This window comes from Lygodium microphyllum, chromosome 9 (genome assembly GCF_053477565.2).
Source record: "Lygodium microphyllum isolate KBCC chromosome 9, Lygodium_microphyllum_v1.1.10, whole genome shotgun sequence".
In the NCBI taxonomy this organism is placed as follows: Eukaryota; Viridiplantae; Streptophyta; class Polypodiopsida; order Schizaeales; family Lygodiaceae; genus Lygodium; species Lygodium microphyllum.
In genome coordinates this window covers 137,775,044-137,847,132 of record NC_141143.1, presented here as the reverse complement: position 1 = coordinate 137,847,132, position 72,089 = coordinate 137,775,044, and the positions used below count along the sequence as shown (strand labels likewise).

Here is a 72,089-nt window from a genome sequence, read left to right as displayed (position 1 = left end):
TACCACCATCGAGGTTGTCGGGGGTTTGGATAGAAGATTACATGTTCACAAACAAGTACAGGAGAGTTTAAACTATTGTGAGCTGTACCATGTCGTAATACAATTAACAAACAAATGAGTCCATGCACTTGTTCACAATGGGCTGGCAACACAAAGGTGTCGCGCAAATCTGTCTATTTTTCTTCGGAATCTATTTCGAGAAATCCAGATGGACCTCATCGAATTGTTGCTCCAGTTCCTCCAAGTACCACTTTGAACCACTGAACATCGAATAGTATCATGGAGAAGCTACGGTAATCCACCGCAACAATACTTTGCAAGTTCCCAAAATACTCCATCTCATCTATAACCGTGTTTGGATCCGTTGCTTGTCGCCGGCTCTCTTGCTCGAACCTTGCTATGATACCACAATCCATTGTGGCGCGCATTTTGTCAATACGCTCCACGCGTAAATGCCGTCCGCACGACCACACTGCACTATATATTTTGTAATGTACATGGAAACACTCAAATTAGATGTCGCATATAAAATATAGATATGATAAATCCTAAACACCTCATCACCTTTGGATTACATCTCCTTGAGAATTCTCACTCCTCCATTGAGACCTCTGTCCCTTCGTGAGACGCTGCGGTCAAAGCTCCATGCAACCATCACATTGACATGAACCGCGGCATCTCCTCCATGCCCTCGGGATATCGAATCGGTCGATGACGCGTACTACGTCAGAATTCAGATCGCGCTTCCTCTCGATCTTGCCTAGCAATCTGGTACTTGGCGAGCCACGTCTCCATAGAGGCATGGTGCAACATACAAAAGCGATTCACCTTCTCCTCCATTGTAGTATCCATTCTATTTTCTACCCCATTTCCAATATCTCCAGTCAGTCTATCATCATCCTTTAGCGACCATAGCATTTTGTTGTCTGGATCCATCATTGGTAGCCATTGTGAAATATGCACTAGCGCCTCAGACACCAACCAAACTTCAACCATGCTACCTTCTAGCCGAGCTCGTTGTCGCACAAAGCCTTTCAGGGTTTTCATGAAGCGCTCCAAGAAGAACATCCATCGCGTATGGACAGGTCCAGCAATCTCCACTTCATCTATAAGATGCACAAGAAGGTGGATTTGTATCGTGAGCATATTGGTGGGCATGTATTTCTCAAAGAGACAGACCGTCTCCACTGCTCCCCTCCTCGTGGATTCAATAGAGGACATCTTAATCTTCTTCTGTGAGATCCATTGCACCAAAGTCGACAACCTATAAATGGCCCTGCGTATTTCTGGAGTAAGACATCCTGCGATTGCGATCGATAGTACAAACTGCCACAAATGAGAAAGCATTATGAATAATGGCTACACTCCAAATAGCAAAATGCGCACGCCAATTACAATCCATTCATAGTACAAACCTGACATATCTTATGCCAGTCATGGGATTTTAGCCCTGATAATTGGTCGTCTTTAGAAAATGCAGACCTGAGAGAACGCATCATACCTGTCGAAGTGCAGATAGACTCGCCAAATCATCCTACATGTTCTATAGACAAGCGACGTTTTCATCTAATTGCCAGCTTGCATTGAGAGCAAGGACATGGGACACGCTGATTAAGATACGCCTCTCGATCTTGAACAACAGGACCTTCATCGTTTTCCATTTTGTCTACGTTACAACAAACAATTTGTTTTTGTTATTATTATTATTGTTTCTTAAATTGTTATCCTCTCCTTTCATCTCTCTCTCTTTTTTGCTTTCTTAAATTGTTATCCTCTCCTTCCATCTCTCTCTCTTTTTTGCTTTCTTAAATTGTTATCCTCTCCTTCCATCTCTCTCTCTCTTTTTCTATGTTACGACTACGACTACGACTACGACTACGACTACGACCACGACCACAACTACGACTACGACCATGACCACGACTACGACTACGACCACGACCACGACCACGACCATGACCATGACCATGACCATGACCATGACCATGACCATGACCATGACCATGACCATGACCATGACCATGACCATGACCATGACCACGACCATGACCACGACCACGACCACGACTACGACCATGACTACGACTACAACTACGATTACGACCATGACCATGACCACGACTACGACCACGATGACTACGACCACGACCACGACCACGACCACGACCACGACCACGGCTACGACTATGACCACGACCACAGCCACAGCCACAACCACGACTATGACTATGACGACCACAACCACGGCCCACGACCATGACCACGACCATGACCACGACCACAACTACGATGACCACGACCACAACTACGACCATGACCACAACTACGACCATGACCACGACCACGACCACGACCACGACCACGACTACGACTACGAATACGACTACAACTACGACCACGACCACGACCATGACCACGACCACGACCACGACTACGACGACCACAACCATGACTACGACCATGACCACGACCACGACCACAACCATGACCACGACGACCATGACTATAGGTAGGTTGCACTCACTAAGAATAGGATTGGCGATTCACCTCATCTTCTCTCCATCATCAATAGAATTATCCTTTATCATTTACAACTCGCCCATCTTCTCTCCACACTATTGCACACTACAATCTCTATGAGGGCATGAGATTGGGATCTCCACAGATACCAAAGTATGATCTCTAGCTTAATGGTTGCATACATAGTACTACTACTCATGGAATAAACCTTAAAATAATTATTATACTCAAATATATGCTTGTTAGAGCAGAAATTTGTTCCTAAGACTATTCTAAGGAAGAAAGAGGGTTAATGATAAAAGAATGTCCTTCCTTACAAGTGATTTTATATTATATTTATTAATTAAAATTGATAGTTGAAGATGAGTTTCCTAAGAGATCTTGTGGTGATGCTGTTTTAGTTTTGCGAAGCATATGAATGATGCTATTTTAGTTTTTTGTATTTGTCTTTTTAAGAAGAGATTGATTTTTATGGAATATCCAAGGTTATTTTTGGATTTACGTTATGAAAAATGAATGTTTTTCATACTGATAGGCTAATTGCCTTCGTTGTATATTTGCATGGTGGAGGCTAGGACAAGCCCCATGTATGAGAGGTCTCTTTGCAAGAAGAACATTATGCTAGGAGGCACAAGTATGCTAGGGCTCTCTAGCCATATATCCCTTAGGTTTGTTGAGGATCGGCTTAACCCCTATGAGCCTAGGATGAGCTTATTGTAAGGTCCTATTTACTTTTCTCTCTTTCTCTCCCTCTCTCATTTCCTCTCCCTCCCTCACCCTGACCCTCTCTTTCTCTCTTTCCCTTTTAGGTTTAATGAATTTTCTCTCTTTTTCTCTCTCCTCTCCCTCTCTCATTTCCTCTCCCTCCCTCACCCTGACCCTCTCTTTCTTTCTTTCCCTATTAGGTTTAATTATTTTTCTCTCTTTTGTTGGGGGTAAAGGCGCCTCCGCCGTGCCGCCCCGTGTATTACTACACTGACAGTACCCGCCACTGCACACTGCAGGTGGCGGGCGCCCGTCACGTCACTTTATTCTTTATTCTTTTAGTGACAGTTTGAATAAAGGAAGGCCCGGTCACACATTGTGACTGTTGGAGTTCCCATTTCTTGTCTCTCTCTTTCTTGCTCTTGCTCTCCCGCCATAGCTCGCGTGCAAGCTTCGATCCTTCTCACCTTTCAACTGGTATCAGAGCTTGGCATTCTCTTGCTCGAGCTCGACTCGGTGCTTCCCGACCTTCGCATCGACTCGCTTCACGCATTGGGTCTCCATCCCGGCAGCCATAGCCGACCTCTTGAGCTCCCGACTCTCCCCGGCTTCCCGAGCTCCATCCTGGCCTTCTTGAGCTTCATCAGGGCCTTGCCCTTGAGGTATTGCTTCAGCATTTGCAGGCATTTGAGTGTATTCTTAGATTGAAACAGGGCAGGAACAAAGGGCAGCCACTCTTCTTGAGCTCCATAGCTCATATCTTCCCTCCCCTTTGCATTGGGCCTTCATGGCTTGGTATGTGCCTACCTTGGGCCATCATTGAGCCCCCCATTACCCCCTTTTTAGCCCATGTGGAGCAACAGCAAGTTCAGCACCAACAGGGCAGATTGCATCATTTTTTCCAGGCTGTGAGCACTCATCTACTTCAGCTCCACACTTGGCCATTGCTTCTTGCTCTCTACCTTGATCAAGAGGGCTATAGACTTCATGTTTGATGTCATTCAAGCTTTGGGTATTGGTCTTGATCTTTCGGGGCTGATTTCTTCAGATTTGGGACTGTCATAAACTGTCATAACAGGCTGAAAACAGGGCAGCACCATTGGCATTAGCATTTGTTGCTTATACTCCATTCCGGTTGTGCTATTTGATGCCCGTATGCGGTCTACATGATGCCTAGTGCCTTGGGAATGTATGCACATGATTATGCCATGATTTTGGCTTGAAATATTGGCTGATTTGGGACTGTTATTTACTGTTATACAGTGCTGTAAACAGGGCAGCCACACTTGGCATTGGCATTTAATGCTTATACTCTACTCCGGTTACCTTGTTTGATGCCCGTATGCGGTCTACTTCCTACCCGGATGTATTGGGGATGTATGCATTTGGTTTGATCATGATTTTGGCTTGAATTTGGGGCTGAAATCTACTGTTTAGAATAGTAAATACATGCTGGAATAACAGTGGGCTGAAGGTACTTTACATGCTTTGGCACTTACCTACCGATACCGGATGTATGCTTTGAGCTTTGGCATGATATCTCTGACATTTGGGGACGACTTGGAGCATATGTATGAGATTATGGGATGCTTTTGAGCTTCGCATTAGCTCCGTCTTCACTGGCATTTGGACCGACTCGGCATGCTCGTGGACCGCCTATGCCTCATGTCTCTGCTTGACAGTTAGGCTTTTGCATTACATGCTTTGGTTCGTGACATATGCTATTTGGTTCGTGTATGCCATACCGACATTTGGAGCTTGGATTTGGATGTATTTGAGCATTCCCAGCTTACTTGATCACTGATCTTGGTTGCTATTTGGATGTCATTGAGTTGACCGAGAGCTTATTTGGGCTTATGTATTGCTTCATGGTTAATACGACCGGTGCTTCATGTATGTCATGCTCTCTCGGATGCGCTTGATGCATTGACAGGGTCACTTATCACTGGTGCTTTCTCTTGGGTTGTTTGAGCTTCTGAGCTCGCTTTGTACGCCTTTTGTGCCAGTGGGAGCATTTTACATGCTTTCTTGACCTTTGACAGTTGCATGCTATTGGAGCACTTACATGTATTTGAAGCAGTTTATGTCTTGAGCAGCTACATACACATTGAGACTTTGGGATCATACTCTGATCTTTATGGATATGCATTGATGTACTCTTGGTTCACAGGATGCTTATGAGCTGAGTCTCATATTTGGATCTTTCTCTTTGAGCAGATACCTATTTGTGTCAGGTTTTGGCAGTTATAGGAACACTTTGCCTAGAGTGTCTGGGGGTGTGCCTTTCACTGGCAGATGTTATTTTGACATGCTTGGTGTTGAGCTCATGTTCTTTTCACTGTCATTGGCCTTGCTTATGTCCGTTTCATGCCGGATTTGGACCTAGCATTGTTTGCTTGACATTGGATCCTATTTTGGGACAGTTTGCTCTCTAGACTGCATACCTGCAATTTATTACAGCAAGCAGTTATTGGTGGACTGAGGTGTACTTTTCATGCTGAAATATCCTGATTTGGTGTACCGCACCTAGTACTAAGTGGGCAGCAACTTTTGGCACACTTTGCTCACCCTTTGGACCCCGTTTTGGTCATTTTTGGGCAGTTTCTGCAGTAAAACAGCAAGCAGTTTTGGACTGTTTGGGCATTTCCAGCCTACATAATGGCGTCATCTTCGCATGATAGTGCCATCTTTAACATTACAAAGTTGGATGGTACCAACTACTCTTACTGGAAGAGTCAAATATGGCAGGTTTTGGTGCAGAAATCTCAGATTAAGCCACTTCGGTTGAGTGGGGAGCAGCCTGAAACTATGGACATTGACGACTGGCTTGAACTTGATGAGCTATGCAAGTCCACGATTGTATTGTCTCTCACTGAACAGGTACATTATAATGTATTTGAGGAAGCACAGAGTGCATGGGATCTATGGAATAAGATCAAGAATCTTTATGATAAGAAAAGTCCGGCGAGTCAGATGTACTGGTTGAAGCAGCTTATGGATCTGCGCATGAAGGATAATGCGACTATGTCTGCTCACTTGAGCCAGTTCCATGCTATACTGAAGAACCTGACTTCGCAGGATATCACCTTTGGAGAGGAAGTAACTCCTCTTTTCTTGCTTGGAACTCTGAATGAGTCATGGGATGTATTCCGCACTGCTCTTTGTGCCTCTAGTGCTACTCTAAAATTGGCAGATGTTGAGAGTGCTCTTCTTCAGGAAGAGGTGAATCGCAAAAACTTGGATGCCTCTCGTGGTAGTCATGCTTTGACAGTTAGAGGCAGGAATGACAGGTATGACCGTGGTAATGGCCGAGGCCGTGACTCGCAGAAGGGTCGGTCTAAATCTCGTGGTGGCAAGTCGCGTAGTAAGTCGCGTGGACGCAATGCAAATGTCACTTGTCATCATTGTGGGAAAAAGGGCCATATTAGACCACAGTGTCATGAGTTGCGCAATGAGAAGCGCAAGGATAAGGGGAAAGATAAAGTGCAGGAGAAGTCCTCTGATCGCAGCATAGTACCTGCGAAGTCCAACGTCAAGATTGAGGAAATTAATGTCACGCAGACTGAAGAGTCCGATGGTGGTGATGAGTTTATACTTGCAGCTAGTTCTTCTGATGCTTCACACTTGACTGAGACACCTAGTATGTATGCACAGTGCTGGTTATTGGATTCAGGTGCGTCCTTCCATGTGACGCCTTACCGTGAGTGGTTTCACTCTTACCGTACTGTATCTGGATCAGTCAAACTTGGAGATGACAGGTCTCTTGATATTGTGGGCTGTGGAGATATTCAGTTGCAGTTTTCCACTGGCAGTTCCTTTTTGCTCAGGGATGTACGTCATGTACCTGCGCTTACGCGTAGTCTTATGTCTGCAGGACAGTTGGATGATGCAGGATTTCATGTCTGTTTTGGGGATTCTACCTGGAAGATTACCAAAGGCAGACTTGTGCTTGCTAGAGGCGCCAAGGCTGGCAGCCTCTATCCTCTTGTTGTATCTGGGTCTTCTGTAGACCATGTTTTGGCAGTGGGCTCTATTCCACATGTATCACTTTGGCATGCCCGTTTGGGGCATATGTCTTTGAAAGGAATGAAAATGTTATCTGGTTTGCAGTATCTTCCGCCTTTGGATTATGCATGTTTTGACTCGTGTAATCATTGTCTTTATGGTAAGCAGAATAGGTCTACGCATAAGAAATCGGGTAGGCCACGCATGAGTGAGCCCTTGGCATTGGTGCATTCCGATGTTTGTGGGCCTATGCCTTGCATGTCTATGGGTGGCGCGAAGTACTTCGTTACCTTCATTGATGATTTTTCTAGGAAAGTGTGGGCTTATCCCATAAAGCAGAAGTCCGATGTCTTGGCAATTTTTCAGAGATGGCTTGCTCTTGTTGAGAACCAGACTGGGTATAGGCTGAAATGCCTTAGGACAGATAATGGGGGAGAATATGTCTCGCATGCTTTTGAGCAGTTTTGTGATGACAGGGGTATTAAGCGTCAGTTGACCGCCCCTTACACCCCACCCCAGAATGGTTTGGCTGAGCGCATGAACAGGACTATTCAGGAGCGTGTGCGCTCTATGCTTAGCCATGCAGGCCTACCCCCGAGTTTTTGGGCTGAGGCAGTTAGTACGTCAGTGCATGTCATAAACCGATCGCCTTCCAGTGGATTGGATTTCCAGGTTGCAGAGGAAGTTTGGGCTGGTAAGCCACCCTCTTATGCGCATCTCCGTGTCTTTGGATGTGAGGCATTCTGCCATGTGCCCAAGGACAAGAGGAGTAAATTGGATCCAAAGAGCATTAAATGCATATTCCTTGGCTATGGTGAGTCAGGAGAGATGGGCTATCGCCTATGGGATCCGCAGGCGCGAAAAATAGTACGCAGCCATGATGTCGTCTTCCATGAAGACAAGATGCACAGGCAGCCTGAGAAGGTGGTTGAGATCCGCAGAGTGATCTTTCAGGAGGAGCCTAAAGCTCCAGCACAGCCAGTAGTACAGCCTGCAGCAGTTCCTCCACAGGGCCAGGATGTTGGACAGGTAGTTAGACAGGCAGCAGAGCCTGCGGTGAGACGGTCTGCTAGAGATAGACGTCCACCTGACAGATTTCAGCCCTCTATGCATTATGTTTTGGTTACAGATGCAGGAGAGCCTTTCACTTATGATGAGGCTATGCGCAGGGGTGACAGTCACTCCTGGGAGAGGGCTATGCAGTCTGAGATAGACTCCCTGCATAAGAATGAGACTTGGGATTTGGTTGCCTTGCCTAAGGGCAAGAAGGCTTTGCCATGCAAGTGGGTGTACAAGCTGAAAAGTACCCCTGGACACCCCAAGCCGGCATACAAGGCTAGATTGGTAGCAAAGGGTTTTAAGCAGGAACATGGTGTGGACTTTGATGAGGTCTTCTCTCCTGTGGTTAAGATGACCACCTTGCGCTTAGTCTTGGCTTTGGTTGCACAGCTTGACTTAGATCTATATCAGATGGATGTCAAGACGGCTTTTCTACATGGGGACTTGCATGATGAGATCTATATGGATCAGCCTAAGGGCTTTGCAGAACCTGGCAGGGAGCACCTAGTGTGCAAGTTGAAGAAGAGCTTGTATGGCTTGAAGCAGGCACCTAGGGAATGGTATCATAAGTTTGATGCCTTTATGCAGTCACAGGGCTACAGCAGGAGTGCTATGGATCCGTGTCTTTACACGAAGAAAGCCCGTGATGGCAGTTTGCTTATCTTGGTACTCTATGTTGATGATATGCTGATAGTAGGGAAAGCTCATGATGAGCTAGATGCTCTTAAATCTCAGCTAAAGAAGAGCTTTGAGATGAAGGATTTGGGAAAGGCCTCACATATACTTGGGATGCGCATTAAGCGCGATAGGCATCAGGGACTTTTGTATCTCTCACAGCGGGAGTACATTCATAAAGTCCTTGAGCGCTTCCGCATGCAGGACGTAAAGCCTATTGGCTGTCCATTACCTTCTTATGTGAAGGTATCACAGGCCGATTGTCCGCAGACAGATGAGCAGAGGGCCGAGATGGCCAAGATCCCTTATGCATCAGCCGTGGGCAGTTTGATGTATGCCATGATAGCCACTCGTCCAGATATTGCACATGCAGTTGGTGTTGTGGCACGCTATATGGCTACACCTGGCAGCAGACATTGGGATGCCGTGAAGGGTATCATGAGGTACCTGAAGGGCACAGCAGATATGTGTATTTGCTATGGCAGCCAGGATACAGGGGTCGTGGGGTACACTGACTCCGATTATGCAGGACATGCAGATAGTAGGAAGTCCACTTCTGGCTATGTATTCACCTATGCTGGAGGGGCTATCTCTTGGATGTCCAGGGTTCAGAAGTGTACGGCTTTGTCTACCACTGAGGCCGAGTATGTTGCAGCCACTGAGGCTTGCAAGGAGGCCATATGGTTAGGCCGTCTAGTTGCTGACCTTGGGATTGATGCTACACCTACACTGCATTCGGATTCTATGAGTGCCATTCAGTTGGCTAAGAATCCGGTCTTCCATGCGAAGACGAAACACATTGAGGTGAGGTATCACTTCATACGTGGTGTCGTGGAGGACAGGTCTGTTGACCTTGTCAAGATCTCCACTGACGAGAATCCTGCAGATTTGCTCACGAAGAGCCTCACTACTGAGCGCTTTGCCTTCCTCAGGAGGTTGATGGGCGTTGGATGAGACGTCACCTTTCCTCACCTATGTACATTTGTACTGTCTTTTCTTTTTCTTTTCTCTCTCACTAGGGCAGATTCGCCTTTAAGTGGGAGGTTGTTGGGGGTAAAGGCGCCTCCGCCGTGCCGCCCCGTGTATTACTACACTGACAGTACCCGCCACTGCACACTGCAGGTGGCGGGCGCCCGTCACGTCACTTTATTCTTTATTCTTTTAGTGACAGTTTGAATAAAGGAAGGCCCGGTCACACATTGTGACTGTTGGAGTTCCCATTTCTTGTCTCTCTCTTTCTTGCTCTTGCTCTCCCGCCATAGCTCGCGTGCAAGCTTCGATCCTTCTCACCTTTCATCTTTTTCTCTCTCCTCTCTCTCATTTATTTTTCTCTCTCCTCTCCCTCTCTCATTTCCTTTTCTCTCTTCCTCTCCCTCTCTCATTTCCTCTCCCTCCCTCACCCACACCCACACCCTCTCTTTCTCTCTTTTCCTATTATGTTTAACATCTTTTCTCTCTTTTTCTCTCTCCTCTCATTCTCTCATTTTTCTCTCTCCTCTCCCTCTCTCATTTCTTTTTGCTCTCTTCCTCTCCTTCTCTCATTTCTTCTCCCTCCCTCTCCCTCTCTCATTTCCCTATTATGTTTTCGTCTCCCCCCCTCTCCCTCTCCCTCTCTCTTTCTCATTTCCTCTCCCTCTCTCATTTTCCTATTATGTTTAATGTCTCCCTCCCTCTCTCTCCTTCTCCCTCTCTCATTTCCCTATTATGTTTAATGTCTCCCTCTCCCTCTCTCATTTCCTCTCCCTCCCTCTCCCTCTCCCTCTCCCTCCCTCTCCCTTTCTCATTTCCTCCCCCTCTCTCTCTCCCTCCCTCTCCCTCTCCTCTCTCATTTCCTCTCCCTCTCTCAATATACACAAATTATGCAAAAAGAGAGAGAGAGAGAATGCACTCTCCCTCCCTCTCGTTCCTCATTTTATCCCCCTCCCTCTTCCATTTCCTCCCTCTCCCTCTCCCTCTCCCTCTCCCTCTCTTTTTTTCTCTCTCCCTCCCTCCCCTTCCCTCTCCCATTTCCTCTCCCTCTCTCAATATACACAAATTATATTAAAAAAAGTAAAAGAGAGAGAGAATGCACTCTCCCTCCCTCTCCCTCTCTCATTTCCTCCCCCTCCCCCTCCCCCTCTCTTTCTCTTTCTCTCCCTCCCTCTCCCTCTCTCATTTCCTCCCCCTCCCCCTCCCCCTCCCCCTCCCCCTCCCTCTCCCTCTCCCTTTCTTTCTCTCTCATTTCCTCTCCCTCTCTCAATATACACAAATTAAACCCTAAACAAGTAAAAGAGAGAGAGAATGGACTCACCGTAAAGATTTGAAGGAGGGTTTGGTGGCTCCTCTTCGCGACGGCGGCTCTTCCTCTTCTTCGTGAACGACGGCGACGGCGGCGGCGGCGTCGATGAGAAGCCTTCTTCCTCTCCCTCTCTCACCCTCTATGCAAAACGGTCGCTCTCTCTCTTGCTCTCCCTCTCGAAAACTTTCACTGTGCGAAATGAAACAAGCTCGGGTTTTGGCCCGCTTTTTTTTCTCTGTGGGGTGTCGCTATTTGCGTCGCTATTAGTGTCGCAAATGCTTCGCTAATAGCAACGCTGCTATTTTGCGTCGTTATGGCCTAGTTTCCTTGTAGTGTTGAAGATCTACTATCCATATATACTCCCATATGTATTGATTCATATCTTTAAACACTCAAATGCTATGTGCTTGATGTATTAAGCTTTATTGTGCTCTTGGGTGTTCCAGATTCACTTCTAGTGGCAACCATTTGTATTTACATCGTAGAGCTTGGCTCTTTGAGTCATAATGGGATACTCTCTATATCATTGCTATGGATACAAAGATTCATGACTATGGGTTGATTTGCTTTTGAGCTTGGATACCCTATACCTATCATTATTTGTGGATTGTCAGTGGTGCATACATACTTGATATGAATCTATGTTTCTGATACCTTAGGTGTCTTGACAATTTTTGATACTTGGTGGTTTATATTTTGTCTTGAACTACTAGTTGTATTATATATCTCGGTTGCCATCCGAATATTCCTAGCAGTGGGAGCTTACGCTTTTGGTCATTTGCCTACATATGTATATCATTTATTATAGTCTTATGGACAACCATATTGAAAATTATTTTTGAACAATTTCTTTGAGAGCAGATGCTTTGTTTGAGCACTCTAATACTTCATGATTATGGATAGTAGTATAGTAGCTCAATCTCTTCCTTGTTATGCTCTCTTTAGTTGAGTTTTGGGGTTGATTTATAGTTAATATCAACATGTACTCTATTTGATTTGTAGACATAATGGCCATTGCTTCAAATGCATCTAATGATTGTGCTATTTTCAACAAAGAGAAGTTGGATGGAAACAATTTTCAATATTGGAAACTCAAATATGACAGGTATTGGCACAAAAAAAAAAAGGTTGAGGCCATTGAAAGCCAAGGGTATAAAGTGAGAAATTTGGGATAGAGATGATTGGGACAATCTTGATGAACTATGTAAGTCTACTATCATATTGTCTTTGTCTAAGTAGGTGTACTTCAATGTTATTTTGACCAATGTGGTGCATATGATTTGTGGAAGAAGATATCTAATATTTATGACAAGAAGAGTCCTACATCTCAGTTGTATTGGTTGAAGAAGCTTGTGGACCTTTGCATGAAGGTGGCCACCCCTATATCTACTCATTTGAACGAGTTCCACTTTATTTTTAGCTAGATTATCTCACAAGGAATTTAGTTTGAGGATAACATAAAGTCATTGTTCTTCCTTGTCACATTATCATAGTAATGGGATACATTTTGCACTGCTAGGAGTGCTAATCCTTCTAAAGATGGTTTAAAATGCAATGATGTAGAGTGTGTTAATTGTAGAAGAAGTGAACACGAAGAATATTGATGCATCCTACACTTCTCATGCACTTATAGTGAGAGGCAAAAATAGTGGACATGAGTATAATAACCATGGTAGAGACTCACAGAAGTCTTAGTCCAAGTCTCATGGGTAGTCTCACAATTAGTCTCATGGTCATAAGTCCTCTTTGACATGTCATTATTGTGGGCAATAGGGTCACATTAGGCTGTAGTGCTATAAAATGTGCAATGAAAAAGGCAAAGGGAAAGCAAAGGATAATGCCAAATCTTCTAATGATTATAGCATTGTTTTGAAGTCTAGCATTAAGATAGAAGAGATATAGCCTTGGATTATAGTTCAGATGACTATATTCTTGCTACTTCATCACTTGATGTTACTTAGTTGGCCAATGCTCCACCTTCTCACTATTAAGGTTGGCACTTGACTCAAGGGCTTCATTCCCTATTACCCCACATCATCATTGGTTTCATAGGTACCATACTATCACAGGTTTTATTAGATTAGGAGATGGCATTGCATTGGACATCATTGGCATAGGTGATCTTAAACTGTACTTTGGTATTGGTACTCCTTATATGCTTCATGATGTATGTTATATGTACCAGCTTTAACTAAAAGCCTTATCTCAGCTAGACAGATGAAATGTATCATGTATCTTTTGGTGATTCTGCATAGAAGATTAGTGATGGCAATCTTGTTTTTGTTGGAGGTACCAAGGTTGATAGCCTATACCCTTTGGTTGTATATGGATCTTCCTTATGTATCTCATTAGCATCATCATCTTGGCTACATGTATATGTGTGTGTGTGTGTGTGTGTGTGTGCATATCCTTTGGCCACAACAACAATTGCACTTTGTATCCGAGGGGGGTTGTGACTTGTTACAACCCGCCAATCCTTTACGCCAACAACCTGCTAAGGCCAAAGCCAATGCCCATGAACCCTAGTTCTGATGGGTACCTAAACATCAGAGCCTGCCACCAAGGAGCAATCGGCCACGCCTTCGCAAGGCTAAGAACACAACCTCAAAACCTAGGAGGCCAAGACAAAGCTACAGACAACCCAAGGCACTAATCAAACACCCCCCTCATGCTTAACCTTACCCAGCCATACAGTGTATCAAGGCCTAAAGCTGCATAAGCCTTAAGACACCAAGCCCGTTGACTCACAACTGATTATGCCCATGAAGATCGACCAAGTCTATCGGCCCAAATCTTAGCATGCTACTCCCAAACTAGTACCATGTAACTCTACCAAGACTCAGGAAGCCGCATCCGCAAGCAGCAATGCCCCATTAGCAATCCAGTCCCAGCTCATTGTGCAAGGGACCCAACGCAATCTCGAGAACAACCGAACCCACAACCATCTGCTACCAAACACTCTAGTTCTATCAAACCCCAACCACTCGCAGGCCTTAGACCCTCCTATGAGCGAAAATCATTCTTGACACTGGCTCCACAAATCTAGCTGAGGACACAGGAGATGACATGATTACTTGCCTTAGATGCTTAGATGCCACATTCATGTCACTGGCTCTGAGCTATGACCACTTGGGCTTGGACCTGTTGCAAGAGCCCTTAGTGACCGAAGTTTGTACGATGCCTTGTTCATGGGACACATTTGAATTTGCATTCGTCAAAGCATCCCACTCAACTGTAGAGTTGCTCAGCACTAAGATATCTAGAGAGCAAGCCATCAAACAACGTCTCATTACGTCATACGATAAGCGAGCGACTTCTATTATCATTGACCAAGAAATCGAGGAGTTGAAATAGCTTGCTAAAACCGAATCCCCGTTCTTACGGAACTGGTGCGCTCTTCGATTACAATGGGAACTCAAAGAATGGCAAATAATGACCAACGCTGAGCAAGGATGTGCAATCAAGACATCGAAGTATGATCCAACTTATGTTGCTCCAACTTCATATAGGGTGTTAACAACTATTTGTGGCCGACCCATGGAAGAGCACATCAAAGGACACCCTTACCTTGATCGCCTCCTGGACAAGGAAGAGTTACATATTGCTAGCTGTATCGATTCCGACAACTTCCTAATAGATGTCCTTACTTACATCACACATGTGGGCAGCCAACCCTTCGATCTGGACTACGAAGCTCAGTTGAAGTACAATCCAGACTTCTATGCTTGGCTCATGCAAAAGTAAACACCCAACCCGTATGCTAAATGCCCGTGGCTCGCTAGCTTTCAATACTAGGAAGGATTCTTCTTAAATCAGAAAGGGGAGGGGATAAGGTGAGTCAAATCAGAACCAATCAAAATCAAGCAAACGCATAAACACATAAGAAAAAAACACCACTGTGAAAACCTTAGTCTACACTTAAACGCAGAAAGGAAAGAAACATGTTAACTTGAGATTGAGGAAAAATATCACAAATTTTTTGAAATAAAGGGTGAAAAGTCTAAAGGAAAGTTTACATTAGAGCTTAAATGTTTTCATTCAACAAACATGAAGTCTTTCTTTTTGGCAAATAACTATTTTGGAAGCACTAATGGGAATGATGGTTCATGACAAGAATGAAAGATGTCACAACAAGATTGTGCTCATTGACTCCCTTTCACGAAGGAGAAGAGGACGCAATACAACATCAGCTTAGAAAACCGTGCTTATAATCAATTGAAATTCCACAGTATCCACAACCTCGAGAAGGTGGTAGCCAAGGAGTATGCTGCAAGGAGAGTGGTGGAATAGTGTAACCTCTCAAAGTACCTAGAGAATTTTACGTAGGAGCATGATCATACAAAGTGTGTGGAATTTCTGAGAATGTACAACCCCGATCAAGAATGCAGAACGGTGACTATGGAACGAGTGGAGAATGCTAAACAGGTGCAGGTGCCATTGAACCATGCCTTGGTGGAGAAGGCACTCGGGTTGGAACCTAAGGTGAAGAAGAAACATAAGAGAGATGTGTATGCTATGCTAAATATGAAGAGGGAGGATGTTTTGACAAATGATAGCATCAATATACAAGATATCCTCGATGCTGAGGCCCGCATGTATGCAAAATATGTGCACTCACTCTTCTCCAGCCAGCGTTAGAACTCCCTCATGCACCAAATCAGTGTGTTTGTGCTGGCAAATGTGGCAGCCCACACCTTGGATGAGGTAGACTGGAACGACTATGTGTGTAAGACTATAGACCAAGCAGCCAAAGCACTATCCCTAGGCAGCCAAACAGGTAGGCGGAGAGGCCCCAGCCCTTAAAAGTACTGAGAGGAAAAGACCTTCCTCAAGAGCCTATTTCATCAAATATGGAAGTGTATTGACAACCATCATCCAGGAGGTTGTAAAAGAAGCTCGGTAAGGAGAAAGAGCAAATGAGACTCCAGATAGGTCGTTGATCCACCAGGAGAAAGAGCCATTGAGCAACATGATATAAACTGAGATAGAGAAGGAGAATCAAGAGGCTCAATCCAGAAGGAAAGAAGCAAAGAAGCCCACTAAAAAGACAACTCAGAAGAAGAAACAGGACGAGGGTAGGAAGAAGGAAAAAGAAGATCTAGAGAGAGCCAAAAGGAAATCCCTAAGAGAGGTTGAAGAGAGGGAGAAGAAGAAAAAGCAAAAGTGAGGTAGAGGAGTTGAAAGAGCAAGCCACAAAAGCCAACAAGGAGTCGAAAACAGAGGTTGAAGAGAGGAAGAAGAAAGAGAAGAAAGAAGTTGAAAAGCTAGCAGAAGAATCAAGGAAAACAAAGAAAGAGAGAGAGAGAAGAGTTGCAAAAAAGGAGGCAGAGTTGAGGAGAAAGGAGGAGGAAGACATGGCCGAAGCAATTTGTCGGTCCATATGACAACAATGCCGACTCAATGACCTAGGGGCTTTAAGTCCGCCCAACGATGAGAGACCTAACTCAAGTACTCATGTATTCGAAGTCATGATGCCTATGGTCATCAGAGGCAAGGGCAAGGCTCCCATCCATCCCCTCTTGGTGGCCACCAGTGAGGCACTTACTCTCACTCCAAGCATCCCTACCAGTGCCGATGTAAACAATTTTGTGGCCTGGATGCAATACTTCATTAATAAGGAATTGGCCCAACGAAAGAGTGTGGAGACTACAGCCATTGGGCAGAAAAGACCAGCCACATATGTCGAGTCTAGGCAGGATTCGAAATGCCAAAAGATGGAAGCTTCGACCACTCCAATCCCTACTAATATGACACCACCGATAAACCATGATGAATATGTTGTTGAATTGCTCTCTCGGTTAGATAAGGCATAGAAGGAAATAAAGATAGTGGTGGCTAAGTTGGAAGCGGAAAAGAAGTCGGTGCCAACCTTCTAGCTTGAAAAGACGAGGCACATAACTATGCAAAAAAAGGAGATCTTTGATCTAAAACAGGAACTAAAGGCCAAAGATGACAAGGAGGAAAGTTGGTGGCAACGGCTTGAAGATGAAAATCAAGAACTAGTGAAAATGCAGAGAGAATATAAACTTTTAATCATGCAACATGAGGAGTTGGCAACAAAAACGAATCGGATCGAACGTACAACCTCGATCAAGAATGCTGACTGTGGGAAGAGGGGAGAATGCTAAATAGGTGCAGGTGCCATTGAACCAGGCCTTGGTGGAGAAGTCACTGGGGTTGGAACCTAAGGTGGAGAAGAAACATAGGAGAGATATGTATGCTATGCTACAGATGAAGAGGGAGGATGTTTTGACAAACGACGGCATCAACATACAAGATATCCCCAATGCCGAGGCTCGCATGCAGGAAAAATTGGTGCACTCACTCTTCTCCAACCAGCGCTCTCCCTCATGCATTGAATCAATGTGCATGTGCTGGCAAATGTGGCAGCCCACACCTTGGATGAGGTAGACTAAAACGGCTATGTGCTCAAGACTATTGACTAAGCAGCCAAAGCATTAGCCCTGGGAGGCTAGACACGCAGTAGAGAGTCCCTAGCCTTTAAAAGTACCGAGAGGAAGAGACCTTCCTTGAAAGCCTATTTCATTGAATATGGAAGTGTGTTGACAGCCATCATCCAAGAGGCTGTAAAAAAATCTCAACAAGGAGAAGAAGGAGCATATGAGACTCTAGATAGGTCACCAATCCTCCAGAAGAAAGAGCTATTGAGCGATAGCACAGAAACTGAGACAGAGAAGGAGGATCAGGAGGCTCAATTGAAAAGGAAAAAAGTAAAGAAGCCCACTAAAAAGACAACTCAGAAGAAGAAACAGGATGAGGGCAGGAAGAAGGAAAAAGAAGATCTAGAGAGAGCCAAAAGGAAATCCCTAAGAGAGGCTGAAGAGAGGGAGAACAAGAAAAAGCAAGAGTGAGGCAGAGGAGTTGAAAGAGTAGGCCAGAAAATACAAGAAGGATTCAGAAATAGAGGCTGAAGAGAGGAAGAAGAAAGAGAAGGAAAATGTTGAAAAGCTAGCAAAAGAATCAAGGAAAACAGAGGAAGAGAGAGAGAAGAGCTGCGGAAAAGAAGGCGGAGTTGAGGAGAAAGGAGGAGGAAGACATGACCGAAGCAATTCACGGGTCCATAGAACAACAAAGCCGACTCAATGACCTAGGGGATTTAAGTGAGCCTAGGGATGAGAGACCTGGCTCAAGCACTCATGTACCTGAAGTCATGCCGCCTATGGTCATCGGAGGCAAGGGAAAGGCTCCCATCCATCCCATCTCGCCCCTCTTGGTGGCCACCAGTGAGGCAATAACTCTCACTCCAAGCATACCTGCCAGTGCCAATGTAAACAATTTTGTGGCCTAGATGTAGTACATCATTAATAAGGAACTTGCCCAAGGAAAGTGTGTCGAGACTATGGTTGTTGGGCAAAAAAGATTGGCCATAGATGCCAAGTCTAGGTAGAATCCGAAACGCCAAAAGGTGGAAGCTTCAACCACTCCAATCCCTACTACTATGACGCCACCGGCAAACCATCATGAATATGTTGTTGAACTGCTCTCTCAGCTAGAGAAGGCAAAGGAGGAAAGAAAGATAGTGGTGGCCGAGTTGGAAGTGGAAAAGGAGTCGGTGGCAACCTTTCAGCTTGAAAAGACGAGGCAAATAGCTATGAAAAAAAAGGATATCTTTGATCTAAAACAGGAACCAAAGGCCAAAGATGACAAGGAGGAGCTGGCGGCAATGGCTTGAAGATGAAAATAAAGAGCTAGTGAAAATGCTGAGAGAATATCAACTTTTAATCATGCAACATGAGGAGTTGGAACCAAAAACAGATCGGATCGAACATACAACCTAGATCAAGAATGCGGAATGGTGACTGTGGGAAGAGGGGAAAATGCTAAATAGGTGCAGGTGCCATTGAACCAGGCCTTGGTGGAGAAGGCATTGGGATTGGAACCTAAGGTTGAGAAGAAACATAAGAGAGATGCCTATGCTATGCTAAAGATGAAGAGGGAGGATGCTTTGACAAACGATGGCATCAACATACAAGATATCCCCAATGTTGAGGCTCGCATGCAGGCAAAATCGGTGCACTCACTCTTCTCCAACCAACGTTATAACTCCCTCGTGCACCGAATCACTGTGCCTATGCTGGAGAATGTGGCAGCCCACACCTTGGATAAGGTAGACTAGAACGGCTATGTGCGCAAGACTATAGACCAAGCAGCCAAAGCACTAGCCTTGGGCAGCCAAACAAGTAGGCGGAGAGTCCCCAACCTCTAAACGTATTGAGAGAAAGAGACCTTCCTCGAAAGCCTATTTCATTGAATATGGAAGTGTCCTGACAACCATCATCCAGGAGGTTGTAAAGGAAGCTCAGCAAGGAGAAGAAGGAGTGGATGAGACTCCAGATAGGTCACCGATCCACCAGGAGAAAGAGCCATCATGCGAGAGCACAGAAACTGAGACAAAGAAGGAGGATCAGGAGGCTCAATCCAAAAGGAAAAAAGCAAAGAAGCCCACTACAAAGACAGCTCAGAAGAAGAAATAGGATGAGGGTAGGAAGAAGGAAAAAGAAGATCTAGAGAGAGCCAAAAGGAAATCCCTAAGAGAGACTGAAGAGAGGGAGAAGAAGAAAACGCAAGAGCGAGGTAGAGAAGTTGAAAGAGGAAGCTAGAAAAGCCAAGAAGGAGTTAGAAAAAGAGGCTGAAGAGAGGAAGAAGAAATAGAAGAAAGAAGTTGAAAAGTGCTGGCAGAAGAATCAAGAAAAACAGAGGAAGAAAGAGAGAGAAGAGCTACGAAAAAGGAGGCGAAGTTGAGGAGAAAGGAGGATGAAGATATGGCCAAAGCAATTCGTCGGTCCATAGGATAGCAAAGCCAACTCGATGACCTAGGGGCTTTAAGTCCACCCAAGGATGAGAGACCTAGCTCAAGCACTCATCTACCCAAAGTCATACCACCTATTGTCATCGTAGGCAAGGGAAAGGCTCCCATCTTGCCCCTCTTGGTGGCCACCAGTGAGGCAATCACTCTCACTCCAAGCATCCCTACTAGCGCCAATGTAAACAATTTTGTGGCATGGATGCAATACTTCATTAATAAGGAACTAGCCCAACGAAAGAGTGTGGAGACTATGGCCGTTGGGTAGAAAAGACCGGCCACAGATGTCGAGTCTAGGCAGGATCTGAAACGCCAAAAGGTGGAAGCTTCGACCACTCCAATGCCTACTACTATGACACCACTGGTAAACCGTGATGAATATGTTGTTGAACTGCTCTCTCAGCTAGATAAGGTATAGGAGGAAATAACGATAGTGGTGGCCGAGTTGGAAGCGGAAAAGGAGTCAACGGCAACCTTCTAGCTTGAAAAGACGTGGCAAATAGCTATGCAACAAAATGAGATATTTGATCTAAAACAGGAACTAAAGGCCAAAGATGACAAGGAGGAAAGTTGGCGGCAACGGCTTGAAGATGAAAATCAAGAGCTAGTGAAAATGTAGAGAGAATATAATCTTTTAATCATGCAACATGAGAAGTTGGCAACAAAAATAGATTAGATCGAACGTACAACCCCGATCAAGAGTGCGAAACGGTGACTAACGGAAGAGGGGAGAATGCTAAATAGGTGCAGGTGCCATTGAACCAGGCCTTGGTGGAGAAGGCACTGGGGTTGGAACCTAAGGTGGAGAATAAAGATAAGAGAGATGCATATGTTATGCTAAGGATGAATAGGGAGGATGTTTTGACAAATGTCAGCATCAACATACAAGATATCCCCAATGCTGAAATCTGCATGTATGCAAAATTGGTGCACTCACTCTTCTCCAGCCAGCGGTATAACTCCCTCAAGCACCGAATCAGTGTGCCTGCGCTGGAGAATGTGGCAGCCCACACCTTGGATGAGGTAGACTGGAACGACTATGTGCACAAGACTATAGACCAAGCAGGCAAAGCATGAGCCCTGGGCAGCCAGATAGGCAGGCGAAGAGTCCCCAGCCTCTAAAAGTACTGAGAGGAAGAGACCTTCCTCGAAAGCCTATTTCATCGAATATGGAAGTGTGCTGACAGCCATCATCCATGAGGCTTAAAAGAAGCTCAGCAAGGAGAAGAAGGAGCAGATGAGACTCCAGATAGGTTGCCGATCCACCAGGAGAAAGAGCCATCGAGCGACAACACAAAAACTGAGATAGAGAAGGAGGATCAGGAGGCTCAATCCAGAAGGAAAAAAGCAAAGAAGCCCACTAAAAAGATAGCTCAGAAGAAGAAATAGGATGAGGGCAGGAAGAAGGAAAAAGAAGATCTAGAGAGAGCCAAAAGGAAATCCCTAAGAGAGGCTGAAGAGAGGGAGAAAAAGAAAAAGGAAGAGCGAGGTAGAGGAGTTGACAGAGGATGCTAGAAAAGCCAAGAAGGAGTCGGAAAAAGAGGCTGAAGAGAGGAAGAAGAAAGAGAAGGAAGAAGTTGAAAAGCTAGCAGAAGAATCAAGGAAAACAGAGGAAGAGAGAGAGAGAAGAGTTGCGGAAAAGGAGGCGGAGTTGAGAAGAAAGGCGGAGTTGACCTATGGGCTTTAAGTCAGCCCAGGGATGAGAGACCTGGCTTAAGCACTCATGTGCTCGAAGTCATGCCGCCTATGGTCATTGGAGGCAAGGGCAAGGCTCCCATCCATCCCATCCCGTCCCTCTTGGTGGGCACGAGTGAGGAAATCACTCTTACTCCAAGCATTCCTACTAGCGCCGATGTAAACAATTTTGTGGCGTGGATGCAATACTTCATTAATAAGGAACTGACCTAAAGAAAGAGTGTGGAGACTACGACCATTGGGTAGAAAAGACTGACCACAGATGCTGAGTCTAGGCAGGATTTGAAACGCCGAAAGGTGGAAGCTTCGACCACATCAATCCCTACTATTGTGACACCATTGGCAAACCATGATGAATACGTTGTTAAACTACTCTCTCAGCTAGAGAAGGCAAAGGAGGAAAGAAAGATAGTAGTGGCCGAGTTGGAAGCGGAAAAGGAGTCGGCGGCAACCTTCCAGCTTGAAAAGACAAGGCAAATAGCTATGCAATAAAAGGAGATCTTTGATCTAAAACAGGAATCAAAGGCCAAAGATGACAAGGAGGAAAGCTGGTAGCAATGACTCGAATATGAAAATCAAGAGCTAGTGAAATTGCAAAGAGAATATAAATTTTTAATCATGCAACATGAGGAGTTGGCAACAAAAATAGATCAGATCGAAAGAGACATGGAAGAGCTTGCCGCAAGGGAAGAAGAAAGTAAGCAAGAAGAGGAGTAGCATGACAGAGGGATGGAAACCATGATCGAAAAGTTGAGCCTTGAAAGATAAGTGCAGGACAGAATGAGCAAAAAATTGGAAGACCAGGAGCAGAGACTCATGGCCATGGTATAAAGACAAGGAGAAAGTATGGAGGAGATAAAAAAGAGAGCCGAAGAGTGGGCATGCCAAAATGAACGAAGAGTGAAGACCTTGGCACGTTGCCTGGCTCTCGTGGAAAAAAAAAAAGTCTTAGCAGAAAGCAGAGCAAAGGTAGCCCAAGTGGGCTTCAATACTCAACAATGAGCTTTCCTGAATACTCTGATGGATGCCACTCACACGGAGGAAGGGGAGTTCCCTGAGGTGGTAAAGAAGAAGCTAAGCATAGCACGCAGAGCTTTGCAAGCAGGGCTACACATGCCACCATAACCCGTTGCAGTTGGGATGAGCCTTGATGAACGACACAAGTTTTTGTTGTTGGCTGGCCTAACCCCCCAGGAGACTGATGCACTGGGGTTTGTAGAGGAGGTACACCAAGAAGATCGCCAAAAGGGTGAAGCTGAACTGCAATTTGATATGGGCAGATTCGAAGAAGAAGTGATCCCACAACCCCCTTTACCCCACTCTGAAGAATAGCAGTAGTTAACATACACATTCGCGGAAAGAAAAATCACCCTGAGGGAAAAGAGAAAGAAAATGGTGGAAGAAGCTAGACAGAGATTAAGGGCCAAGCCTATTGCACAGACGTCCGCACCTTTTCCACCATGCCTAAGTGACTTGTCGGCTAGCTTCCATATAGAATTCGTAGTCTGGAAGAGACAAGAAAAAGAGAAGCATCCCTTTAACTTTAGCTTCCTCCTCCCCAACTGCCTACGCAGAGTCCTTCCTCTTAAAGTATGGAAGAGGTGATCGGCTTTGGAAGTCGACTAGACCAACAATAACTGGAAGAAAGAGAGAAGAATCCCACCCCCTAGGGCACTGAGGATGCGGAGTATTGTCAAAATAAGGTTTTTGAAGTGCCTCAGTCTGTGCCCGGATATGAGTGTCAGCCAGTGTGGCGAAGACACATTTGCAATGACAATGTGTTCTCCTGGATGGCTTTTTGTAACACCCTCCCCTCTGAGAGAAACAACCCCACCTTCATGGTGCACATGCTCCTTTACTCTCAACGTCTAGTTTGCCCTCTTGCTCTTTGAGTGGACATGTTTGGGAAAAGTGATTGCTTCCTTTGCAGAGATAACATGTGTCTAGGAAGGGGGCAAACTTAGCAGAGAGTATGATTTCCATGCGAGAGGTGTCTTGAAGCTGGAGAAAGTTAGGGGGACTCTTTCCGCTTATTCCACAAGATACACACTCGATGCTCACTTCTAAGCTGGCCCAGGGCTGTTGTGATAGTAGGTGTGTAGAGGACTTTGCCAAGTGAGAATGCAACGGTTGCCACCTCACCATCGAACCAAGGAGAAAGGTCTGACAGTGTGATCCACACTAGGCATTCGTGGAGAAGAACCCCTTTAGGAGGGAAGGAAGAAGACCAAGGAAGAGTATAAACAAGATTACCTTTGAAGCCAACTGTGGAGGCCAAGATCTAGTCATGTTCCACTTTGGATGTGAGCATTTCAAGGAAGAAGCCTTTCCTGATGAAGTGAAATTGAACAAGCGTTGCTTTGACTTGGTTGGTTCCTTCAAACTATCACAAAAACTTTGCTTTGCTAGGGGCCTTTTAAGGAAGTAGAGGAAGACTCCCGTTGTGAGGAGGATGACATAGCGTTGCTTGATTCTATCCAACTGGAGGAAAATGGCCACCTTGTGTACCTTGGCTCCATCCATAGCCTTCACCTTGCACTTAGTGTTTCATTTTACCTAGTCCTGATGCAGGGACCGTTTTGATTTCTACCACATCCACATTGCATGCTTCCCCGATGATTGCTTGTAGTTGGATTTCTTAGGTGGTTGCTCTGTTGACATCTCCTCTGTCTTAGCTCTCTTGACCAACCTAGTTTGCATGTGGATTAGACCATGACATGTGTCATTACTACCTCTTAATTGCTACGTAGTCACTCGTACTATTACTAAATCCCCACTATCAATACCAATGATACCCGCTGCTCACTCTTCAGCTTCTCTTAGGAGGTCAGGGTCTCAATGTTCATACAGACACATCTAAGGAGCTTCTACCCCAGCCAAGTGAAAAGAACTAGGATTCCTCTTCCACGTAAGAAAAGGAATAACCAAGTTTCTTCTTTTCACCCCGTGGTACTTCATGTGCGAGTTGTATCGAGGGTTGCACGCACCACCCAAGATATAGGCCTTGTCTTGTCGGCGTGCGACACTTGGCGAAGTGATCGAACCAAAGCACGAGTGATGGACCTCAAAGACAAGTGGCGTGGAAATTCTCCTTGACACGAGATTTTGCAGCAGGCTTACCCTACCAGAGGATCGTGTCAGCATGCGCATCAAGCTCTAAGGTCAGCTGCTCTCACTCTCTGCCTTGTTCTGTGTATCTTCTTTCCCATCGCAGCCAAAAGCTTCGTGGTACTCCAAGGGGCATTCCCCTTCCATGCCAAAGGTTCTAATCAAGCGAGAATATACGGCTATACGGTGGATTCATCGCATCCCTGCTTTGCGAGGAAGTCTAAAGAATCGATAAATTCATGTCAGTTGTTGCCTGTATCTCATCAGATTCATGGCCTACAAAAAACGGGCATCGAGTCGATTGCGTGAAATTTCATTGTTCACTGTTTTTTCTGACGGTGTGGATACATTAAGTCTGTGATCGACATATCATGTGCTGCGTGAGTTGAGAGTAGCTATGGCAAATTTGGGGACTTTTTCGAAGCGACAAGAGCCGTGAATGTCCCTGGTATGCCTGCAAAAGAGGTGGGTGTTCTTGGTAAACCGACTCTCATGGGCAAGTTACATTTTCCTACATGCCGATGATGTGTCATTATAAATTCTCTCACTTCGGTTCAACTTTGGTAGCCCTCCTATTAACTACCAGAAAAAGAAAAAGAAAAAGGTGTATCAGGGGGTCTTATCATGGTAAGATTAACCTTTTAGGTCACATGGCCAAGCCTCATTTGGCTCTTCTAAAGTGGTGGTTTATTTTTAACCAAGTCTGATAGTCTCCATGTGTGCCCAAATTGCTATAGTGGTTTAAAAATGCAAAATGAAGATAATTGAATAATGAATGAATGAATGAATAGATGAAATTGCTGTCCATTGATGAGCTTTGGAAAAGAAATGCTTAGCCCACTAAAACACAACTTAGACTGATATATGAATTGACTAATTTGCTAACAAAGTGCTCCATGAAATTGGAATCAAATGTTGGTGTATACCTAATGGAATGCATATTGTAGGGATCAGAGTAATTGTCCTTTGTTTTTGGACGTTAATTGAATATGTTGGTTTGTTGTGGTAGCAATGTGGATGTGAAGTGCAGGTCTAAATTTACTCAGTTTGATAGTGGATTGAGTGTGCAAAGTTGAAGAAAAGCATTGGGATTGATACATGAACAGGGTTGAGGCTATGTAAAGCAGATCGAATCAATTTGGAGCAGATATCTACATGTTTTATATGTTGTTTGAAGCATGCAAGAGTGTCGGATCAACTTTGTACCTTGAATGTCACTTTTGCAAGTCATCGGACTATGGACAACATGTATTCTTCTACATTATACTTATTAGAGTGTGAATGGACACATTTATCATACATTTGGTCAAGGTTGGTGAGATTAAGAGTGCTGGTTTGTGACAACAAGTCACTTGTGATTCATGCAAGCTTTGAATAATGACAAAGAAATATTGAAAGAGGTACAGACCTTTGGGGTTGTGTATCATTTACTATGTAGGAGTGTTCTTACTCTCTTGTGTAGTGGGTCTTTTGTTTATTTGCTGATTTATTTCATGCATGCAAGTTATTTTATGATCATTGCTCTTAGATTATTTTAGAAGGCTAGTTTCACAAGATGTTGATGAAGATGCTCTATGTAGGGAGCAAAGCACAATTGTGCGAGTAGTGGGATGTTGGGGAAGCTACTAGAAGTGAAGGATAGCAATGGAGGGAGCAAAGCGTAATCGTTGGGGGCTGTCGGAGACGAAGAAGATGAGAGCTACTTTGATGAAGCTCGCAGCAGTAAAATCATATGAGAATCAGCAAAAACATAGATCTGACTGGAATGGATTAATGACCAGCAGCCTAAGAAAGCTCTGGACAATTGTGAAACAGCAAGGTGGCTTGTTGAGCTGAAAACACAGATGTAGATAGATGGAATAACCTGCTGGCAGCAAACATGGGAGCTGTTGATGATAATGAGTGTTTCTTGGAAGTGTTTAAGAGTAGGGCAGCCATTACAGGCAGCAAATACAGGTGTAGAGAGCTGCTGGAACAAGAAACATAGGTGTAGAAAGCTGTTGGGATAGGAAACATACGTGGGCAGCAACCTCCAGTTAGGCGCAGACTGGGCAGCAACTAGCTGATCCAAATGACAACTTTAGATGAAGTGGGTGCAGCAAATAGCTCCAGATGGCAGCAATCAACCACTTGAGGGGGCCGAAATCGAAATATCCACTTGCGGGACAGTGTGAATACAAAAAGCTAAACCGGCTATTTTAAATTCTTGCCTAAAAGGCAATGCCCTGGTGGCTATGAAGGCTTATGGAAGCACCACTGTGTGGTGGATTGTATTAAATGCAGTCGGCCAGCTGTTGGTTTGCCAATTTCAGCACATTTTGGCTATTTATTAGCCACTGTCTAGTTGGGATAGATCATTCACTTTTGTCTCTTGTAGGTGCTCTCACCAATTGCAGCATTCTTCTTTGTCTTCTCCAAGGATTAGTGGTTGCATACTCCGTCACTAACTCCATCACAATCATTGTCTCCGGTGTTGTCATCATTTTCCAGCCTCATCCGGTGCCCTCATTGATACTTTAGGCTATGTGTAGAGATTGATTAGTCCGCCATTGTATTTAGCATTCGTTTCAGATTTAGTGCGGATTTCTCCTCTTTCTATTGTCTTTTCTCTTCTCCTTTTCTCATGTTTGTGTTTCTCTTCTGTTGCACACTCTCACACGGTATCATTGCCTAAGTGAGGACATGGAGGTTTCTTTCAAAGAAGACCACCCTATTGCTGAAAACACAAATTTTCAGCCTATTGTTTACTACAGAAAATTTAGATTTTTTTATAGGTGCTTTTGACAAAGACAAGACATCTACAATTGTTTTCTTGCAGTGTAGTTGATTATTCTCTCTATTTGGGCTCTTCTTTAGTCAAACATAGTAGATTCAGTGTATTTGTAGGTTTCAAGATAGTGGTTCCAAGGCTTTGATGTCTCAAATGAGGGGCCTATTTCTACTTCCTCTGATAGATTGCGTAATCATTGCGAAGATCAAAGGTTCAAGCCCCGTTCTGAACGGGAACCCTTTCGTGACCGATCATATAGATCGGAGCAGCTCTCTCTTCCTCCCTCTCTTCATGCCTTACATAGGGCTTGTCCTTCTGGTCCCCAAATGTGTATGGTGGGGCCTTTTGTTCAGGTGCTCATTCTTCCTTCTCTCCCCAAAGAAAACCATTTGGATGGATCAAATTACTCCCTTTGGGCTTGCAGAGTGGAGTGTATTCTTGACACCTTCGATCTTTGGGCTTTTGTGTTACTACCCCTATTCCTTGGCCTGTGGAGGATTTCGCTATTGGCTCATCTATGGATCGTGTAGCCCTTTGGGATAGGGTCAATTCTTGAGCTTGATCTTTTCTCTTTATGAGCCTTCGGGACACTGTTCTTATTCATATGCGCATGTTAAAGATGGTGGTAGAAGTGTGGATAAAGTCTTCTTCTCTCTATTATCAGAAGAGATTTTCCCATCGTATCCTTGGAGAAGAAACTTCGTGTGCTTTCGGTTGATGACTCTTCTTCCATGAAGGATTACATTAACAAAATGGAGAATATGAGAGACAACCTTATGTCCCTCAAATAGACGATATCTTTGGAGGATATGGCCATGATCCTTCTTACCCGATTGCCATCTTTCAAGCAGGATGTTTTCTACATTAGCCTTTGACATGGAGAGTACGTGAGACTCTTCTTTGGGAGGAGTTAGCCCCGCTTGTCTTGGGGCATGATGAGCGTCTTAAAGAGATAGGAGCAAGTGGAGCCGCCGGCTCTTCTAAAGCTTTTACTACAGTTATAGGAGCATAAAACAAGAAGGGAAACAAAAGGCAAATAATAACAAGAAACAGATTGACAAGAAGGACGAGAAAAAGGATGAGAAGAAGTCTAAGCCCAAGTGCCCACACTATGGGAAGGGCACTCATCCCGAGAAGTATTAGTGGAAGTATCCATCATATTTGAAGCCAAAGGATGATTTGAAGGACTCGAAGGCTACCCTTGTCACCAGAAAGTTTGTTTTTGTCTTATCTATTTGAGATGGAGGATATTGCTCTTGCTTCCTCCACTATTGAAGAGAAGCCGTGGCTCATTGATAGTGGAGCCACTTCCCATATGACTTATTGTCAAGATTGGCTTCAACGTCTTCATTCTAGAGGGGGTTTAATCACCATTGGTGACAACTCTTCCATACTAGTGTGTGGAGTGGGGACCATTTCCCTTTTGCTCGATCATTAAGTCTCAATGGCCAAAGTCATTTATTTTTCAGATTTGGGTTTCAACCTTCTTTGTGTCCATGATTTGATGTAGCTAGGTACCCATGTGGTCTTTATCCTTGATATTGTGATTGTTGAATGCTCTTCTATGTTGAGCTAAATTATCATTAACCTTAATAAAATAGTCCCAAAACTCAAGTTAATTAATGAATTTTAAATAGTTTCTTATAAAGCAGATGCGGTTCGACAGAGTTTCAGTGTTCCACATGTAAATTCTAATTTGGGAGGCTCCAAACATTCTATAGATAGATAGCTTGCCCTCCCACTTAGTCCAATCTCGGTTTTATAGTGTGCGAGAGCTTTATTGCCCACACCCCATTTGGAGTGGACATCTTAGCCGAAGTTGCTCCAACTTGTCTACTACTCAGTGGTGCTTGTTTTGCAGCCATTTTCTTGCTGATCTGCCCTGTTGCTGTTGTTACCTGCTGTCCACCATACTCAGAAGGCTGTGTTACTGTTAGGCGTCTACTTGGCTGATCTAGGACGCGTCTACATCTGCATTTGCTGCTTGATGACCTTCCCCAATTGGTGGTGACAGTTAACTATTGCGTTTCTCGCTATCTGTTGTGTTTTTGCCTTCTTGGAGCTCATCTACCTGGCACCCACATATTGGAGGTAGCGTTTTCAGCTTTTCTCTCTTCTCTACCGGTTTGATGTAGATCTGATATCCACATTGTTGTGTTTGCTACTACCAGACGTCTTCGGAGGTTGTCTTGTTGTGTTTTGGGATTTGTTAGAGTATGACATTCTCCAACTCATTATCTCTGCCTTGGTCCTTGAGACACAAGAGTTTAAGGTTCAATATTTTATTCATTGCATAGTGTGTTTATTGTATGAGCTTTGTATTATTCAAATTCATTCATTTCAGATTATTCATTGTGTTCATTGAATTCGATTTATCCTAACTCTAATTGTGTTCTGCTATCAGTTTGTGCTTTGTTGTATGATCATATTTGTGTTTTTGTTTTAGGAAGCTTATACCTAATGCTTATTGATGCTTTATAGGATACTCAGTGGTTGTACTACTACTTCGGTTGTAATGTATATCTCCCAATATGCTATGGCATGCTTTTAAACTGAGATTTGGGCTCCACTACATTGATCTTGGCTATGGTTAGATATCTTGGTTTAGTGGCTTACGTAGTTACGGGCTTGAAGAATCTATTAGGTTTTATGCTCCTAGCCTATGCTTCATGTATCTTGGATACTCGGATGTCATGTACTTGATTTTTTGAGCTTGCATTGCTCATTTGACATTTAATATTGCTCCAATGGAAATTACCTACGCTACTTTGGATGTTACATAGAGCTTTGGATTTATGGAGTTAAGCTTGAGCTTACTTTCACTGAGAGTGTGGGACACTTACTTCATGTACATACTCTCTTGATATGTATTGGATGCAGTTACCCTATAGTGGGCTGATTTGATCACTCACTTTAAACTTGACACTTGAAAGGAGAAGCCGAAGTGGAAGCGTGATCAAGTGGAAGCAAGAGAGGTGTGAGCTACGGCGGATGGAGCAAGAGAGCAAGAGAGAGAGACTTAAGATGTGGGAACTCCAACAATCAGAATGTGTGACCGGCCTTCTCTTTATTCAAATATCATTGAAAGAATAAAGAATAAAGTGACAGTGATAGGCGCCGTAGCCTACAGTATGCAAGTGCAGGTATTGCCAGTGTATTAATACATGGGCGGCTAGGCACAAGCGTCTTTACCCCCAACAATCTCCCACTTAAAGGCAAATGTGTCTCGAGTGAAGAGGGAATAAGAAAAAAAAAGACAAAGTATAATGTTTACATAGAGTACAACAGGATGAGGAATAGAGGTCATCTCATCCAACGCCCATCAATTTCCTAAGGAAGATAAAACGCTCTACTGAGAGACTTTTCGTGAGTAGATTTGTAGGATTTTGGTCAGTTGAGATCTTGACAAGATCAACAGACTTGTCCACAATAACCTCTCTGATAAAGTGGTACCGCACCTCAATGTGCTTCGTCTTCGCATGGAAGACCGGATTCTTGGCTAATTGGATAGCACTCATAGAATCTGAATGCAGTGTAGGAACCATGTCAATTATACCAAGGTCTGCTACTGGACGGTCTAACAAGAGAGCCTCCTTGCGAGCCTCAATGGCTGCAACATACTTGGCCTTTGTAGTAGAGTGCCATACATTTTTGCACCTTGGACATCCAAGAAAAGCATCCCCAGCAAAGGTAAACATATAGCCAGAGGTGGATTTTCTACTGTCTGCATGTCCTGCATAATCAGAGTCAGTGTATCCCATGACTCCTTTATCTTGGCCACCATAAAATATGCACATATCTGCTGTGTCCTTCAGGTATCTCATGATACCCTTGATGGCATCCCAATGCTGCCTGCTACGTGTAGCCATATAGCGTGCCACAATTTTCACTGCAAAAGCTATGTCAAGTTGAGTGGCTATCATGGCATACATCAAACTGCCCACTGCGGATGCATAAGGAATCTTGGCTATCGCAGCCTTCTGCTCATCAGATTGCGGACAATTGGCCTGGCTCACCTTTACATGAGAAGGCAAAGGACAGTCAATAGGCTTAACATCGTGCTTATGAAACCACTCAAGGACCTTCTAGATATACTCCTTTTGTGACAAGTAAAAAAGCCTTGAGAGCGGTTCCTTTGTTTTTGTTGGTCACATTGCCTGAGTCTTGGGACACATTCCCTACTGCTACGTGTGCAAATATGCCCGAGAATGGGCTGAAATTGTTTGATGTAGATGGTGCACTCCTGACAAAGGAGATCAATAGGAAGAATGTGGATGTTTCTCGTACTTCTCATACTTTGATTATTCGGGGTCGCCATGATGGCAAGAGTGGGAATGACCGCCATGGTAGAGACTCGCAGAAGTCTCATTCCAAGTCCCATGGATAGTCTTGCAGTAAGTCTCGTGGGCGTAAGTCTGATTTGACATGCCATTATTGTGGGAAAGTAGGACATATCAGGCCGCAGTGCCATAAAATGCACAATGACAAGCACAAGGAAAATAGCAAAGGGAAAGCGCAAGACAAGTTTAATGATCGCAGCATTGTCTCTGCTAAGTTCAGTGTTAAGATCGAAGAGATCAATGTAGTGCAGCAACCTAACACTGATAATGATTACATACTGGAAGCTTCTTCTTTGGATGAGTCATAGTTGTCTGATGCCTTGCTTGGTTTTACTTAGTGTTGGTTGATGGATTTAGGGGATTCCTTTCATGTGACCTCTCATAGAGAGTGGTTCCACTCCTATCGTGGTATGACTGGATTTGTCAGTTTGGGGAATGACTTGGCATGGTAGATAGTTGGTATTGGTGATATTCGGCTGCAGTTTGGTTCATGTAGTATATTTACTTTACATAATGTTTGACATGTATCGGCTCTCACAAAGAGTCTTATCTTTGTTGGCACACTCGATGATAAGGATTAATTTGTTTCCTTCAGGGATTCTTCATGGAAGATCTCTTGTGGGAACCTTGTTTTGGCATATGGTGCTAAGTCTGACACTTTATATCCCTTAGTTGTATTTGGATCCGTAGATTATGTTTTGTCTATGGTTACACTTCCACATGTATCTCTTTGGTATCGTTGCCTTGGGCACATGTCCTTAAAAGGAATGGAAATACTTACTCGTTTGCAGTATCTTCTGTCCCTTGACTATAAGTGTTTTGAGTCGTGATCATTGTTTACATGGCAGTCTAACACGTAGTACGCATAAGAAGTTTGGCACTTTGCGCATGGGTGTGCCTTTGGCTCTTGTTCATTTTAATGTTTGTGGATCTATCCCCTGTCAGTCTTTAGGATGTGCGAAGTACTTTGTCACATTTATTGATGATTACTCATATAAGGTTTGGGCATATCCCATAAAGCTGAAATTTAATATTTTGGCTACCTTTCAATGTTGGCTTGCATTGATTAAGAACCAATTTGGGTATAGATTGAAATGCCCACAGTCAGATAATGGGGGCGAGTATGTCTATAAAGCCTTTGAGAAGTTTTGTGATGAGAGGGGTATTAAGTGTCAGTTGACCGCCCCTCTATACACCCCACCCCAGAATGGTATAGCTGAGCACATGAATAGGACAATATAGGAAAGGGTCCGTAGTATGCTTAGCCAGGCAGGCCTAGCACAATAGTTTGGGTTGAGGTAGTGACTACTATCATACACTTGATCAATCGATCTCCTTGTAGTTCTATTAACTTTTAGGTTGTAGAGGAGGTGTGGTCTGGAAACCTCCCTCGTATGATCATTTGCGTGTCTTTGGTTGAGGCTTTTTGCCATGTACCCAAGGACAAGCGCACAAAGTTAGATCCTAAGTCCGTGAAATGCATCTTTCTTGGTTATGAGGATGCAAATGAGATGGGCTATCGCCTATGGGATCCACAAGCTCGGAAAGTCATCCGCAACCATGATGTAGTTTTCCATGAGAAAAAGTTGCATAAGTAGCACGAGCGGATAGTCGAGATATGTAGGGTCATCTTTCAGGAGGAGCCTTCTTCTCTCGTATAGTCAGCTAGACGGCCTGTAGTAGCAGCTGATGCTTCAATAGCCCATGACCATGATGTTAGACAGAATGTGCAGACTCCTTAGCTTGCCTTGAGATGTTTTGCTAGAGCCAGATGTCCTTTTGAGCGGTTTGAGTCCTCCATTGATTATGTGATGGTGATAGATGCAGGTGAGCCTCTCACTTATGATGAGGTCATACGCTGTGGTGATAGTCACTCCTGGGAGAGGGCCATGGAGTCAGAGTTTGACTCTTTACAGAAAAATCATATATGGGAGTTGGTTCCTTTGCTTGGTGGAAAGTGTGTATTGCCATGCAAGTGGGTGTATAAGTTGAAGAGCACCCCTGGACGCCCCAAGCCTGCCTATAAGGCCAGATTAGTTGCTGAGGGTTTCAAACAGGAGCATGGTGTTGACTTCGAGGAAGTCTTTTCTCCTGTAGTCAAGATGACTACCTTATCCGTGGTTTTAGCATTGGTTGCTTGGTTAGATCTGGATCTTTATCAAATGGATGTTAAGACAGCTTTTCTACATGGGGACTTGCATGAGGAGATTTATATGCAGTAGCCTAAGGGCTTTGAGGGCAAAGGCAAGGAACACCTAGTGTGCAGATTGAGAAAGAGCCTTTATGGCCTTTAGTAGGCACCTAGGGAACAGTACCACAAGTTTGACGCTTTTATGCATTCACAAGGCTATAGACACAGTGATATGCATCCATGTTTATACACGAAGAAGGCTTGTGATGGCAGTCTTTTGATTTTGGCCCTCTATGTGGATGACATGTTGATTGTTAGAAGAGCTCCTGATGAGCTGGATGCTCTGAAAAGTCAACTCAAGAAGAGCTTTGAGGTGAAAGACATGGAATATGCCTCACATATACTTGGGATGCTCGTCACATGAGATCGCTTAAAGAGTCTCCTTTACTTCTCGCAGAAGGTGTATATCTAGAAGTTTTTTGAGCAGTTTCATATATAGGATGTTGAGTCTATTGATTGTTCTTTACCTTCTCATGTGAAGGTTAGTTAGGCCAGTTTGTCCATAGTCTGATAAGTAGAAGGCTAAGATAGCCAAGATCCCTTATGTATCCATGGTGGGTAGTTCGATGTATACCATGATAGACACTCATCCAGACATAGCATTTGCAGTGGGAGTTGTGGCACGTGTAACCAATCTTCCTTGTGTGGATGGGTGGTAATTCCCTAATTAGGACTTAGTTATAGCAATAACATTTATCACAAAATTGAGAAATGTAAATTAACTTATAATCTTGGACAATGGATATCTTGTTGGCTACAAAACTGGCGCCTCTTTTGATATTTATTTAACTTAATCGAAGAAGAGGTTAATGTACAATGGCATTCTCCCAATCCCTTTCGGTATTCCAACTCCCCTTCTTGTCCAAAATCACCTAAGTCTTCAATCTGATTTACCCCTTGATTCGGATAGTCAATTGGCCTTTACCCATCTCGATGGAGATGGGAAATGCTCCAAATTCATTGATTTTTTGGTTCCTCCACTTGAATTTGACTAAAAACAGCTTCAGCCCTATTGAGTCCAAGTCTTGGAGCTTTCAATTTTGGGCATGCTTTCCGAGGCTGCTGCTAAACCCTAATTTTTGCTGTCGATTAGGGTTTACAGTAGAGAAATCTGAAATTTCTCAGTCTTTGGTGAACTCAATGCTGTAATTTACAGAGCAAGGCTGTAGAAAGGTTAGGAGATGAGAGAAAATGCTAAGGAGAGAAAATTCAGACTTTCTTCGTGAAGAACCAAAGAAAATCCATCATTTACTACTGTTGCCCTGTCTCAAGAGATTGTAGATGCAAAGAACTGAAGAAAACCAGTCATTTACTGCTGTTGCCCTATATCAACAGCTTGTAGATGCTGTCACTTGCTGTTGATTGGTCTTCTCCTACCCCTACTTGCCTCAAAAGGTCCTCCGATGGCTGCAAATCGGACTAGTAGTATCTCCTCCCTCTCTTTTGCAGGCTGAATACACTAAAATGCCTCTCTCCAGTCTCTAAAAACGTTTTTTAGTCTTGTATGGGCATTTTTGACAAGTGGTCGGCTTCCCAAATGGTTTTTTCAGCATTATCCATAATTAAATATTAATTTTCAGTCTTTATATATTGCAAATTAATCTAATAATTATTTCGATGCCCTGAAAAATAATCTGACTAGCAAATACTTAAATTGGCTAGGCAATTTCTATTTCCGAGTGTCTTTGCGCAATCTTTGACCATTAGATTGGCGTTAGGTACCATTAAATGCCACTTCTCTAGTGTCACCGACTGAAAGTTATGGCCAAATGAATGACCTAGGCCAACAATTGGCACCAAATACCACTAAGTACTTGTGCAGCATAACTTATAGCAACTTTTTCCTTTGACATCCCGTGATTTCCTCGGGTCCCGGGCTTGTAAATTTATTCTAACCCTAGTTACACCTCATATGTGCAACATTTACTTAACCATGTGATAAAAAATTAATCCACATGTTGAGTGAGGTTTCAAAAATACATGTCCTCATGACAGTCCTTCCCCTTAAAATCCTTGCAATCGTCCTCGATTGCACTGACAAATGCATCAAAAGCAAAATAGTGGATTGGAATTTCTGCAAGGCATCATAGTTAACACAACATTGTGCACTGTTGCTCAACCATTCCATATGCCCAACATATGCTGAAAATTACCTTTCACTTCTTCCTTGGTCTGGAGATCTATCAGATGGCACAGGGCACCTTCATCTCCCAGCATAGATACATCCTTGAGCTTGTGTTGGAGTCTGGTATGGCCAAGTGTCGGCCTATTTCTTGCCCCATGGACCCCGAATCCAAGCTCGTGGCAATTGAAGGACCCCTATCAGATGCTACCCGTTACAAGTTTCTTGTCGGTTCTTTGATTTGGATTATTCATATCAGGCCAAACGTCTCTTCAATAGTGGAATTGTTGTCTTTTTTCATAAAGATTCCTACTTTGGCCTACTGGCTAGCTGCCTTGCACATGTTGCGCTACTTACAAGGGATTCGATCCTACAGAATCATGTATGGAGGGGGGGCTACTCTTATTGGATGGAGTGATTTAGATTGGGTAGGTGATGTGGAGTTGAGACGATCCACTACAAGTTATGCTGTCTCCCTTGGATTGGGAGCTATCTCATGGAGTAGTAAGAAGTGGTCTACTGTGGTCTTATTGCCCACAGAGAGTGAGTACTAAGCACTTGGTTCTTCAACTATGGAGGCAGTTTGGTTCCACAAATAGGATCCACACAGCTTTTCATTGATAACCAAAGTGCCTTGGCTTTGGCAAAGAACCTTGTGTTTCATGCTCACATGAAGCACATTGAGGTTCAATGCCACTGTTTACGAGCGGATTGTGGATTCTGTGTCAGCAGTGGTCTAGTGTCCCATGGAGGACAATGCAACAAATCTCTTCATGAAGCCTTTTGTCCAAGGGCTTCTATGCTTCATTAGATGAGGTTGCTAGGTCTTCAAACACTCCTAGAATTTGAGAGGGGGTGTTAGCCTACCATTTGATTCTGTCAGTCAGGCATCACCTGGTTGTGAACTCCGTCAAAGTCTAATGGAGACAAAGGAGCTTTGATTGTTTTTGTCATTCACTTTTGTTTGCATTCCATGCACCGATCAGCCCTGTCTTACTTCGCCTAGCTCCAGACTGCTGCAATTTGCCCAGCAGTTGCCATGTCATCATTTTCACTGCCTAGATGGCAATTGGACTGCATTAAATGCAGTTGTCCAGCTGCTGGTTGGCCAGTTTCAGCATATTTTGGCTATTTATTAGAAGCCACTGTCTGGCTGGGGCAGATCATTCTCTTTTGTCTTCTGCAGGTGGTCTCACATTCTCTTCTGTCTTTTGCAGGTGCTCTCACAGATTGCAGCATTCTTCTCCGTCTTCTTTGAGGACTGTTGGCTGCACACTCTGTCTCCGTCACCGTTACCATCACAGTCTTTGTCATCACTGTCTCCAGTGCTTTCATCATTTTCCAGTATGATCTGGTGCCCTTATTGATGCTTTGGGCTATGTGCAGGGATTGATCGGTCCGCCATTGTATTTAGCATTCATTTAGACTCAGTGCAGATTTCTCTTTTCTTCCTGCTGTCTTTTCTCTTCTCCTTCTCTCTGTGTTCCTCTTCCGTTGTGCCCTCTCACCATTTTTGCATTTTTCACATAATTTTAAAAAATCATATCCCTTCCCCCAGGTCTTGCTGCTTGGTTACTAATGTAAAATAGAAGTTTACTACTTGCTGGCCTTATCTGTAAATTAGGGTTTCAGCAATTGCATAGTGAAGAGAAGAAGATAGACAATGTGTGAACTACACGATTACATTAACTTATTAAGTGTGGTGCATTCTTGCCACATCACCCACTTATTCGGCTTTAGCCTCTTTGCATACACATTACTTGGATGGAGTTTGCGTTTTAAATGGCCAAAGCCTTTCATTACATGTATCACATACACATAGTCACAATATTTAAAATGTTTTCCCATAAATATCATACTAATTAATTAACACTTTAATTTATGTGACACCAAAGCATGTAGCTCTCTTTGTGCAATTGATGAGAATGGACTTTTGTACACTATCTAGACATTTGAGCCAAATTGCCATTGCTTTACACAAATTAGATTTCTATGTATGTGTGCATGCACAAATTAGGGTTTTAGCAGTTGCATAAAGAGAGACAAGTGTGTCAGCTGCACAATTCATAACCTAGCCTTGACATGACTATTTTTGTGATTAATTACATTATTTAGCAATTGTGGTGCATGCTTGCCACATCATCTACTTTAGCCTCTTATGCATACATTTATTTGGAGTATGTATTTCAAATGGTGTAAGCCCTTGGTTGCATGTATCACTTCATGTGCTATTAGCCATGCCCCCAATTGTGTATGTACAGGTTTTACAAGTTACTCAAGGCTACAATCCAAAATCTTTCATGGTATACTAATGTATTAATGCTTTAATTTATGTGACACTAAAACATGTTGGTCTTTCTATACAATTGCTGAGAATGGACTTTTGTGCATTAATGTAGAGACTTCAAACTAAACCACAATCTCCAAATGGCCATTGCTTTATGCTCTCTCTCTCTCTCTCTCTCTCTCTCTCTCTCTCTGTGGTTGCCTATTTGTCACAAGGATGTGTACTTTTAATGCTAAGCTTTGGCATTATTAAGTTGGGGACATGTGAGGTGCATGTGAAGTGCAAGTCAGTTAAGTCACGGTGATGACCTAAGTAACCCAAGTGAGCAGTGGGTGACATTGGCAAAAGTTGTATAAAGTTATGTTAGATAGGTACTTGTGGGTGTGTAATGTTAGTTTGGGTATTAATTTGACCTATAAAATGTCGGGTGGTGACATTGGGACTAGGCATTAATTAATTAATTACTATTAGTCCTAGGCCAATTAATATTGAAACAATTAAATGCTCCATGAAGGTTAGCACAATAAATGTGAATGGGTACTAGTCCTAGGCCAATTAATATTGAAACAATTAAATGTTCCATGATGGTTAGCACAATAAATGTGAATGGGTACTAGCTAGTTCTTGACCAACGACAAATGACAAATTAATTAATTTTTATAAATTAGATATTGAAAATTAAGCAATTAATGTTGGAAGCTACAATTAGAAGGTTGCCAAGTGGCGAAAGAAGTTGCAAAGTGGCCAACATGCAAGCTAGGGGAAAGGCTGATGGGGGTTGCCTGAGGGTCATTTCAGCCAATCAAAGTATTGTGGAGGCTATGAGAGATAGGAGAGTGGCTGTAGACAGCAGGCACCAGCTGAGAAAAGCCATTTGCAGCTAGGAGGGAGCGGATCAGCAGCAGGTGATAGCCCCAAAAGGCTATCTACAAGGAGGCGACAATAGATATTGGGTCCATAGGGGGCAGGTGACTGCATTTTGGAGCACCTGTTGAAGGTGGGCTGTAGCTGACCAGCCATTTCCAGCAGGAAAGCAGCAGATTTGAGCCAATTTTGGCAGCAGATTTCTGAAATTTCTGTCTTCTTAGCTTTCTTTCTCATCTCTAGTCAATTGCTCAATAGTTCTCAGCCATTCCTAGCTTGGGATGAAGAGCAATCGAAGAAATTGCTGCAAAAACCCTAATTTACATTAGAAATCAGGGTTTCTTAGCCACTTGGGGACTTGTGCCCATTAACTGAAGACCCTAAACTTGGTGCAGCAGCAGTAGGTACAGAAATTAAAGCTGATCAGAGGGGTGAGCCCATTCTCCACTTTGGTGGCCTGATTGCAAGAGTTTGAAGACCCATTTGTGCCTGGACTAAAGCTCAATCAAGGGGCAAATTGGATTTAAGAGTGGCTGGTCATTTATGACAGCCAATGTATCGAAGATTGAAGGAGATCAGCCCATATTTGTGCACTTCAATTTAGTGCAATACAAGTTAAAGAAATACCACAAGGGGCGCCAGTTGTTGGGCCCAACTAGGTCTTGGTTGTCCACAAGATTAATTGGTAATGTTTGTATTTTCAGTTTTGTGAATTTGATTCTTTTTGTAATTTGAGTTAAAGTCAGGTCATCTACCACCCTTGCCCAATAGGAAGGCGGTTTCACACACACACACACACACACACACGCACGCGCGCACGTGCACACACACTCTCTCCCATGATGAGACCACAATTGATGCGGATGGACTTTGATTTTGTGTCATAGGCCACATTGGCCTTTTGCAGATGTTAATCTCTCGCTTTCTCTCAACATGGAATTCTTGTTGAAGTGCTTACTCATTGAACTTTTCTCTTCCCATATTGGAATAGAAACAATGGAAGAAAGAAAAATCTGTGACAACATTTTGGTTGGTTAGTGCATGCTTGACATTTAACCTCATCTATCGTAGAAACAGTGTGTATCTGTTTCAGTCACATGAGCAGAATTTGTTGTGGGCTTATTTATGCAAGTGCACTGTACGAGTAATTTGGGCCTGGTTTTTTAACTTTAAAAGACTGTTTACAAGAGGCTGGCATGCTCCTACAAAGCACAGGTTTAGGTTGGGTTCTGATAGTTCACCATGGCTGCAGGATGGAGTTGGAAGCAGATGATGGGTGTGTTGTTTTTATTCCAAGGGGATGCAAGAAAGAGCTGGGGAGAGGACCAGGAATAGCTAGTCAAGATCGTACGGTCTCTCGACATCAAATTGCACTTGAGCTGGAGGATAAGGGCTCAAAAGATGACTTTATTGGTCCTGTCAAGTTGAAAGTTCGAGTTTTAGGACCAAATCCAGTTTGTATAGCTCATCACAGTCAACAAGAGGGCTCAAGTTTGGCTGGGAAGAAAAGTGCATATGAAGTGATACTTTTGAAGAAAGGTGAAGCAGATGTTCTGTCAGTTGGAGATAAAATTTCATTATCGATAAGGTCACCAATCTTCTTTACAGTGAAGGAAGGTAGTGAAAAAGGAAATGGTCCTGCTCTTTGTTTTATAGAGGGATCTGGCAGCACATCAGGGATATTGTCAAAGGAAGGAGGGCAGTGTGTGAAAGGTGCGAGTCCGACAGGAACTTCGCTGAAGGATGAAAAACCATTACAGGGCGGCATTACTGATCAAGCTGCTGAGGATGATTTGATGGCACAATGGAAAGCCCAAAAGAAGGGGAAAGAGGTCAAGCAACAAGATATTGCATTAACTAAGAATGAAGAGAATGTGCATCAATCGCAGGATAAAGAGGAACTTGCTGTCAAGGAAGAAGAGGAATGCATTGCAGCAGCAGTAGCCAGGCGACAGAAAAGGACTCACGAGCGTCGTCTTCAGAAGCAACAGCAAGTACAGGGCAATGATGATAGTTTCCAACCTGAGCCTGTTGGGACTTCAAGGTCTGTCAAACCTTCTGCTCAAGAAAAGGATGTCAACGGAAGCTCTAAGGACTCAGTAGGGGCTTCCAGTATTGTGAAGCTTCTTGATGATCTGGAAGCAGATGAAATTGTTGCTGCCACACGGGACATTGATCCAGTAAAAGGTACGGTAATCAACTGAGCTTGTAATGTTGTGGACCATGTTTCTCACCTTTAACGGTTTTTTGCAGCTGGTACAGAAATATCATGTTTCTAATGTTTCTCAAGTGTGCCTTTGACCTAAACAAGTACCAGTTTTTGAGGTACATGAGGTGTTTTACTTTTGATGTTTAAACACAGCTTGGTTTTTTAGAGTTTGACCATTGAATCTACTGATGATTCGGTCTTGAAGTAACTTGAGTTTTGGTTCCATACTTTGTGATAATGCTTTTTGTGTGTGTGTTTGAACAGAGTTTGGCTTCCTCGTTGAGGGCTCAGAGTTTGAGCAATATAATCAAAGTCACAAGATGGGCAGAACCAAATGGCATTGGCTATCGTCAAAAACAAATAGCGATCTAGATGAAGAGGAGAATGTAAAGAAGAGTCGACATACACCTTGGAGTTCAAGTAAAAAGCACAGCAGAGATGAGGATGACGAGGAATGGATTGGAGAAAATCAGGATGAAAAGTTAGCTATAGCAAGTGCCAAAAAATCAAAACGTAGATCTAAATTGAGCCTTCGATCGCAGGGAACAAGTTCATCCGATATGGCTCCTACAGGAAGCAGCAAAGCACAGAACCAGAATGAGGATGATGAGGATGAGACTTTGGGAGGATTTATAGTAAATGATGGCAATGATGACGAGGATGAAATGCAACAGGATGAGGGGCTACCTGATGAAGAAGAAGAGGAGGACCAGGATGACGATGACAACAGTGATGATGATCTCAATAATGAGGATGACAATGGCACCTATGACAATGAAGGTGATGATTTGGAGGAAGAAGAAGTCCATAAAACAAAAGTGCAGAAACGGAAGGAAAAACAAGAGGATGGAAGACCACTCTGCAAATACGGAAAGAAGTGCTATAGGTTGGTGGAATTCATCATGACTTATTTCATAAATGTTGCTTGGATTTGAAGTACCCATCTCAGAACATGCACTAAAGTTTGCTTTTACTTTGAATGGCAGGAAAAACAAAGATCATCTGCAGGACTATCGGCACTAATCATGGTTGCACCTCATGGTTCCAAGTCCTGATTGAACTTACGCCATTGTACTTTGTTTTATATTTATGTGTGGATCGAAAACTTACCATCTACAGCCAACCTTACTGGTTCACATTTTGTACAGCATCTTGGTAAACAGTTATGTGCCTTTACTTTCTGGCAAGTTTCTAACTGCTTAAAGTGTCTGTGTTGTCATGTGATAATCTCTTGAGAACAAACTAATGCTGAAAGAAGTTTTCTCTCTCATTAGCAAACGTTAGTGCCCAAAAAGCAAAAACATATTTTTCTGCTTCCTGATTTGTCTATGCAACTTTTTCTAGATAGATAATATAATCAATGTTAATATCAGCAAGCATTAATTGCATAAATTGCGATGGGAGTGGTGAACATATATTTACAGACCGTATTTTAAGCTACTAATAGTCCTTGAAGATGCTCCTCCTATACTGTGGAGATGAAAGATGAAAGGAGAACAAGAAATTGCCTTATGAGGAAGGGCAGAAGAATGAACTAAATGATACTTCTGTTGTGCGTTCACTTCTTGCTTCCCCCAAGTATTTTCTGAATGCTGGAAGGATGTAGAGTATGTACTAGTCCACATCAAAGCAAAGTGAACGAAGGGATAGCATTATCCCCCTAAATGTGTTCCAGCAGGAAGCCAACGAAGCTCCAGTTATAAAGAGAATCTATCCTGTGTGTACTTGAAGGATTGCATGAGATGTGATCACACTGGTCCCATGAACAAGGGTTGAGAAAATGAACCCAGTGTCACGTACAATAACTGCGTTGTTACTGGTGTTTACCTGTATTACCATTTTGCTCCAGTTTTTCTTCATGCAAAATTATTGATCCAACTGGTGGGTCAACTGGGCATTATAGGGAGAGTGGGTGGGTACACTGGGGCCAGTGGCTTAGTGGCCATTAAGGCCTTTATTTCCTTTACTGTCATTAAGGCAATTTACTGCATGTAGCCAGTGAGGGACATGTGGCTTCCTCCTTCCCATGCAGGTTACCACCTCAGGGAAGGGCAACCAGATGGGGGAGATGGTGCAGCATGAGCAAGTGAGCAAGGTAATGAGGTATGGCAATGCCATGGACATGGATTATCTAGGTTCTGGTTGCAGAGATCCTGTGGATGTGGAGGTGGTGGAGAAGAAACTTCCCAATGAGCTCAAGGCTTTCTCAAGCAGCACTATGCTGATTTTGCATCTGCCAGTTCTGTTTTATTTTGTGGGCAGGATTCAGACAGAAGATGAATTTGGGAGATGGTTTCTCTCAAAATATTGTGCTAGAGCCACGTCCAATGATTTAGATTTGTTGTAAGGGGGTTTGAATACCAGCCTTCCTCCTCGGATAGGGTGGTAATGACCTGATTAATCAACAATTACAGCAAGTGTAAAATTCACATAAACTGAGAATGTAAATGTTACCACTTAATCTTGGGCATTGGATAGCTTGTTGGTCTCAAAACTTGGTTAGTCTTTCTTGGGGTTGGCCATACTACTTTTGGAGTTTTGGGAATTGTAGACTGCAGGGAGGATTTGACTACCTTGTCTCTCTGTGCTCATACTACTCCTTGGAGTCATCTTGGGCCTTTAATTCCCACCTTGTTGATCACCTTGTCTACCTCTACTTCAGTTGGTCCCGACAAACCTCACCAACCACCACCACTTTTGATGGTGGAGGGGCGTGCTCTTGATAGAGAACTCAATACCATCCTTGACAAGTACTTGGCCGATTTGAGGAGCATAATGCCCCCCCACCGAGGCCTTTATATCTTTGAAAGGGTAGCAGTTGCATGCTCAGCTCGATACTCGACATTAGGGTGCTTTCTCATCCTAATGAAGAGGCATTGACGGACTCCATTATGGTTGCTCTACAATAGTAAGTTCTTATTGTTTATTGTGTGGCCATCTTTATCCTTGATCCCATTAGGTATATTCCTTTAATAATCTTTTTAAATTTCCATTTTTTTTGACAGCTATGTTGTAACTTTGCTATGGTTCCTTGCACACCATATATTGTCTTAATCTGCTACTGTCAAGGGGTCTACAAGACAATATCATCTCATACCGTGTACTTTTGAGGATGTTTTCTTACATGAGGACATATGATGAGTTGTTTTCATTTCTATCATGAGCAGTAAGTTCTTGATCAACAACATTGCTTGCTTGTGTTCACTGACTTTTTATATCCTAGTTTTAGTGTTGGTGCTTTGGAATTCGTATCTTGTTCAATGATTAAATAGGGATCACTCAAATCTTATATTCTACGACATGTATGCAAACATATGTCATTTTACAAATACTATTGGTAGGGGCTACCATAGAAGAGCTTACCAATAAGTATCTACTTCTCTCCTTTGAGGTTAGTTTGTGCTCTTTGAAGGTGTCATCAAGAGAATTAATTTGGGATGTGTCTCTAAGGTTGCATGTAAGCTTGTAAGCTGCATGCAGTCTTCTTCTTAATCAGGAAGACCTTGTAGATACCATGACTACATTGGATTATGCAAGTCCTACAACAAGCCAATCAAGACGTCAATTGTGGGTAGAGAGCATGTCTCAACACATTTGTTATCCTAAACACTATATATGATATTCCAAATGTGAGTGGTTTCTACAATGCAAAGCTATTTTTGCCAATTGAAGCTCATATGTTGTAACTTTTTGTGTGTAGGATATTGATATATGAAGCTACTTTGATTTTAATGCTAAAATTTTTAAAATTATCACCCTTCAGTTTATTATAGCTTGCATTGCCCAATGCCACAAGGAGAAGGTGGTTCAAAGAGATGAATGAGAGAGAGAGAGAGAGAGAGAGAGAGAGAGAGAGAGAGTATGTGTGTGTGTGCAGAGGTGGCACAAGGAGGAAGAAGCTCAGTCAATGGCTATGCATTCATATGAATAGGCCATACAACAATTTAAAGTCAATATATTAGATGCCAAAGAATGGGTACAATCGAGGGCAATTGTGGGGAGAGTTGGTTGCAAGTGGTGGATAGTGAGCCATAGGGGGTGAAGAGGAGGGGCTGAGATTGGAAGCTTTGTGGTATGATATGGAGGATGCCACATGTCAATCCTCCCAATCCCAAGCACAACATTGCTTCCAATCCCAATCCCAACTTCGCTACTAATCTCGAACCCAACCTTGCTGTCTACGACAACCTCGCTGCCCAAGCTACGATTGCCCCACGCTCAATTTTTAAGACTCTTCCCTCGAGGGAACTCGAGCTGGCCTTCATGGCCTTTACATTGTAATTTTGCAATGGCTCATTCATTCATTACATTATACAATTTAAATTGTAATGAAAAAATGAAAATGCAAAAAAATGGTTTACATTCATATTGCTAAACTTGATTACAATTTTTTGATAGGATTTTCTTATGTGGAAAAGACTTGCATAATGGTCTCTATTAATATAGGTGCATAAGTCAAACTAATAGCTTTCTAATATAAATACACAACATTGTTTGTTTTCTCTTTACACACAAAGCTATTTTCCTCTCTCATTGGGATTTCATAGACATCAATAGAGAGAAACTAAGGATAATGTGATGCAAACAAATCCTTTGATTATGTGAATGTAAAGCAAAACAAACAATGCAAATAGCCACATATCGTTTTCTCATCAACATAGAAGTTAAAAGAAGTAGAAAAATCTTCATTGTGCAAGTCCCTCCTCAATTTTCATAATGTGCATGTTTGACCCTAGCTTCATAATGATTAAAAATTTACCATTTGGTCAAACATTAATGTCTAGTATTGAATTTTCAAAAAATTCCCTCATGTCTTGGTCTAGTAGCACCAACTTCCTACAAAGAAGGTGCAATTTGTACGAGGATGTCATCATGAAGTTTTGAGTAGTAATCATATATTTGCAGACAACAGAATCTAGTTGTGCCTTGTAAGAGATTCCATCTTGTATCTTTGTATCTTAAATAGCATCCACAAACTCTAAGATGCTATCAACATTTGGGCACTTCATTAGAAACATGATTCTTGAGGTTTGGACTTCAGTGCTAGAGAAGAAGTCCACAAAAATGCATATAGGTATAAAAGCAGATCTTTTACTTTGCCTACTTGAAATATTAGGCTTTAGCCATTTCTACACCTTGTGAAAAAATTGTACATGTAACTCTCACTTACCCTTGAATCTCCTAGCAACTACTCTCTACTCTTAAAATATGGCAAGGGAATGCTAAAGAAGGTTTCCCCTTGCTCATTGGAGGGAGGTGATATGTAAAAATGATTGTAAAAGTATGTCTCTCTTAATGCCACTTTGGTCCTTTCCTTTGTAAAGCTCCTCACCAACAGAGGCGTGGATGGCATCTATAATATCTACCATAGATTCCACTGACTATCACTCAAGGCTTGATGGATACAAGTCTATTAACATCAAATGGTCTTATTTCTTACAAGATGAATAATAAACACAAACTTTCATTCATATTAGAAAGTAAACACAACCAAATTACACTAACAATTGGGTCTATGGAGAGGCAAGTTGGAGGCATTGGGCTCAAGGTGAAGCTCCTTGTGCATGAAAACATGCTATACACACACTTTTTTCATTGTCCTCTTGGAGCCATTGAGCCTAAAATCCATTACCCTGCCCTTCCAACAAGATAAGAAAGTGTTTGCTATCGAGGATTTCTTTTGCATTTTTTGCTACATGATTATCCAACTTACATTTGTTATGGTTAAGGGAACCCACTTGTCTTCCTTGTCAAGCATATTATAAGTGACTATGGACTCAATGGAAGCACTAGGTCTTCAACACCGAGTAGACACTTCCATGGAGTAGGAAGATGGAGAGCAGAAACATACAACAAAGTGGAGAGAACACAAAGAGGAACTTCAAGTGCTATCAAGTGGAGAGAAGAGAGGAGGAAATGAATACTGAAAGATTTCAAACAAGAGGATTCAACTGCCTTTTTTTCATCTTGGTAAGAGAGATGGATGTTGCGATATAAAAAATTACTATTGGAAAATAACCACCACTTCAACCCATCTTCCACTTTACTATTGGAAAGTGACAATTACTTGAGTGATTTTAATAAAACTAATACATTTAAAAATGCCAATTATTTTTCAAAAATTGCAAAATGATTTTTGAAAAAAATTGTTATGTAATGGAGGCCTCCTCATTGGTGGAGCGCACTCTTTCTCCCCTCCCGCTAAAAGATTGAAAATATCTCAAACTCTCACTAATGTATTTGAGCACTTAGACCATATATTCTCTTACCATCAACTAGACTCTTGCACTTCATCACCTTGATCATTTATTTCTTGAACACAAAATACTTAATTTTTTATCCACAACATAGCTTGGAACCACAATTTGTACCTACTAGGAGGTCTTTTACAGGTATCATACATTAACCATGCACATAATATTATTTTTAGCCGCATTTGGAAGAGTTGACAAATTATTAATTTGATTTTTGTTGATATTTTTTATTATTAAAATATTATCCATCCATAGCATTGTCTCGCATTGCAGTCGGCATCTAGGAAGTCTCTTCTATGTACCACAACTAAAAAGGATGTCAAATATTATTTATGAGCCACACCTAATAGTGTTATCATCATTGACTTGATTGGAGGCTATAATGAACTCAATTGGATGTCTCTGGGATAGAGAATCACATGGTCGAGCATCCTTGAAGTAAGAAATGCATTAGGGGCCATCCATGAAGTGAAAACTAGCTATAGAGCATCTTATAGAGCACAAACAATGAGAATCAACCACATCTATAATACTAGATTGATCTACTTGATTATTGCATTTGAGGGTAAAAACCTTGCTCTAATAATTGGATTAATTATCACACCATGCACATGACAACTCTTCAAAATACCCATTAAACATTGCTTAATCAAACAAGAGCCATTTGAGACAAACATGCATGTCTAGGCATTGAAATATTTTACCTTAATTGACCTTCAACTTCACCTTAAATTACTTACCACCTTGACTAAGATTCATCACCTCCATTGAACCACCCCCACCACACCACATAGATCAACCATAGATTGCATATGTACTCAAGGTCATCTATCACCTTGATCGATTCCACGAATCACTCAAGGAGATCCTTCACATTGATTGAACATCACCTTGAATGCATACCACTATATACCACTCATCACGTCCACTCAAGGCTGTTATCACCTTGAGTAACGTTCACCTCCATTTCCCATCACCCTAATTAGGTGGTCCATCACCTTGATCAAGTTGAATACAACCTTAACTACACACCACATTGATCGAATCTATTTTGCTAAATGTAAATTAAGACTACCTTCACTTAAGGCGATCCTTCACCTTGGTTGCATTCGTTTAGACTAGACATTACCTCGTCTACAACCTCCACTCAAGGTTATCATTACCTTGAGTAGACAACTTCTACTACTATAAACCTCTCAAGGTAGTCATAACCCATCACTTCGATTGAATTCCAATCACCTTGACCGAGGTGATCATCATCTTGTCAATCGATTCTTGTCACTCAAGGGAAGTTTCAGTTAGTCCACATTGAGCACATAGGTTAATAAGACTCACTCAAGTTAATCAAAATACCTAGATTAATATTCCAAACCACATTATAATAATTGCTTAAGTTGTTTAGTCCATCACCTTGAGTGGAATCACTTTGATTAGAAATACACCTTAAGTGGATTTTTCCAAGCAAGGTGTATTAATCACATACCACAATTATGTCACCTCTAGTGCATTCAAACTTGGAGTACAAACGACACAAGCCTAGGCCAACTCCTTGTAATCAAGAGTGTTGCCAATCAAGCTAGAGACAAATATAGAAAATTTCCATAGAGGTTGTTTGATCACCTCTATTGGCCACTTTTTTTCTTAACAAGTATTAAATTTGTTATCTTGAGCACTTTGATCACTTTTAGTGTAGGAAAATTGTTAGTTCCAATGGTGTAGTGTTGGGGGTAAAGCCCAATGGCCAATAGCCAGCGGACAAGAATCCCTTGTATAAATACATGCTATATAGCTATATATAAGTGAAGGTCATACTTGGAGTGAGGAGTGCAAGAAGTGAAGCTTTGTCATGACATCAAGGAACTTAGTGATAGTGTGTACATACATTGTGGTACTTGCATATTAATATTTTGTGCTCTTCTTGCAACATTCATGCTTACTACATCTGCATCTTGATAGAGGTACTATCCTCATTACTTAGCTCTACATCTAAATCAAATAGGTGTTTTGGTTTGAGGAGCCATTGAAGCTCAATTCAGGGACTTCCATATTGGGCAGCCGTTAGTGGCTAGAATTGAAGCAAAACATCTTGTTTCAGAAGGTTTTGTTACATACCTTTGATGTATACAAGCTCAAATGCCCTACAAGATGGTGAATAGATAGATCCCATGTAAGTTAACATATAGGACCGATGCCATAATGCTAGTTGAATATTCCATTCTGAGATTGAGAGTGGATTTGTAAAAACAATGAGATGGTAGAGATGCTTGGGCCAATCTCTTAATGAAACTCGAACGATGATTAGAAATGAGATTACTAATGGCACATATCCTAATCTATGAAAAGGCCAGATGGAAAACTTGGGTTGACAAATATGTCAACAACAAGACTTTAAGAAGGGATAACTAATGTTGCTCTACTCCATTAAAGGCCACAAATAAAAAAAGTTCAAGGCCTTGACCCTTTCCATGTGTGCCAAATTAGAAAAACTAGCAACATGGAGCTTAAGACTCTTGATGGAGAAAGCATCATTTAATCACATTAAAAAGTACTATGTACTAACCCACGATTACACGAGTCACTGATGTTTTTGCCACCACTAATTACATTATGTGTTGTGAAAATCACGGAGCTCGATCTTGAAGATAAAGAAATTGTACCACTATTACCCATATAGGAGTCTACCTTACACTCGGTTAGGAAAATGTTGAGTGATGTTGATCGTCCAGACTAAGAGAATATCTGCTATCTTTTATATATTGTCTAATATAGAAAGGGTTAGGAGAGTGGGCTTGTTAGGTACACCATTGAAATGACATGCCTCTTGCATGGTTGATTATGATAGACATTGCATTCACCTTGCACTATGGATTTCAACAAGGGTGCACTTGTTTCCCCGAAGCAAGTAACTCCACTAATATCAGTACCCAAACTAGACACAACCCTTAATAAGGGTAAAACTCTGCGCAAGTACAACACCCAAATCAATGACTATTGGCTAAACCAAATAAGACCAGTTAAAAGTGGATTCTCAAAGCTAAAGGCAAGTATACAAAGATCAAGCCTTGAGTTAAATGAGCATGGAAGCTTGTTTACCATCGGTCGAGTCAACAACATCAACATCATGGGTAAGACCCATCAAAAGTGGATTCCTAAAGCTAAAGGCAAGTATATAGATATCAAGCCTTGGGTTAAATGAGCATGGAAACTTTTTTTACTATTGATTGAGTCAAAAGCGCCGACATCATAGCCACACCCAAATTAGATGGGTCCCAAAAGGGTTGCTACATGCATAGGGTTATTATGTGGGATGTGAAAACCATCAGACTATTCAAAAGCTACAATGATGTCATCACTTACAATTGACTCAAGTATCAATGAAATAAGCAATAGAAAGCTAGGCTCCAACCGCCAATTCTAAGTTGATATGCATGAAAACACTTATTACAATACCTAATATCGTTACTTCAAATCCAAGGTTAGGGCTTTAGTAGACAAGGTCATGAACTGGGAGGTGTGATACAAGGACCAGTGGGGCCTCCTAGTTATGTGGCCACCTCCAATTCCCTAGACACATTGCTCTCTCAAATAGAAGATAGCAACAAGTCACAATTGCCAAAAGGGGCAGTGTTTTTTCCACCGTTGCCACTAAAAATGCACAAACTGAAGCCCACCCAAAGACTCCATTCGAGTCAGCTAATCATATCAACCAAATCAATCCTAAAAATCCGGATTTGCCTCCAGTGTGGAACCCTCTTACAAGAGATCATCCATCTTGGAATTAGCTACTAATATGGCCACTGATATGGTAAAGATATTATCACATGCCTTACACACCTCAATAACACCTTTACCTTGTTCGATCATAGTTACAAAATATTAGATCTAGGTTTCCTAGATGAATGTATGGATGAGGATATAAGGCCTCTACCTTGCTCATGGGAGGAATTTGAGTTCATATTCACCAAGTATCCCTTGATTTTCAAATAGCTAATTGCTACTCAAATATCATAGGAACAAGCTCTTGCAAGATGCCTCATAACCTCCAAATGAGCTATGTAGAAGCAACACTAAAGATCTTATGGATCTTGATTGCCTTGTAAAATCTAAGTCCATTTTCTTACAGAAATGGTTCACCTTATGCGCATAGTAGGAAAGGATATGCGATCAAATAATGACCAATGCTTAACAATGTTGTGTCATTAAGTCTAATAAATATGGCTTGATCTAGATCACTCCTACATCGTTCCAGGTACTGAGCTTTGACTTGAAATAGACCATTAGAGGAAAACATCATGCTCTATATTTGGATCGAATTCTCAATGAGAAAGAACTTCACATTTCTAGCAGAATAGGTTTAGGTGACTTCCTAACTAATGTCTTGACCTAAATTATGCTTAGGTTCAACCCCTACATTTTGTATGGTCATTTAGTATAGGTACAGAAAAAGGGAGGTTTAAACCCAAGCCAGTGAGTTGTTTGCATACATATACATGATATAGATCATTGTGTGGAATTTGAATACAACTCTCACTTTCATTATTGGTTGCTACAAAAGTAGCTATGTATTACATCATCGTGTATATAAATAAGTGCTGAAAGGGAAGTGGAACCCAAGAGGAAGAAGCTTGGTGGTGAGAGCTATGGCAGATGGAGAGCAAGATCCAAGAGAGAGAGAGACTCAAAAGTGGGAACTCCAACAACCACAATGTGTGGTCGGGCCTTCCTTTATTCAAAATGTCACTAACAGAATAAAGAATAAGTGACTGTGATGGGCGCCCATCGCCACCTACAGTGTGCAATGACGGGCACTATTAGTGTAGTAATACACGGGCAGCTAGGCGGAGGCCCCTTTACCCCCAACAACCTCCCACTTAAAGGCGAATCTGCCCTAGTGAGAGAGAAAAAGAAAAAATACAGTACAACATGTATACATGTACAACAAGATGAGGAAAAAGATGTCATCTCATCCAATGCCCATCAATCTCCTAAGGAAGGAAAAGGGCTCGGTAGTGAGCTCTTTGTGAGCAAGTCTGCAGGATTCTGCTCAGTCGGAATCTTGACAAGGTCAACAGACCTGTCCTCAACAACCTCACAAATGAAGTGATACCTCACCTCAATATGTTTCTTCTTCGCATGGAAGATTAGATTCTTGGCGAACTGAATGGCACTCATAGAATCTGAATGCAGTGTAGGCATAGCATCTATTATACCAAGGTCTGCAATCAAATGGCCTAACCAGATAGCCTCCTTGCAAGCCTTTGTGGCTGCAATATACTCGGCCTCTGTAGTAGAAAGGGCCGTACACTTCTGCGCCATGGACATCCAAGAGATAGCCTCTCCAGCATAAGTGAACACATAGCCAAAAGTGGACTTCCTACTATCTGCATGTCCTGCATAATCAAAGTCAGTGTACCCCATGACTCACGTATCCTGACTGCCACAGCAAAGACACATATCTGATGTGCCCTTCAGGTACCTCATGATACCCTTCATGGCATCCCAATGTTGCTTGCCAAGTGTAGCCATATAACGTGCCACAACCCCAACTGCAAAAGCAATATCTAGACGGGTGGCTATCATGGCATACATAAGACTGCCCACGACTGATGTATAGGGAATCTTGGCCATCTCGGCTCCCTGCTCATCTGTCTGCGGATAATCGGTCTGTGAAACCTTCACATGAGAAGGAACGGATAGCCAATAGGCTTAACATCCTGCATGTGGAAGCGCTCAAGGACTTTATGAATGTACTCCCTCTGACAGATAGAGTAGCCCTTGAGATCTATCGCACGTAATGCACATACCAAGTATATGAGAGGCCTGTCCCAGATCTTTCATCTCAAAGCTCTTCTTGAGCCGAGCCTTAAGAGCATCTAGCTCCTCATGAGTTGTCCCTGCTAAAAGCATGTCATCCACATAGAGTACCAAAACCAGTAAAGAACCGTCATAGGCTTTCTTCGTGTACAAGCACGGATCCATAGCACTGTGGCTATAGCCCTATGACTGCATGAATGCATCAAACTTATGGTACCATTCCCTAGGTGCGTGCTTCAAGCCATATAGACTCTTCTTTAGCTTGTATACTAGGTGTTAGCCCTTAGGCTGCTCCATGTAAATCTCATCATGCACGTCCCCATGTAAAAAAGCCGTATTGACATCCATCTGGTACAAGTCCAGGTCAAGCTGTGTAACCAAGGTCAAGACTATGGTCATCTTGACCATAAGCGAAAAGACTTCATCAAATTCAACACCATGCTCTTTCTTAAAACCCTTAGCAACCAATTGAGCCTTGTATGCCGGCTTGGGGTGTCTAGGGGTACTTTTTAGCTTGTACACCTACTTGCATAGCAGAGCCTTCTTACCTTGAGGCAAGGAAATCAAATCCCAAATCTGATTCTTATGCAATGAGTCAAGCTCAGACTACTACATAGCCTTCTCCCAAGAGTGACAATCACCCCTGATAGCCTCATCATAAGTGAGAGGCTCTTCTGCATTTGTAACTAGTACATAATCCATAGAGGGCACAAAACGGTGAGGAAGCCGGGTCAGGAGGCCGTCTATCTCTAGTAGAACACCTCAGCCTAGGCTCTGCTGCGCCTGATCGACATCCAGTCTAACATTAGCATGTCTAGCATTTGGGCCATGATTATTAGGTGATGCTGCACGCTGTCTAGCTGGCCGTGGAGCAGGCTGAATGGGAGTAGGTGGCTCCTCCTGAAAGATAACTCTAGGTACCTCAACCACTTTCTTAGGCTGCATATGCATTTTGTCCTCATGAAAGATGACATCATGACTACAGATCACTTTCTCCGCTTGCGGATCCCATAGATGGTAACCCATCTCTCCTGCATCTCCATAGCCAATGAAAATGCATTTGACACTTTTAGGATCCAACTTATTGCGTTTGTCCTTGGGCACATGGCAAAATGCCTCACATCCAAAGACACACAAATGATTATAAGAGGGGGGCTTGCCTGCCCATACCTTCTCGGCAACCTCAAAGTCAATGCCACTACTAGGCAACTTGTTAGTGAGATGTACTGTAGTAGTAACTGCCTTAGCCCAAAAGTGCTGCGGTAAGATAACCTAGCTAAGCATGCTATGGACCCTTTCCTGAATGGTCCTATTCATGTGTTCAGCCATACCATTCTGGGGAGGGGTGTTAAAATAGGTGGGATCTAGAGCATGGCTATGGCGGTTGTGAGCGTAGACTAAACTCACGATGACATTGACTGAAGATCACAACTGTTACACAAGTGAATTAGGTTCCAGGATGGAAGCTTGGACTCATAAACACAATCTTGTGTAGGATTGACAAGTACAAGACTGACACTAACTGATAAAGAAAAGCATCATTATGTATTCATTCATCTATCAAAAGTGGTAGTCAAGTACAATGCTTTATAGTTGTTGGATGGGTACAATTTTCCCTTTCTGTGCATATGGGATTCCTGCAGCCTGCATGTCTTCATCCCAAACTGCCTCATACAAAGAGGCTACATTAGGTGTGATTGCTAATATCTCAACACCCCTTCTTAATCACAACTAGAAAGTACAAAGTGTGTAGAGGCTTTAGTGAAAGTAACACCTACAAAGTGCGGGCACACCATAAACATGGCAAAACACCAAAGGCTGTTATAGAAAAGGCTAAGTGTGGGTACCACAAACATGATGGACATCCAGAGGCTATAGCAGGGGCCTTACAGAGGTTGTAGTACAAGGCTACATGAGGAGTTTTACAAGCTTATCATAAAGACATTTAGGCTAGACATTACACGACTAAAAAAGTAAGTGAAAAATAGGATCAAGGACCGTGAGGCCCTTGCGGTTTTTAGCATTTCTTTTGACAGAGATCTTTGATTCATTGCAGTTCTTCTTGTCTAGCTTCTTGTACTTGTACTTCACTTTGTATGCCACTTCAAAGTCTTCATGATTTTTCTGCTTCTTATTCTTATTCTTGTTCTTTTGGTCCTCTTGATCTGCTTCTTCATTGACTTTGCTTGCAATAGTTGCATCAGTCTTTATGTCCATGTCTCCCTCAAGAAAAGGTATCATTGTCTTTGAGACAGCAGAAATGTCTTCAAAATCTTCAAATAAATTCATAGATTGCTCTTCAAAATAAGTAAATCCATCCATCCCTACAAGCGGAATAAACAAGTCTTCCATGTAGTTGAATTGAGTAACAAGAGTAATGTTACTCTTCATGAGAAGCATCTTCATAAAAGACTTGATTTTGGTCATTCCCATGATGGAAATCAACTTCAAATGATTGAGAATAACCGTCAATGAGTTGATCTTTGTATGTGTCAAAAGATACAAGCAATGGCAGTGAAGTATCAAAAGATACTAGTTTGAAATTTAATGTTTGTTGCTTGAGTTTGACTTGATGATCTTCAAAAAACTCTTCATAGCTTCCCCTCCTTGCTGATTTGATGGTTGAATACTTGCTGAAAACTTCATATTAGAGTGGCCTTGGCTTGGTTTAAGTGGCAAGAGAGAGAAAATGAAGAAAAAATGCTGTCCTGTCAAAATAGGGACCATCGCTGGTAAATGAACTCCCACGAGCTCCACAGGTTGAATCTGATCAAACCCTTTGAGTGCTGTTGGCTATGGCTGCCATGGAAGCTTCATTGAAGGTAGGAATGCAAATGAAGTTGGAGATAGGGTCCAGTGTTCAAACTGAGCTGAGCAGATATGGAAAGGAGTTGAGAGGAGTGAAAGGAGAGTTGGACCATGCTCAGCTGAGCTATGATACCATGTTAAAATACGCGGGATCTAGAGCATGGCTATGGCGGCTTGTAAGCATAGACTAAACTCATGATGACATTGTGACTGAAGACCACAACTGTTACACAAGTGAATTAGGTTCCAAGATGGAAGCTTGGACTCATAAACACAATCTTGTGTAGGACTAACAAGTACAAGACTGACACTAACTGATAAAAAAAAGCATCATCATGTATTCATTCATCTAACAAAAGTGGTAGTCAAGTACAATGCTTTATAGTTGTTGGATGGGTACACTTTTCCCTTTCTGTGCATATGGGATTCGTGCAGCTTGCATGTCTTCATCCCTAACTGCGAGTCTACATTAGGTGTGATTGCTAATATCTCAATAGTGTAAGGGGCGGTCAATTGATGCTTAATACCCCGCTCATCACAAAATTGCTCAAAAGCACGTGATACATACTCACCCCCATTATCAGACCTTAGGCATTTTAGCCTTTTCTCAGATTGGTTCTCTGCCAATGCAAGCCAACACTGAAATGTGTCTAAGACATCATATTTTCTCTTTATGGGATAAGCCCAAACCTTACAAGTAATCATCTATGGAAGTAAAAAAGTACTTTGCCCCACCAAGTGACTAATAGGGCATGGGCCCACATACATCTAAGTGCAAAAGAGCCAAGGGCTCACCCATGTGTTTCTTACCAGACTTTTTATGCGTATTTCTAGTCTGCCTGTGGAGCCCCGAGAGGAACACCAAGGAAAAGGGAATTCTCTTGCAAGAAAATCTATCTTGTAACATCAACAAGCTTGTTTATCATGTTTCATATTGTCACAATGAAGAAAAGAACACCAGGCACAACAAATCTTCATGCAGCATCATGTAAATCTCCCACGGATTTTAATAGAATCAACCATATTCTTCAACATCTTCACAAAATCCATCAATAGAACAAAGAAAGCAAAGAAATACACCATCTTTGAATGGAAATACATCACATAGTATTAATCTTCAATATCTTCATAGTCTTCTCTCTCAATCTCTCATATACAATCACTCTGTTTGAGTAGAATTGGCTATCTCTGACTCTCTCTCTCACACTCCATCAATAATACATCATATCATCACTACAATCTCTCAAAATCACTCTCAATAATCACTCTTAGGTTGTGGATACCCCTCCCAAGAGGTATGTCTGATATGAAGAGTCACCAGAGCCACTACAGTGTCCTTTCATAGCTCACTACTGTCACTTCACTCTAGTCTTCACTTGAGTCTTCAGCAACTACTTCTTCCACTTCCTTCAGCTCTTTTGCACTTGTATTCACCTCTTTCCAAGGCTAGAAAACTTTCCCAAAGTCACACATACATTCCACAGAACACTTACAGAAGCATACAGAACAGTCTACAGAACAATACCAGAACAGCTACAGTACAGAACAGAACAGAAGCAAAACAGTCTACAGAAGACCTACAGAAGGTTATCAAAACCACATAACTCATTCTCAAACCATTCCAAACTCTCAAAAACTATGCAATAAGCTTTCACAATATCTCATTCTTCATCAATCAATACTCCATCCCTCTTCACAGAAGATAATCAGAACAAAACAGACCAAAATAGAACAAAACAGAAGGTATACAGAACCATTCAGAACCTATCAGAACATCACAGAACCACCAACAAACATCACGAACTTCCAAAACACAATCAATATCATCTAAAACACTCTCAAACCACTTCCAAATCAATCAATCATCTCATAAAATCAACCATTCAGCTCTCAAAAACAACAAAAATCAGCCAAAAAACAAGTCATTTCAACACTCAACAGCCTGCTATATAAACAATGATCACAAGAATCAAAATGCGAAGAGTCAAAAGGCGGAAGATACTGCAACCATGGAGCATTTTCATTCCTTTAAGAGACATATGCCCCAAATGAGCATGCCAAAGGGATACATGGGGAATAGAACCCACAGACAAAACATGATCCAATGTAGCTCCAGATACAAGTAAGGGATAGAGGTTGCCAGACTTGGCATCTCTTGCAAGTACAAGCCTGCCACGAGTAATCTTCCATGCAAAGTCTCCAAAAGACACAAAATACCATGCATAATCAAGCTGTCCAACTAACATAAGGTTGCGAGTCAATGCAGGTACATGGCATACATCATGCAAAACAAAAGAACTACCAAAAGGAAACTACAGCCCTACCATCTCCAATGCCCACAATGTCAAGAGACCTGTCATCACCAAGACCCACAGAACCAGACATGGTACGATAGGTATAAAACCAATCTCTACATGGTGTCACATGGAAGGACGCACCCGAATCCAAGAGTTGACACTGCGCATACATAGAATGTATCTTGGAAGCCTGTAAGGCATCGCATGAAGAAGTTACAAGTAAGTAATCATCATATGAATCAGTGGCCTACATGACATTAACCTCTTCTATCTTCACACTGGACTTTGCAGGTACAATATTGTGCTCACAAGACCTTTCCTGCACTTTTTCTTTTCCCTTTTCCTTGCGCTTATCATCACGCATTTTGTAGCACTGCGGCCTAATATGTCCTGCTTTCCCACAATAATGACAGATAAGATCATACTTCCGCCCATGGGACTTACTGCGACCACATGACTTGGACTTGGACTTCTGAGAGTCCCTGCCTTTATGATCATTATCATGCCTTCCATGTCTGCCACCTCTAATGGTCTATGAATGTGAAGAGCGGGAAGCATCATTGTTTCTCCTGTTGATTTCCTCAGTCAATAAAGCACTCTCAACATCTTTGATTTTCAGCCCATCAAGCTTGTTCGTGCATATGGCAGTACGGAAGACATCCCATGATTCAGGCAAGGTGCCAAGCAGAAACAACCGGTGCAAGCTGTCTTTGAACTCAATACCCTGTGACAACAGACTCTTCATGATAGCATGAAACTGACTGAAATGAGATGAAAGGGAGGTCATCTCCTTTATACGAAGGTCCATTAACTGCTTCAGCCAATACATCTGTGACATAGGACTCTACTGCGCATAGAACTCCTGAATCTTCTCCCATAGATCCCATGCATTTTGATTTTCATCTTCAACAACATTGTGATGGACCTCTTCTGAGAGTGACAAAATGATGGTAGACTTGCATAGTTCATCAACTTCCATCCAAACATCATCATCCATATCCTCAAGTTTAACGCCCTTGAAATGCAAGGGTTTAATCTGCAACTTCTGCACCAAAACCTGCCATATTTGGGACTTCCAGTACCCATAGTTGGTACAATCCAACTTGGCAATGTTAAAGAGAGCTATGTCTTTCAGATGCCTAGCCATACTGTCCCAAATCAAAGCAAAAATACAAAATTGCACGTTGTTGTAATTAGCAAAAAATGCACTAAAACCACTGCTAAAACTGGGTGAAAGAGTGGATTTCACCAAGAGAACCACATGTCCACCAAATATGACCAAGATAATATCAAATAGTAAGCATTACCCTCATAGAAGTGCTCAAAATTAGTAGATTTCAGCTTGCTGGAATAAATTATAGCAGTATGTAAAACTATCCCAAAGTGAAGCAATCACTGGTACATATGTCACTGCAACTGCCAGGTAGCAAGATACATCCAACAATGAGTGTCTAGGGGCAAGAAGGTACCAAGAACTGTCAAACCAATCACCTGTCAGGCAAGAGACATCTCATAGGTATAGAAGTCATGTATGTAATGGGTCTTGGGGTAAGAGAAGAGAATTTCTTTGAGAGTCGATACCTTGTTTGAGCACTCTAGTGCCTACTTTTTTTTGGACAACTATATATCCTTTAGTTTCACACTTCTTGCTCTTGCTTCTATCTCAATTTTGGGGCTATTTTCCTATGATTGTAGTAGCCCATACTCTTATACTTTGCAATCATTTGTAGACATAATGACATGTACTTCACATGCATCTAATGATAGTGCTATTTTTAGCATAAAAAAATTGGATGCTAATAACTTGCAATATTGAAAGATGTAAATATGGTAGATATTAGTCTAGTTCTGTGCATGTGGGTGAGCCGTTGGCTCTTGTGACTCAAATATTTGTGATCCCATTCCCTGTTAGTGGTTGCTAATGCAAAGCACTTTGCTACATTCATAGATGATTATTTACATAAGGTTTGGGATTATCGTATTAAGCAAAAACGGGATATTTTACATATTTTTCAACACTTTCTTTCTATGATTGAGAACCAGTCTAAGCATAGGTTGAAATGCCTATGATCTAACAATGGGGGATGAATATGTGCCCACCAAGGCTTTGAGATGTTTTGTGATGAGAGGGGTATTAAGTATTAGTTGACAGCCTCCTAAACCCCATCCCAGAATGGTATTGCAAAAACACATGAAAAGGATTATTAAAAAAAGAGTCCACAATATACTTAGTCAAGCAATCTCACCATAGTACTTTTTGGCTAAGGCAGTGATTACTACAATTCACTTGATTAATAGATCTCCACGTATTGCTCTTGGTGGTAGAGTTGTAGAGGAGAGAGATATGTATACTTGCATTACCATATTCAAGAAACATACATTTGACAACTTAAGCAAGTGTACATACATTTGACCACCTTTGGGATCCACAAGCTCAGAAGATTAATCATAGCCAGGATGCCATATTCCATGAGGAAAAGATGCATATGAGACTTGAGCAGGTAGTTAAGGTATGCATGGGGATCTTTCAGGAGGAGCCTTGTATTACAATAAATCCAGTCTCAGTTAGATGGCTTACTATAGCTATTGATAATATAGTGGCCTAGGATTTACCTATTGTGCATAGGATCATGATGTTGGATAGAAAGGATATGCCAACATGCCCCACATCCAACTTTGAGATGCTCCACTAGGACCTTAAGTCCTCTTGATCGTTTTGAGCCCTTTATGTATTATATCATGGTAATAGATGTTGATGAGCCTCTCTCTTATGATGAGTCTATGCGTAAAGGTGATAGTCACTCTTAGGAGAAGGCCATACAATTTGAGTTTGATTCATTGCAAAAAATGGTATATGGGATTTTGTTCCTTTTACCAATGTGAAACATCCATTGTTTGCCATGTAAGTGGATATACAAGTTGAAGAGGAGTTGCCCCAAGCCCACATATAAAACCAAATTGGGTGCTAAGGGTTTTAAGTAAGAGAAGTGAATTGTCTTTGATGAGATATTCTCCCTAATGGTTAAGAGATGACTACCCTATGCTTAGTATTGGCCTTCATTGCTCAATTGTTTTTGGATCTTTATCTTATGGATTTTAAGATGTTTTTTTTACATGGGGACTTGCACGAGGATATTTATATGAAGCAACCTAAGGGCTTTGAGGAAAAGGGTAGGAAACATCTAGTGTGCAAGTCGAGAAAGAGTATTTATGGACTTAAGTAGGTACCTAGGATGGTATCATAAATGTTTTGTCTTTATGCATTCACATGGTTACTCATGTGATGGTAGCCTTATTTGTTGGGAGTGCTCGCGGATTGTAACGTGCCCGCTCCTCAAATCGTGGGACACGTCTTAGCAGTCCATCGAGAGATATATCTAAAAGACGCCGCCCGACACTCCCAAGGAATTTCACGGGATTTGCCAACTAGGGTCTCTCGAATCTGCCCCGCAACGGAACTTATCCGGCCGTTCCCACTAGGATCGACCTAAAGTCCGGGTTCCTTGTAATTGGGTCTTCCTAACAGCCTTCTAGCGTCGGTCTACAACTGCTCCACTTTGCGCAGACACAACTAGGCCAAAGCAGACTCATACCGCACTTGGTTCAAAGAGAATGGGAAACGAGAGGGAGGCATCGCTCGACCTCTCTGCCCGTAGGGCATAGTCCCATTCCGGTCCCCTAAAACGGTATGAATCAGGGTTTCAACTAACATTGTCTAAGGTCATCGTCCAACTTTTCCTAACATTCCTCGTTAACATTTCCTTTGAGGAAAGCTCTTGGCTAACTGAGACCACCCTTCCGTAGGATAGACCCATTGGTCATATCCACCATGCTTTCCTCAGGGGTTGTTTTAGTTATCTAATTACCTACCACATTATGTTTGACACATAAAAGCAGCTTCCTTAATTAACCCGTTAATTATAGGTTCCTTTACGTAATTTAGGGCATAGACACGAAGACAAGTTAAAACAAGATCAAACACTTCCTTAACTTATCTTCAGATTAATGTTTGTCTCCCGCCCATACAGGAGACTTAAGTGTTCCTTTCTGCCTCCGCAGAAAAATCCTTCCATACCCCGGAAATAAAAACCCGAAGGTTTATCCTACCAAGATTCCGCCTTGTAACTAGTATTAAGGCCTCGAGATCCCATCTCGAGTCACGTAGAACACTTGTGTAGGGTCCGAAGGCATTGGGATTTATGGCCAAAGCCCCCCTGGCATCCAAGCGTTCTCCTACGCCTAGTAATTTCCACGGAGAGACCTCTCGCGGTGGGTTCGGTCCACATTCCCGGCCTGGATTCATAACCCCCTTGGTTAGGGTTTGGCGGTTTGCGGGGGGCAGCTAGCGCCTTAATTATCCCTTTAGGAAATCAACCATAGCTGAAGCAACCAGCTTCATAACATTTACTAGGGAAAACATCCCTTTTGTTTCCATGGCAATCAGTCATCTCAGACTCGGCCATGTAATCATCAATCACAAAAAACTTGAATTAGTATCCAAAACCACATCAAGCAATCACCTTGCTTATGATCCACATATTCTTAGTAAGATTCTCTCCTCTTACCAACACAACCAATCGACATTCACTTGGAGTTACCCTTTTCAAACAACCAAGCATAACTTGGATCAACAATCCATCTTTAACAAAATCAACCTTCATTAAAACCATTTCAACAGTTCCAAGCAGCATGCTTAGCATAAATCAACTACCCTAAAGTTCACTCTCCCCCTTGGGTTAGGGCTTCACAAGGTCGATTTAACAAATTCCTTCTAGATCCTTTAAATGAACTAAGTGATTTCACCTTGACCTTTATTAATCGTGGCTACTATTTAGGGTGGAAGATCAACCCATCCTAAGCCCTTTAAATACATGCAATTCTACCTCTATTTAAGAATTCAAGATGCGTGAGAAGAATCTAAATCTTGGTACAACTTGGATATGAGCTATAGTTACTGGAGGGTTGGTGGTATTCATGTCTCCACTTGCATTGGATATGTTCCTAGCTCCGTTTGCAACTTCAGCACTTGTGCTTCTTGTAACTCATCTCTTGGGTGCCATCCTTATGCGTTCTTGGTCTTGCAACCCTTGAGGTATTCGACCGCTCTGGCCTTGGCAGAAGGAAGTGGTACGCGGGTTCACAAGGAATCTAAGGCCAAACAATGTGACATCAAACATGCATAAGTCTTGTTCTTCTTTTACCCTCTCCCCAATTTGTTTTCCTTCTATCTCACCCTCTCCATCTCATAGTCTTCTCCCCCTCTCTCCTTTCTCTCTCTCTCTCCCTATATCCTCCCCTAATTATCTTCGACTTCTCTCTATCCCTCTTCTTCTTCTTCTTCTCCTCTCTCTCCCTCTTCTTCTCCTTCTTTCTCTCCCTTCCTCCTCCTCTTCTTCTTCTTCTCCTCTCTCTTCCTCTTCTTCTCCTCCTTTCTCCTTCTCTCTCTCCCTTCTTCTCCTTCTTCTTCTCCTTCTCTTCTTCTTCTCCTTCTTCTCCTCTTCCTGTTCTCCTCCTTTCTCCTTCTCTCTCTCCCTTCTTCACCTTCTTCTTCTCCTTCTCTTCTTCTCCTTCTTCTTCTCCTCTCTCTCCCTCTTCTTCTCCTTCTTTCTCTCTCTTCCTCTTCTTCTCCTTCTTCTTCTCCTCTCTCTCCCTCTTCTTCTCCTTCTTTCTCTCCCTTCTTCTCTTCTTCTCTCCCTCTCTTCTTATCCTTCCCTCTCTCTTCTTCTTCCCCTTCTTCTTCTTCTTCTTCTTCTTCTTCTTCTCCTTCCCTCTCTCCCTTCTTCCTCTTCTCTCTCTTCTCTCTTCTCCTTTCCTCTCTCCCTTCTTCCCCTTCTTCTTCTTCTTCTCTTCTTCTTCTCCTTCCCTCTCTCCCTTCTTCCTCTTCTCTCTCTTCTCTCTTCTTCTCCTTCTTCTCCTTCTTCTTCTTTTCTTCTCCTTCTCTCTCTTCTTTCCCTCTTCTCTCTCTTCTATCTTCTTCTCTAGTCATGGGGAGGGGGGAGGGGAGCTTCCTGGCGAAACAAGGAGGGGGGGTACTCTGACGAAAGCCCGCAGGGGGGGGCATTGTAATCACGAGCAGGGGGCGCGCTACCAACGGAGGGAGGAGCCACCGTTTGAACGCTAGGGAGGAGGGGCTACTCTGTCGTCGAGGGAGGGGGTGAAGGCTCCCCTTTATAGGGGGGAGGAGGTATGGGGGGGGGGAAAGACGATCTGGGGGGCTGCATGCCCCCCCATCACCACACTTCACTCCCTCTCTCTCCCCCTGACGTGCTGTTGGTGGGGAGAGAGGGAGGGATGAAAAACATTTCAAAAAAATTTAAGAAATTTTGAAGGGGGGTGTTCTCATGGGGGGGAAAGTACGGGGGTCACGGGAGGATGTTACACAAATGCTTTGAAGACTCAACTCAAGAAAAGTTTTGAGATGAAGGACATGAGGCATGCTTCACACTTGGTATGCAAGTTATGCGCAATCATTTAAGGGACTTCTCTACTTATCCTAGGAGTACATTCATAGAGTACTTGAGCGATTTCATATACAAGGTGGTAAACATATTGGTTGCCCATTACCTTCTCATGTGAAGGTTAGTTAAGTAGATTATCTTCAATCATTTTATGAGAGAGTTAAGATGGCTGAGATCCCATATGTATCAATAGTGGAAAATTTGATGTATGCCATGATAGCTACTTGACTTGACATAGCATTTGCAGTGGAAGTTATGGCATGCTATATGGCTATACCTGGTAGACAACGTTGGGATGTCGTAAAGAGTATCATGGGATACCTTAAGGGAACTATAGATATGCTATTTGTTACACTAGCTAGGATATTAGAGTAGTGGGCTACATAGACTCAGACTATGCTGCAAGGACATGCATATAGTAGAAAGTCTACCTTTGGCTATGCCTTCACTTTTGTTAGAGGTGCTATTTCTTAGATGTCCATGGTGAAAAAATGCACAACCATGTCTACTATCAAGGCTGAGTATATAACAACCCACTGAGGCTTGCAAGGAGGCTGCTTGGTGGTACGACTATGACTCCTAAATTGTATTCAAACTCTATGAGTGCCATTCAATTGGCACGTAATCCAATCTTTCATGCAAAAACCAAGCATGTTGAGGTCCATTATCACTTCGTTAGAGAGGTCCTTGAGGACAAGCAAATAGAGCTTGTCAAGATCTTGACTAATGAGAGTCCTATAGATATGTGCTCACTAAAAGTCTCCTAGTGAAAGGTTTTGCGTGCCTTAGGAAGATGATGGGCGTAGGATGAGATAATATCTATTCCTCATCTTGTTGTACTTCTATGTGCACTTTGTAGTTTGTTAGTTTTTTCTTATTTTCTCCACATGTGGAGTATATGTATTGCATGATGTGATAGAAATATCTTGTGATAAATACTTTAGATAAGGGAGAAGATTCAAAGTTTGATAAAAGAGGTGAGAGTAACCATGTGGCAAGGGCAAGGAGCTAGGAACACTTTGTGAAACATATGAGTGTTGGCACAAAGTAATAAGATAGTCTATGTAAGTGAAGGTAAGGTTAGAGATAAGGCTTGTGGATAAGGATCAATAAAAGTGGAGGAAAATGGGAGGTAATGTAGAGGCCTGAGTTGGATTAGAAATTAGTGAAGTATATGTGGCATGGATACCTCAATGTCTCAAGGAGAAGAGGGTGAGGTTGGTTTGAGAAAGGATAGAAAATATGTGTGGCTAGGAAAAAGATTCTTTGAGGATAAGGTTGGATGAGAATTAAATGTATTGTGTGTGGGAGATGACTTTAGGTGGGCCACAAATGAGGGTGAGAGAGAAGGAGTTTAAATCTTAATATGGCAAAGAACCAAAGGGGTAGGTAGGTGGAGAGAGGAGAGAAAAAGAGACAAGGATGATAATAATGATAAAGAGGACAAATATATTTCTTTCTCTTAAGGAGAGGTGATAATGAAGAAGATAAGAGTAGGTGAAGATAATAAGAATAGACAAAAAGTAGGTGGACAGGATAAGATGAGATCAAGATAATGAGGATAAGGTGCATGTGGATAATGTTACTTTACCTTGACATGGATTTTAATCCTACTAATCTACACACAAAGCAATTGATTTGGATTGCATGCAAGAAATAAATCTAAGGATCAACTTGAGTAGACAAAAGCTGGAAGTTAATAACTTGGGCCCTCAGGAGCTGGTGTGCTCTGATACCATGTAGTGAAAGTGATGGTGAGAGAAAGAGAGAGAGAGAAACAATGAGACAATGAGATGGGAATGAACCACATACTTGTATTGCACACTTGCTTACACACTTCTACATTGGAATAGGTGAGAGTACACATATATATACAATGAAGGTGTGGATATGGTAGGTTCTCTTAGTGAAGTATCATCCACATGTTCTAGATCCATCTCATCTAGTTCTCCTAAATATCTAGATATTGTCTTCTTAGATATTCTCTAAGTACATGTTCATATGAGTACATTCTAATATTCTAACAGATATATGTTTCATAAAGTGGCATCCTAAACACTTTGTCAAAGGTGCAAAGGAGCCAACAACATAACATGTCCTAGCAAGTGTATCCATGGATTTTGATAATAATTGCCATACTTATCCTATCACATCATGATAAGCAATACTAAACTAGAGCCAGAAACAACCAATACATTAGAAGTATGCATGTTAAGAGAGAATTAAGGACAATCACATATGGACTAGCAATACTATCTATATGGCACCTCAGTAGTGTCAAAGGGATTTAAATGCTAATAGTTTTCACATATTGTATGAAGACATTGTTTCTTTATGTACTACCATTACTTTATACATCCTATAGTAGTAGGGCATATGGATAAATCAATAATCTATAAGTCATGTCATATCGCTCAATTGCCCAATTGGTCTTTGCTTACTATCTTGATGGAAAATTCATAAGGGGTCATGTTTTGATCAATACAAATGTATTTGTAGATCATGCGACAGTTGTAATGATAATCATGCTAAAACTATAAGGAACATAGTATTAATTAGATTAGTGCATATTGTTGATATCAAAGTACTAAAGAGGACTTTGCTTGTAGAGACTTGTGCTAATTGAAAAATCTTATGAATACTACAATACAAGCAGACCACCTTAAACTCATTGATTCATAATCATAAGGACAATGAATGGGTGGGGAACTAGCATAAAATTTTTGTAGTAAATGGAGGTAGAGAAGTTTCAATTGCTTATTGTCACTAGATTAGTAGTTCTAAATCATATATTCAGAGAGGAATGCCGTAATTTTAGACAATTTGTACAAAGTGTTGCTACTAAATATAAGCTATGATTTAGTGAAATTATCATTTTTCACCACTTATGTCTAGCATGTTGAGATATCGAGCTCCACTCGTGATACGCCAGGGTGACCGTTGTGTATTTATGTCACCGACTTGTCAGTTGCAGACGCGGTTGGTACACCGCCCATGAATAATAGCTACATGATAGCTATCCTTATCTACTCTAGTTTGTGGCTCAGTTAGTATGCCACCTTAGTTAGTTGAGTTTGGTTTGAGACCCATATCTAGGGTTCTTCTATTTCTTTGTACTTGAGTTCTTTTGGCTTCAACAACTAAGAAGAGGAAAACTGTTTTCAGCCTCCACCCTTGTGTGTATTCCCCCATTGTGCAAGCAAGAAAGCTACAAGTGAGACTCCTTCCTTCTCTCCCACAATCTTGACATGGTATCAGAGCCTTGTTCGTGGTAAGGAGCTCAAGAAAGCAAGCCAAGCTCGCGGTGGTCTGGTAAGAGGAGCAGTGTTGCTTTCATTTTCTGTTTTGGGAGCAGATCTCTACAGGTAGCACAGCCAAAAATTGCAGGAGTGCATTGTCTCAGGTTGGGACGCCCTTCGCGGTGAAGCAAGAGGGCACTATATGCTGCGGGAGATGGCTTTAGCCCTTGGAAACTTTGTTTTTTTGATTTGAGGCGATTTCGGGGCCTGTTTTGAAGGCTGAAGTTTTCTGCACGCACTCAGGAAAAGACCCTGTTTTATGCTGTGCGACCACTGTTCTACAGGTCGGTGACAAGTTACTGTAGAAATTGCATCGTATGCTTGTGCGCAGAGACATTGGGAGTTTTAGAATCATCATTGGTTCCTGTTTATGCAAAATTGTCACTAGGAAGTGACTGTGTGGTCAAATACCACTTTCGCCAGTTTTGCAGATTTGCCCTTGTGAGGGTGAAGCTGTGTTTTTTGCAGTGACAGAATTTTTTGCAGTATTCTGTAATGGCATCTGATTCTCTTTCACAGATTGTCACTGAAAAGCTTGACAAGAACAACTTCCAGGCATGGAAGTTTAGGATGACGAATTTCCTTATGGGAAAAGGATATTGGGAATTTGTTGCAGGAAATGAAGAAGAACCAGTTCTTCCTGATGTTCCCAATCAACAGCAAATGCAGGCATTTAAAGCATGGCATGAGAGAGCCAGGAAAGTTATGTACTGGCTGTCTATCAGCATTTCAGACTCTATGATTGTGCATATTCAGGATGCAAGTACGCCAAAGGAGGCATGGGATACTCTGTCAAAGATGTATAGCACAAATACACAAGCCAGGAAAATGCAGCTCAAGCAAGAGTTGCACAATGTGCAAAGAGAAAATATGAGCATCAATGACTACCACATGAAGGTGAAGAAGATTGCAGATGCACTTGCTTCCATTGGGTCGCCAGTGGAAGATGATGATTTAGTTTCTGTGACCTTGAATGGTCTAGGAAAGGATTATGCACAGTTTCGGACATCCATTTCAGTTCGTGAAAGATTTCCTGATTTTGAGGAGTTGATTGCTCTTCTAATTTCTGAGGAACAGAGAAATGGTGGTGCATCTTCTTCAGGAGGAACTTCAAAAGAAGCTGTCTTCTACTCAAATGCTGGAAGAGGTAGATGCAGAGGTAGAGGAGGCCGATTTGGAGGCCGTGGTAGAAATCAGAATATGCAGCAAACTCAAGAAAACCAGTCCTATGGAGGAGGACGTGGTAACTCTAGAGGCAGGGGGAGCCAAAGAGGTCGTGGTGGATGGCAAAGAGGTCAAAATGCAAACAGTAATGTTGAATGCTACTACTGTGGTAAAATGGGTCATATGGCTAAAGACTGCTATAAAAAGCAGAATGACATCATGAATGGAAAACTGCAACAAGGGAATTATGCATCTTCTAGCAGACAGGGTGATGACAGAAATGAGCATTTGTTCATGGTGCAGCACATGAACAATTCTGTGACAAGTGCAGAAGAAAGCAATGATGTATGGTATGTTGACTCAGGTGCATCAAACCACATGACAGGTCATGCAGAATGGATGGAGGATGCAAGGAAAATGGAAAAACCAGGATTTGTGGAGACTGGTGATGATACTGCACATCCTATTGTGCAGATTGGAAAAATTCCCTTGTCTATGCAGGATGGGAAAAAGAAATACCTGTCCGATGTATTTCATGTCCCGAATATCACCAAGAATCTGGTTTCTGTCGGTCAAATGGTTGAGCAGGGCTTGCAGGTCAGATTTAATCCTCATGGATGCTTTGTTGAGGATATGAAAAATAAAGGTCGCTTGATAGCAAAAGGAAAGAAGAAGGGCAGAATGTTTACGTTGGATGCAGACATGTCTGAATTGAGTGCAGCAATGTTTGCACATGGGACCGGTGTAGTTGCAGATATTGATATCTGGCATAAACGCATTGGTCATGTTAATGTACAGCGACTTAAATCAATGCAGGCCCAAAATATTGTTGCAGGATTGCCAAAATTCAAGGTTGCAGAAATGCATAAGTTATGTGAAGCTTGTCAGTTTGGAAAACAGGCAAGGAAACCATTTCCTAGACATGTTCAAGAGAGTGAGAAGCCATTGGAATTAATCCACTCTGATGTGTGGACTACTAAAGCTGCATCTCTTGGAGGCTGTCATTATTTTGTCACTTTTATTGATGACTATAGCAGAAAAGTTTGGGTGTATTTTATGAAAAAGAAAAGTGAAGTTTTTGGGCATTTCAAAACCCTTAAAGCTATGGCTGAAAAAGAAACAGGTCTGCAAATAAAATGCCTGAGGTCAGATGGAGGGGGAGAGTACCTCTCAAATGAGTTTGCAAAGTTATTGCAGGAGCATGGCATAAAGCAGCAATATTCATGCAGTTATACCCCACAACAAAATGGAATTGCAGAAAGGAAGAACAGGCATATTGGAGAGGTATCTCGTGCCATGCTCAATGAAAAAGACTTGCCAGATTTTTATTGGGCTGAAGCAGTTGCTACAGCAGTCTACATAATGAACAGGACTCCCACTGCAGCAATACATGGAATGACTCCAGAGGAGAGGTATACTGGTAGGAAACCAGATATTTCTCATTTGAAAATTTTTGGTTGCATTGCCTATGTACATGTGCCAGATGAGCTGAGATCCAAGTTGGATCCAAAAGCTGAGAAGTGCATCTTTATTCGTTACTCTCTGCAGCAAAAAGGGTATAGATGCTATAACCCTTCTACTCGTAAGTTTACAGTGAGCAGAGATGTTGTTTTTGATGAGATGAGTAGCTGGTATAAACCAGTAAATGTGATTGATGATGTAGATGCACAAAATGGTAATGCTGCACAGAATTCACATCAGCAGTCACAAAATATTAGTGGACCTGGAGCGTCCTCTAGCAGTGGTTCACATTCTTTGCCATGGACAGGCAGATTGAGATAAGGAGAATCTTCTCAAAGTAATGCAGATAGTGGTATGCATGTATCACGAAAAGGAAAAGAGAAGGTTGATCAGCCCATGTTTGATGTGAATGCAGGTCACTCTTATGTGGATGGTGAATCCAGTGGCTCAGAACAGAGCATTGATGATGAGTTGGGTATCCCCTCTATTGTTACACCTGGAGTAAGGAAGACCAGGGATGTTTTGAGAGCACCTGGGAGTGAACCCACTTTGCGCAGGTCTACGAGAGTTAGGTATCCTGTGGATAGGCTGAAATATGATGGATTTACAGCCATTCACTATGCATATATGGTCAAGGTGATACAGGAACCAGAACCCACTTCTTTTGAGCAAGCCATGGGAAAAGAAAAATGGGAGAAAGCCATGGATGAAGAAATGGATGCCTTGGAAGCAAATGCTACATGGGAATTGGTACCTTTGCCTAAAGGTAAGAATGCAATTGGCTGTAAGTGGGTTTATAAGGTGAAGCACAATGCAGATGGTTCTGTGAACAGATACAAGGCAAGATTAGTAGTCAAGGGGTATGCACAAACATATGGCATT

General features: G+C 42.4%; 1 protein-coding gene across 2 annotated transcripts; it reads left to right on the top strand.

Moving 5' to 3' along the window:
• The first annotated feature begins 24,715 nt into the window (after nt 1-24,715).
• On the top strand, nt 24,716-42,847 carry LOC148031628 (uncharacterized). 2 transcript variants are annotated; one of them, XM_087685209.1, is made up of 4 exons: nt 24,716-24,922; nt 40,696-41,630; nt 41,917-42,538; nt 42,639-42,847. In XM_087685209.1, the coding sequence occupies exons 2-4, from the start codon at nt 40,697-40,699 to the stop codon at nt 42,673-42,675; spliced, it is 1,593 nt and encodes a 530-aa protein (XP_087541335.1). In that variant the 5' UTR covers nt 24,716-24,922; nt 40,696; the 3' UTR covers nt 42,676-42,847. The 2 variants fall into 2 exon arrangements, with proteins under 2 accessions (XP_087541335.1, XP_087541334.1); XM_087685208.1 differs by lacking the exon at nt 24,716-24,922 and adding an exon at nt 24,978-25,334.
• The last annotated feature ends 29,242 nt before the right edge of the window (nt 42,848-72,089 follow it).

Bases quoted from the DNA above. Each gene is read 5' to 3' on its own strand.
- LOC148031628 (XM_087685208.1), top strand. From the start codon at position 25,309: ATGTCCCTGGTATGCCTGCAAAAGAG. The intron at 25,335-40,695 runs GTGGGTGTTCTT...CCATGGCTGCAG, and splicing joins CTGGTATGCCTGCAAAAGAG to GATGGAGTTGGAAGCAGATG. The intron at 41,631-41,916 runs GTACGGTAATCA...GTGTTTGAACAG, and splicing joins GGACATTGATCCAGTAAAAG to AGTTTGGCTTCCTCGTTGAG.